Below are 72,089 nucleotides of genomic sequence, written 5' to 3'. Positions count from 1 at the left end.
ATTTGTGATTGTATCTGGTATCTTTACCCATATTGTGTTAGCTGTTTGCCCCATTGGTGTTGGCCCAAGCTCATTTGTATCTAAACATCATAAGTTCTCCTCTTTTGAGCTGAGTTTTTGTGTGTGTGTGTGTGTGTGTGTGTGTGTGTGTGTGTGTGTGTGTCTGTGTGGAGTGGGCAAGTGGATAGTCTCTCTCCTCTCACTCCAGAGGTGTGTTCCCTGTCTCGGCCAGGTGTGTTGTGTAAGCCGAGTGGTGCCCCATAGTGTGTGTGTGTATCTTCCCAAGAGTGTGTCGGGTCGTTATAGAGGCGCTGTGTGTGTTTTCATCCCGCTCACAGCGTGTCAAAACAACCAGCCCAATCTGAGTCCGAAAAATCATGTAAGTCTGGCGGAAATAATCCCCCCTTGGGATAAAACAAGCCAAGATGTAAAGTGCCACCAAGGTAGCGGAAAATCCTCTTGACAGCCTGCCAATGCTTAGACCCTGGGCTATGCATAAATTTGCTGACCTGTGAGACTGCAAACTGAATATCCGGCCTCGTGTTGCATTCATAAATGAGGCAGCCAACAGCAGTTTGGTAAAGAGTGACATCAGCAGGATTGCCAGCATCATGTAGACTCAACTTCAAACCTGTTTCCATGGGAGTGGCAATAGGTTTGCAATCCTCAAGTCCAAACTTACATAGCAATGTCTCTATGTAACTTTTCTGACACAAGGCAATACCACCATCACACTGCTTAAACTGTATACCCAAGTAATGATGCAACAGCCCCAAATCTTTCATTTTGAAAGTAGCATTCAAATCAGCCTTAAATTCAGCAATATGTCTCTCATTTGGTCCAGTGATCAGCAAATCATCAACATAAAGAACCACGATGAGAAATACATCACCCTCACGCTTTACATACAATGTGCTTTCTGTCGGACTGCTACGAAAGCCTTGTTTGACCAAATGAGTGTATGCATGTTGTATGCACGTCTATTGCATATCATAGCTATCAAACAGATGCTGCATAACCAAAAAATCAATTGTGTACCTTATTAAGTACACTTACTGACGAAGCTTGCCACCGTAAGAATCGAATGAGTTGCCAGGAAGAAGAAAACCGAAAAAAGATTTTCCCGATACTGATATTTGGTTCCATAGACAATGCCGACAGTGGATTCAACTTCAGTATTTCGGATTGTCTCCTTCTGAGAATTGAATTAATGATCAGGCTTGCCAATCACCGTTGCCTTATAAGGCACTGGCCATGTCTGAGTTGTATGTACGACAAGACAACCTTGCCTCGGTAGAGTGCCAAAAATCCCTTGCATGGGTTATCTCTATTGGAGCCTTGCTCCTTAGTCCAAATCACGATAATGCCCAGCTATAAATTGGACGTATTGCATTGATCGTGGCCATACCCATCTCGTAGGTAATCTCGCAATGTACCATGGTCAAGATTAACATGTTACCTAATGAATTGTTCTTGCAATGCAATAGTATACATAGAACTATGAAAACCAAAAGAATATGGAAGCTCAAACCTTATAATCCAGTCTGGTCTTTGTCACGGTTGCAAAAGATCGAATTTGTGAGAAAAACCGATCTCTACGATGCCGTCATGCAGCCATCTTTCCTTGAAAGGTTGTCCATGCCGAAGCGTGTCACTTTTTTTTGGAATTTGTTTACATCCGATTTAGGCAACCCCTGCAACTCTCTTTCATGCATGTTGGTTGCACGTCTCCCCTTGCATGCTTCAATTTCGTATCGGAGGTTGGGGTCGAAGTGCAGTGAATTATGTGCCCTAAGGCCAAAGGCCTGTGGATGCCTGTGTGTGAAAAAAAAAGGATTCCGTGCAGGTCTACCACTGGGCCTCCTTGTGTGCAGGCAGCCGCTCCCACGGCCTTGCATGCCGACTGTCCTGCCCTAGCCTGCTAAGGGCTCCTGCCCACAGCCTAGATCGGCTTCTTGAGCCCGCCATGGAAGCTCTCATGAAAAAGAGAGATAGAGAGACAGAACATGCGAGAGAGGGAGACCAAGAGAGAGAGAGAAAGACAGAGAGAGAGAGAGAGAGACGTTGCATGCTTCATGCAACCTTCCCCCCTCCTCCATGGCTCTCCTCTCCCCCTGAGCTCTGATACCAATGTAAGACCTAGAAGAATAAGACGTAGGATCCTCCTCCCTACCGCCCTTTATATAGGCCTAACTCCTAGCTCTTGCCCTAAGCGGATCCCCAGTTCACACTGGTCTAGTTCAGGCCCTTGGCCTAGGTCCCTGACCCCCTAGGTTGGGCCTTGCCCCGTAGGACCCTTGTCCTGATAGATACTAGAAATTTGTTTTTGTTATAACTTTGTCATACGAACTCAGAATATAAGCTTCCAAGTACTCAAAACGACGGGAATAGATCTGGTCTAGTATGTTATTCAAACAGAATTGCAAAAAACGTATTTCTTTGGCTGAAAACGTAACTTTTAGGTAGCGACTCATAAAAACTCTATTTTTGGGTCTCCGCTACTTTTTCAACTTATTTTAAGCCTACCCATGTATTTTAAGCTAAAACACATAAAAATAAAACATTGATATTAATAAAAACCTCAATAGACAGGCTATCTGTTATTTATTATTTATCACATATGTCTTTAGTGTATTATTTAAAACGAAGAGAATATATTTTTTTTCTTAATATCTTAAACTCATTCATATAAGCTCTATCTAATAGACTATTTAACAATCTTTCAAATCGTGCTAAACGAAAGATATGCCCTACTACATTCTTTTCGACTCTAAGAACTTCAATAATTAGTCCTATTACATTCTCCCCTTATCAAAATTAACTATGTCCTCAGCGTTGGAAAGAGGGGTTTTCAAGATACAAAATATCAAATTCAATCCAAGAGGCATCTTTTACATGATACATCTTACTTAACGAAAACTTCAAGAAGAATTCTACTTCTAAGCTGTCTAACTGTACAATCAAACTGGTTTCTAGCTCTTGTCTAAGTCACCTTATCAACATAATGGCCAAAACTAGATTTAGAATCTCTTTCTTCTCCATGAAGACTATAACTATCCTCATCCAATGATTTAAGAGAGATTTTTCTTTCTTCACAATCAATAAACATGATTTCCAGTCATCTAATTGATACCAATAATCACATCATGCATACACATATTTATGACATTAAAAAATTCCTTATAATTATGACTATTCAAAGAAAATACATGTTTTTAATTAGTTCTTTCATGAACCTTTTATTTTCAATAGTTAAGTCCACAAGTCTCTTGATTTCTCAGTTTAATTTCAGGTTTAATTTCTCAGCTAGATTAGAGGACAATAATCAATGTGTAGTACTCGAATCAATTAAGAAATTCAATTTCAACTTTTAATTTTTATGCATAAATTTGATTGTAGAAGCTTTCAAATGATATATCAAAGAAATCAAACATCATAAAGAAGGGTTAGATGGCTTACCTTTATCATCCGCATCGTCAATAGTCTCCAATTCAACCATCTTGGTATATATTTCCTTATCAATGACTTTGTTCGGGCATTTGAAAGTCTGGTGGCCTTGCTCTACATATCAAAAACATAATCCAAATCTACGAGCTCTTCAACCCAAGCTATCAAATCTTCACCTATATCTCCTATGCCATAAAATTTGTTGAATCTAGCCTTCTTCAAAACTTGAATGATCTCGCAGCTTCTCTCGCATGGTCATCATCTTGATCATCGCTCCTCTTTCATTTCTTCTTCTTTGATCCTTCACCTCTTGGAGACGGCGATGGACCGTTTCCATGTTGAACTTCCATCTTCTCCTCCACTTTGTCTTCCTGCACCAGCTATTCTCTTTCCTTTATCCACTTTTTGGCATCTGTTGAGATCTTCATTGAGCCATTAAATAATCTCCGCTTGTTCCTTCAATCGCTGCTCGTATGCTTCCATCGCTACCGCAGGATTGAAACCGCTCTGATACCACTTGTGACGCGACATGGGAGAAAAAAATAAATTGATAATGAAAAGTATAGAGTACGCAAAGTGAATAGATGAAATAAGGAGTCTAAATGCATAATAGTTACAAGAGGAGCATAGCTCGTTTTGTAAACTCCCGACCACCCCCGAGCTATCTCAATCACACTCTCACTCTCAATCTCAATCACAATCTCCATCTCAATCTCTTGATGGCAACAACCATCGTAATCGAAATCGCAACACGATCACAATCCCAATATCAGGACACCTTGCATTGATCCTGTTTCACACAGTGGTTTCTGCATCGTCTACAAAATAGCCAAAAAAACATACTCGCGCAACTAAATCAACATGATAATCAAATTCAAAACATCATTTTGTACAATCATAAAAGAGTGCAATCACTTCTTGATTGAATGAAACAAAAGAGATATTACCTATGTATATTTGTTTGCAAGCTAACCTGTTGTTGTTTGTAGGCTATCCTGTTGATGGAGGCAATTTGTTTCAGTCATAACTTTGTCATACGAACTCAAAATGTATGCTTCTAGGTACTCAAGACGACGGGTTTAGGTTGGTCGACAAGGCAGCGTGGACAAAATTGCGAAAAACGTCTTTCTTTGGCTGAAAACGTAACTTTTAGGTAGCAACTCATAAAAACTCTAATTCTCGGTCTCCACTACTTTTTCAACTTATTTTAAGCCTACCCATGTATTTTAAGCTAAAACACATAAAAATAAAACATTGATATTAATAAAAACCTCAATATTAACTACGTTTTTATTATATTGTTCATAGACAGACTATCTGTTATTCATTGATCTTCATCAAATATGTCTTTAGTGTATTATTTAAAAAGAAGAGAATATATTTTATCTCTTAATATCTCATTCATATAAGCTCTATCTAATAGACTATTCAACAACATTTCAAATCGTGTCAAACGAAAGATATGGCCTACTACATTCTTTTTTACTTTAAGAACTTCAATAACTAGTCCTATTACATCATGCATACCCATGTTTATGACATAAAAATTTTCCTCATAATTATGACTATTCAAAGAAAATACATCTTTTTAATTAGTTCTTTCCTTTGGTTAGTCATAATTATAAGGAAAATTTTTATGTCATAAACATGGGTATGCATGATATAATTATTGGTATCAATTAGATGACTGAAAATCATGTTTTGATTGATTGTGAAGAAGAAAAATCTCTCTTACATCATTGTATGAGGATAGTCACACTCTTCATGCGGAAGAAAGAGATTCTAAATCTAGTTTTGGCCATTAAATTGATAAGGTGACTTAGACAAGAGTCTGAGACTTTTATAACTTTTACAAATGAGCTAAAAGATAAACCTAAGGGAAAAAAAACAATGTATGTAGAAAAGCTTCTTGATGAACTCAGGGATGTTTTCCTTGATGACCTTCCATGTATGTCTTCTCCTAGATCACTAGAGCATGGGATATGTCTATATCTAGAATCCAAATCGTCATCTTGATCTCCTTATATATTCAACATAGATAAACTTTAGGAACTAAAACTCAAACTTGACACCTTATTGAAGAAAGGGTTAATCAGCCCTAGTGTATCTCCTTGGGGCAGCCCTGTTCTTTTCTAGAGGAAGAAGGATGGGACTTATACACTATGCATTGACTATAGGGGTCTTAATAAACGAACCTTTAAAAATAAATATCCCCTTCGGCACATCGATGAGCTGATGAGTCAACTTAGCGGTGCACAAGTATTTTCAAAGTTTGACCTTCAATCTGGATACGATCGAATCAGAATTGAGGAAGGAGATAGTTTTAAAATTGTATTTGAAACATTGAAAGCAAGGGTGACTGAAAATCAAGGAGATACACTAGGCCTGATTAACCCTTTCTTCAACAAGTTGTCAAGTTTGAGTTTTAGTTCCTAAAGTTTATCTATGTTGAATATATAAGGAGATCAAGAGTACGATTCAGATTCTAGATATAGACATATCCCTTGCTCTAGTGATCTAGGAGAAGACATACATGGAAGTTCATCAAGGAAAACATCCCTGAGTTCATCTAAAAGCTTTTCTATATACACTATTTTTTTGCCCCTCTTAGGTTTATGTTTTAGCTCATTTGTAAGAGTTATAAAAGAGACTCTTGGCTAAGTCATCTTATCAATTTAGTGGCCAAAATTAGATTTAGAATCTCTTTCTTCCCCATGAAGAGAGTAACTATCCTCGTCCAACGATTTAAGAGAGATTTTTCTTTCTTCACAATCAATAAAAACATGAATTTTAGTCATCTAATTGATAGCAATAATTACATCATGCATACCCATGTTTATGACATAAATTTTTTTCTTATAATTATGACTATTCAAAGAAAATACATGTTTTTAATTAGTTCTTTCGTGATCCTTTTATTTTCAATAGTTGAGTCCACAAGTCTCTTTATTTCTCAGTTTAATTTCAAGTTTTTATTTCTCAGCTAGATTAGAGGACAAAAATCAATGTGTACTACTCGAATCAATTAAGAAATTCAATTTCAAATCTTCATTTTTATGCATGAATTTGATCATAGAAGCTTTCAAATGATGCATCAAAGAGATAAATCATCATAAAGAAGGGTTAGATAACTTATCTTTACCATCCGCATCGTCGATAGTCTCCAATTCAACCATCTTGGTATATATTTCCTTATCAATGACTTTGTTCGGGCATTTGAAAGTCTAGTGGCCTAGCTCTACATATCAAAAGAATAATCCAAATCTCCGAGCTCTTCAATCCAAGCTTTTAAATCTTCACCTATATCTCCTATGCCATAAAATTTGTTGAATCTAGCCTTCTTCAAAACTTGATTGATCTCGCAGCTTCTCCCGCATCGTCATCATCTTGATCATCACTCCTCTATCGTTTCTTCTTCTTTGATCCTTCACCTCTTGGAGACGGTGATGGATCGTTTCCATGTTTAACTTCCATCTTCTCCTCCACTTTATCTTTCTACACCACCTCTTCTCTTTCCTTTATCCGCTTTCTCGCATCTGTTGAGATCTTTATTGAGCCATCGAATAATCTCCACTTGCTCGTATGCTTCCATTTCTACCGCAGGATTGAAACCGCTCTGATACCACTTGTGATGCGACACGGGAGAGTGAAATATATTGATAGTAAAAAGTACAGAGTACGCAGAGTGAATAGCTGAAATAAGGAGTCTGAATGCATAATAGTTACAAGAGGAGCATAGCTCGTTTCATAACCTCCTGACTATCCCCAAGCTATCTCAATCACACTCTCACTCTCACTCTCAATCTCAATCTTGTGCAAAATCTCAATCTCAATCACACTCTCACTCTCAATCTCAATCACAATCTCAATCTCTTTGTGGCAACAACCATCATAATCGGAATCGCAACACGATCACAATCCCAATATCATGACATCTTGCACAAATCCTGTTTCACACATTGGTTTCTGCATCATTTACAAAATAGCCAAAGGAACATACTCGTGCAACCAAATCAACATGATAATCAAATTCAAAACATCATTTTGTACCATCATAAACGAGTGCCATCACTTCTTGATTGGATGAAACAAAAGAGATATTACCTATGTATATTTGTTTGCAAACTAACCTGTTTTGCTACTTGTAGGCTACCCTGCTAATGTTGGCAATTTGTCTGAGTCATAAATTTGTCATACGAACTCAGAATATAGGCTACCAGGTACTAAAAACGAGGGGAATAGGTTTGGTCTACAAGGCAACGTAGGCAGAATTGCGAAAAACATCTTTCTTTGGCTAAAACTGCAATTTTTAGATCATGACTCATAAAAACTCTATTTTTGGGTCTCCTCTATTTTTTCAACTTATTTTAAGCCTACACATGTATTTTAAGCTAAAACACATAAAAATAAAACATTGATATTAATAAAAACGTCAATTTTAACTACTTATTGTACTGTTCATAGACAGACTATCTGTTATTCATTAATCTTTATCAAATAAGTCTTTAGTGTATTATTTAAAAAGAAGAGAATTTATTTTCTCTCTTAATATCTCATTCATATAAGCTCTATCTAATAGACTATTCAACAATCTTTCAAGTCGTGTCAAACAAAAGATATAGCCTACTACATTCTTTTCGACTTTAAGAACTTCAATAATTAATCATATTACATCGTTTATGGAGAAATTGAAAAGTATTTATTTAAAATACTCCTTCTCTCTCTGCAGATTTTGCTATGCATTTTCTCTCTGTGAGATAGTCTCTTTCTTGGCTTCCGGTTTTTGTTTTGCTCTTGCAAAGTCAAAGCTGCTACTTCAAGCTTGCCATCAAACTTGCAGACCTCCTCTCCATCCTCCCTACTACACCTTCTTTTGTCCTCTCGACTAAAGATTGTTGCGTTGCAGAATCTGTGTCCGATCATGCATGTGTTGACGCTCTACCTCCCTCTTTCTACTTGCGCTTCTTCCTGTTGTGATCTGATAGTGATGACCATTTCTTCTTTATGCCTGCCGGGTGGTTGCTTATGCGTTGCTATTTTCACCAATGCTAAGTAGTAAAGCCTTACCTTCAAATCCAAGGATCTACATCTACACTGTATCGAGCGGGCCACGTGGGCTCGATTGTGGCCTGCTGAAGACAATAGGAGCGAGAAACCATGGCATGCTTGTGCCAACAGCGATCCATCGCAACCGGCGATGGAGTTCAACAATTTCCATGCGGCCATTGTGTGCAGTGAGTTCATTAGTCTCATGATGGGGAGATGAAGCGGTTGGGTGGGCTAGAGAGAGAGAGAGAGAGAGAGAGAGAGAGAGAGAGAGAGAGAGAGAGAAAGAGAGAGAGAGAGAGAGAGAGAGAGAGAGACTCTTTGCTTTACGCAACTATCCTGCAAGTGGTTCGTTCTGCCAAAGCTTACAACAACGGCCACCTTCCCCCCCTCTCTTCTCTCTCAAATTTTACATGGTGCAACATTGAGCACGTGCCCTCTCTCTCTCTCTCTTCCCCCCCCCCCCCCAAAAGATCTGGAGTCTCTGCTCTCAGTGCCGCGATGTGAGCGCATGTGCAAGCAACAGATGGTCTATGTGAGGGGCTTGTTATCAAATTAAAATGGTAGTGGTCTTTTTTGCTTTCAGAAGCAAGCCTCGTGATTTTATTACTTTTGGATTTTGTAAGGTCAAGAACCTACTGCTGCAGGTTTCTACCTACCCCTCTTCAATGCAAGAGTGGAAGGAGCTACAGTACTCTAGCCTTCACGTAGTACCGCAGTACCATGGCATCACTCTGCCCTGTGTTTCCATTTTGAAAGAAGTGATTAAATTATGACCTCCACATTTTGTTTATTAGATGCCTGTTGATCAAGTTGCAACAAAATATGTTCTTACATGAAACTAACTTTATAGCATGATAAATGTTTTGTTTCTAGTAATGTGTTGCATGTAGAGGTGCACTTCTAAATTATCGTTTGTAAGCTTCTATGGGCTAATTTATATGAGTTTCACAAGTTCAAAAAAGTGGCAACATGTATAGTTTATGTGTGACATAGGCCAAGCAACGATTGTAGTTGCTAACATGAGAATGAGAGAGGAAGACCCGATCCCTAAGAGAGAAGAAAGTCTAGACGGAGTCGTGTGTGGAAAATGAAAAGTTGTTCCAATTGTCATTGTGTTCCTTTCTTTGGTAAACTTCCTCTTTATCAGTGCTCGAAAAAAATGTTTATCCAAAAACTTGGCAAACTATTTATCAGAAACAATAGAGGTAAATTGACTAAATTTGAAGGTTTTCAAGCCAAATTAAACTAGTTTTTTTTTTATAGATGTAGGTTTTCACCTTCAAATATAAAATTTAGAGGTAAATCTAAAAATCTGTAGTTGGAATCAGGGCTAGGTATTGCTTGTATCATGATGACACGTGATGAAGTGTTAACTTCAAACTTACCCAAGCATCCATACTTGCACATCACTCTCTAGAGTGATATGCTTCACCCACTCCCGCTTTTGCTCTAATAGAAACACTCATTGTGTGTTCTCTCTCTCTCTCTCTCTCTCTCTCTCTAGCTTGATATCCACTGAGTCAGACTTGCATTCTCTTCTAGTTTTGAGAGAGAGAGAGAGAGAGAGAGAGAGAGAGAGAGAGCACAACAATGAAGCTGTTGGTGTCCCTTTCATGCATTACAAACACAAAAGAGACCTAGAAGCTAGAGTTGTTTGAGGGCAAGAGGAAGCAAGCGAGTGAGATCTAGATACTCCTTCTTAGGTTGTAGGAAGCTCTTTTTAACGACAAGGGCCCATTGTTGCATCCACAAACATCTTCCCAAGATGATGAAAGAAAGCAAGAGTGCGTAAATATTAATGATGGACATGTCTTGAGTTTTTAAAGATGAAGTGAATGCAAGGAAGGAAAGGATTTTGGGCTTCCTTTGAAAGCATGAAACTTTGAAAGCCTTAGAGGGTTAATAGGTAGCTCCACAAATCCCAAGAGTCACCTTTTCAAGTGATACACTAAAGTTGTCATTTATAAGATGGTTATTTTTGTTAGTTCAAACTTTAAGAAAAGGATTTATCTTTTAGAGCTTTAGTCTCTAGTGATTTTTATTTTTATTTTTAGAGATTTTAAAGCTAAGTTTAGAACTTAAGGATGTAGAACTTTTAAAGTAAAATCTCCAATGAGGACCTATAGTTTTTTTTTAAGAAGGCAAAACTTTGCATTAAAGAAAGTGAAAAGGTTACATGGACCCATAGGTAGGGGGAGGGTCACCTCGGGCGCTAGAGTTTTAGGGCTTAGGACTTCAGAGCTTTTAAAGTGGGATTTACAGTTCAGAGATCTAGAGTTTAAAATTTGTAAAGGAGGCTCTAGAGCTTAAGGATGCAGAATTTTTAAAGTGGGCTCTAGAGCATAGGGCTCTAAAGCTTAGAGATGTAGAGTTTAGGGGTGCTTTTCTAATTCAATTCTCTATGTTTATGTTTTTTTCTTTTTTTTAAAGCTTAGAGATGTAGAGCTTTTAAAGTGGGATCTAAACTCAAATCAAGGCCTAAAATTGACAATTTTTTTGTCAATGGCTATTTTGCCTATCAAAACAAGTGCTTTAAAAAAACCTCATGTCATTTGACATGCTAGAATCTCAAAATTGCGAGTCAGTTTTTGTGTGTATACCCTTGAGTTAACGTTATATATCGCAAATTATTTAAGTTGGTCGCATTACACAAAGCATATGAAAGGGGGCTTGGAAAATTGCATGTCAAAAAAGAAATTTCTACTATGCCTGGCAGGCCTGGTGATTTTATCACTTGTTCCTTTTCAATTTTCAAGTGAAAGATTGATGGAATCTTCATTAGTATCTAATAAAAAATTCTACACTCAACATGTGGGTGCTCTATTTGAGTGAAAGTAGTGGGATGGAGAGAATCAATTAATTATTCTCTCTCTTTGTGAAGCTGACTGCCTGTTGCCTTCACCACTGCAGGTGTCTTCTCTCCCTCTCTCATGTGTTCGACATGGTCGACCTCGTCTGCAACCTCTCTCTATCTCTTATAGGAGAGCTTCCATAGCTATGTGTTTGTCTCACTGTGTGGAATTGTGCGTGTGTGGGGCTATGGCATGCCACATGCCTCATGGTTACAGATGCCTCCATTTGCTACTCTCCTTTGCAGTATAGTCATATAACTAAGCATGGGAGATAGGGTAGCATTGGCGAGCAGCAGCATTGACGTGGTAGGCACACTGGACAATTAGACACGGCCTGTTCTCGATGCAAGGGGGGCCTAGTGTGTAGGGCCACGACAATGTTGGGCAGTGGAAGCAATGAGAACAAGTGCTGCAATGAGGAAGGCACAACAACAAAATGCTCAGCTTGGATGGGTTGAATCGTGTGGATTGAGGGTCAAAGTGAAGGTAAGCAAGTAGCTATCCCAGCATGCGAGGGACTAATTAGTGAAGCTGTAAGCACGAGAGGCTATGGTTCAACGAAGATATGGATGATAACCTGTTGTGAAGTGCCAAATGTCCGTGGAAGGATGAGCGAGGGTGAGCCCATCACCCATATCAAGCGTGACAGAGAGACCGGCCGATGATAACGATAAGCAGGACAATAATTTTGATGAAGGTGCAAATATTTATGATTCTTGTTATGTCAATGGGAGTGTTTTGAATGAGTTTGATAATGTTCCTCCCTCAAATATTGTTGTTTCTGATGTATACCCTGTGATAACAATGAGCAAGACAATATAATTCATGATGAAGGTGCAGACATAGACGACTTCACAGACAACCACTATGAGAACCGATTGAGAGAGAAGGAACTTGAGACCTTGAGCTGGCCTTTGATTCCACCTCTTTTGCAGGCGTGAAGGACGTACCTAGCTGGTTGCCGATATGGAATGTGCTATTTCACCGAGTGTTTAGACCAGAAAAATCACCTGATCAAGTTTTTTCATTATGATCCGATGACAAAAGCTACCAAGATCCTCTATGCAGGAGTGTGCCTCAAAGTGACGTCAATTATTCAAATCGCGGACGTATTGCTTCAAGTTTGTAGAAATAATCTCAGGATGTAGTAGAGAAGGGCAATCAGCCTATGGGTAAGTATTTCACTACAAACGACATCCAACACTTCAAATGCAATCATATGAGTGTTATCTTCCTGCGGTCTCCTAAATGGGTGATAAAGGCTCCTGTAGGCATTCGCCATCTCGATGTACCTCTAAAGATGGGATTCACAACAACCAAAAGGGAAAGGGAAAAGCAACAGAAAATGTACCATCTGCAAGCTTTGGTCAAGGAAAAGGAGAAGCAACAGAAGATGTACCATCTAGAGGAGATAAGGGCCAAGATCTAATGCCTGACGTTTCAACTAGATCAAAGAAGTCATCCTCTACATCCACACGAAGCAAGAGGTATGGCCTAACTTATGGGAGAATTTTCGTGGGTGCATCATATGTAATTTGCTTTTCCATAGCATGCAAGTTGGGTGCGATGAAGCTCGGGAAGATCCCTTCTACCCAACCTTTGCAAGGTGTCTAGTAGGGAGGATGATATATGTTTTGAATTGAGTTATGCCAGTAACACGACATTGACATTGAAAAGTAACATCCTTCTTAATTAAAGCCTTTCCAATATCTTCTCTGTTGAGCCCTTCGTTGAATTAGAGCCCTTCTCAAATTTATATGACGTGAGACAAACCTTATATAAGCTAGTTGCAATGCCATCTGTTCCATCAGGCACTCAAAAACTTAAGTCTTAAGAAGAGAATCCGTTTAAGTAAAACCTTCCCCTCATACAAGTAAATCCTTAAAGAAACATGCTTGGATCAAGGCACTACGTCTGGATCGTTGGATAATAATTCGTAATTAGTGCCAGTAGGTCTCCCCAATTTAAAACAAATAAAAAACTTGTAGAAACATCTACAAAATGAAAAGTGGAAGTTGACGATTAGGAGATGAAAAGCCTCATGGAATTGGAAGGTCAAAAATCTTTTTGTCCCTTCTCATATAAAGAGAGGGTGTTTGGAAAGTAACCAACTTCTCTTGTAGCGTTTATTTCTCCTTCTAAATCTTGATCTTTTAGCTTGAAGATTTAAAGGAATTTAAAGACAAATACTATTTTTGCTTTTGCTATGAAACCATTAGGTAAAGTAAGTGCCATATGACAAAGATAATGATTGCAGTTTTTTTGTTTTTCCAATAATATAGCCCTAGCCAGATTATGTAGATACAGAGCCTAATTGGAAATGCCTGCTCTGGCCTACCCTACAGTGCTGGATTTCTCCGTCAATAACATCCCGTTTGGTACTATTTCTTCTCCATTCAGCTCCTGTTTAACTCCCCTTACACCTCAGCTTGGCCAACAACAAGTGCTCCCGGATCTTCCTAGTAGTTTTTGTCATCCGATTCTACAACTTGGGGAGCTTGCGACTCACCTGCAATGCCTTCACAGACACACTCCCCACAATGGCGATCATGAACTTGGAAACTTTGAAGGAGAAATTCCAGCAAGCCATGCTACTTACAACAGCAAGCTCAACGTGCTCGACCTCATCTTCAATGAGAGAGAGAGAGAGAGAGAGAGAGAGAGAGAGAGAGAGAGAGAGAGAGAGAGAGAGAGAGAGAGAGAGAGAGAGAGAGAGAGAGAGAGAGAGAGAGTCTTTGCTACCCCCCTTCCCTGGCACAAAACCTGCCCAAAAGAAAACCAGACCGATTACACACAACAATGAGACTCTCTCTAGTCTCACGACGTAAACTAGAGTGCTTCGTTTGTAACATTTAATGGCTTAATAACTTATGTGTAGCGGAAATTAGCATGAACATAGATAGTGGGCATTTCATTAGAATAGATTCCTAATGAGAATTACAAGAGTGCTTGGGTGGAGAGAGCAACAAAAATCATAACACCTAGTTAGATAGCATCGACAATACTTTCAAAAGAGAGAGAAATTAAGCTATTGACAACAGTTGAGGACCGGATTTGCATGGAGCCGGTCCCCCCTCCAAAAGGCTTTGTATTATGGTTTCTCCCATCAAGAGAGACATTGTACAATACAATTCTTTGTGTTCCTTCAAGACTAGCTAGTGCAATGAAGATGGAAGCTTCATACACCAAGCAAAACACTTAATCAAACACAACTTGAATTATCCCCGTTCTCAGACCCAAGACCTCACACACCTTCGAAGATGGTGAGAGCTAGCAGGGTATGAGAGTAGATTGAGAGGAAGAAGGAGTATCTTACGAGAAAGATGTACATCTCCTCACATAATCACTCATATTAGCATAGCTTAGCTTAGTAATTAGCTTGGTAGAGGAGATGAGCATGCTTTGAAGCTTGGCTCTTGGTTGGATTTGCATCCACATGCCAAGAGAGTGTTGATGTAGGCTTCTATCTCACAAGCTTGGAGTAGGTGATGAGCTCTCCATTAAAGCTTGGGAGGAGATAGAGTATTCTTCCTTCACACATGGTCCAGTGTGTGTGTGTATATGTCAATGCCAAGCAAAAATCAGCCCCCTCTCTCTCTTGGGCGAGCCCTAGCTGCTAATTTGGTCTGGCTTTTGCCTCATTGGACCTCCCCAAGTCAAGCCAATAGGTATTAAGCAACATAAGTGATAGCCTTCTGACATGTGTCCCCCTTTCCCCTTTTGTGAGAGCTTTAGGTAATTAAATAATTAAACTAAACTCTCATTGGACCCCTTTGTCTCCTGGCCAATAGAAATCAGGCAAGCCATGGGGCTTCTGAATGCTCATTGGACCCTTTGGGAGACTGCCCAATAGTCTTCTAGGAGACTTAATTCTCATTGGTTTCTTTTATTAAATGTTTTTAAATTAATTAAACTACATTTACTCTAGCTTAATTCTCATTGGTCCACTTCAAGGGTCTTCCAATAGGAATTGGGCACACCTTGTGGGCATCTGGCCTAGGGAGCTGACATGTGTCCCTCATTCCCTTTGTGTAAAGGGAGCCTCTGTGTGTGTGTGTGTGTGGCTTTCTCTCTCATCCCCTACCTTTGGGGCTCGCCCCCTCCCATGTATATAGGGATGTGCAAAGACTTTTAGGGCACACACAAAGCATCCAATTTTCCCTAGGGTTGACCTTTGGACACAACCTTTGAATTTTGGAACCTTAGCATTTTGGAAGTCTTAATGGGCTGAACCTTAGGGTCTTTTTAGCCCATTGTTGCACATGGCTCTTTTGCAGATGGCCCCCCCTTTGGATCCCTATTTTCCCTCCTTTGGATCCCTACTGTGGCCGGTCTGCTAGCTTAACCAATATTCTAGCTTTTTCTCCCTTGGCACTTCCCCACATTAAATGATCGGTTTAATATGAGAAAATCATTTAGGAGAATTAGATATTGATTATTATGACATTACCTCTCTCTTGAAATCATAGTCGTCCTCGACTATGGTGTAGAGAAGATAAAGCATATTCATGAGTCCTTTTCTTAGCGGGTAGAGGATCCCTATGTTACCCTACGACATCATTCCATAATGGACTAGTCATCCATTATGGAATGATGTCGTAGGGTAACATAGGGATCCTCTACCCGCTAAGAAAAGGACTCATGAATATGCTTTATCTTCTCTACACCATAGTCGAGGACGACTATGATTTCAAGAGAGAGGTAATGTCATAATAATCAATATCTAATTCTCCTAAATGATTTTCTCATATTAAACCGATCATTTAATGTGGGGAAGTGCCAAGGGAGAAAAAGCTAGAATATTGGTTAAGCTAGCAGACCGACCACAATAGGGATCCAAAGGAGGGAAAATAGGGATCCAAAGGGGGGGCCATCTGCAAAAGAGCCATGTGCAACAATGGGCTAAAAAGACCATTCGTAATGGATGACTAGTCCATTTGGCGCTTGAGAGCCTGAGGCTGCCGCAAGCATGTCTGCACATTAGTCCTATCAGTCTTCCATAGTAGAGTGACAAGCTCTACTTGGTGTTTGGCAGACGTCGTCTCCGCAAACTTGATCTAAGCATGCATACTACTTCATTTTTGTGCACAAATAAAGAAAAAGAGAGTCTTATAAGACAAAAATTTTGTTCATTTTTAACATTTTGTACATTTGCTTACTCTTGGGAAGCATTGTAAGCATTGACAAGGTTTAGGTTATCCTTTAATTGTATGCCTTGCATCTATCTAGCATCTTCGAAAGGATAATTCTTAAACTTAATAAGATATCGTCGGATAGTCTTACCGCCTCTTAATACCTTGTCTTTATGTCGGAGAATGGACTCGGGCTGCAGCACCTCCTCTTGGTCCTCGATCTCCGGTGGGTCTTCAATAGTTGGTTCTTGAGGTGGCTCTCCTTTGTAAGGCTTTAATAGGCTCACATGAAAAGCATTGTGTATGAGCCAATGATTGGGCAACTTAAGTTGATAGGCCATCTCATTGATTGGCCTAAGAATCTAGAAGGGACCATTGTACCTTTTTGCTAGTTTAGCATAGTACTTTTGGTGGCCCGTAGGATTCTTGCCCGTCGTGTGCCTTAATCGAGCCTTGGGAAACTTTAACAAGACCCAATCGTTTTCTTTAAAGGCTTGGGCTCTTCTGTGCTTGTCAGCAGCAGCCTTTTGCCTTTGCTGTGAGATAGAGATAGCATCCTTAATCTTTTGGAAAGATTCTTGTAGGTCTCGACTATACTCATCTGCAGCGAAGATCTTCCCATGTACCTTAAGTAGCAAGGGACTTTTTGATCTTCCCTCAATTACCTCGAAAGGTGCTTTTCCTGTGGAAGTATGTACAGTGTTATTGTAAGCATACTCTACTAAGGGTAAGTACTTCTCCCATTGGGATCTTTGATCTACTTCCGTTACATAGGCTTTTAGTAGATCGAGAATGGTTAGGTTAGCTATTTCACTTTGGCCATCAGTTTGTGGATGATAGGCCGAAGAGAAGTTTAGCCTTGTTCCTAAATTCTCAAAGAGACCCTTCCAGAAATTACTGGTCATTCTAGGATCTCTATCCGACACTATGGACATTGGCAAGCCATGGTACTTGAAAATTTGTGAAATGAAGAGGGTTGCCATTTGATGGGCTTTGATAGTCTTTTTGACAGGTATAAAATGAGGTTGTTTACTGAACCTGTCTACTATCGTCCATATCCCCGTATTCCCATGGATAGACTTAGGCAATCCAAAGATAAAATCCATGGATATGCTCTCCCAAGGTGAATTAGGGATTGGCAAGGGTTGAAGCAATCCAGGTTGCTTCCCTCTATCAAATTTTGTCTTTTGACATACCACACATTTGGAAACATACTCTTGTATGTTCACTTTCATGGTAGGCCAATAGAAATATGTTTCAATTCCCTTTAAGGTAGACTGAATCCCTCTATGCCCCGCATATGGGGGAGCATGAGATTCATACATTACTTTCTCACGTAGTGAGTTAGTAACGCATAGTCTATTGCCATAGAGAAGATAACCATCTTGTAAAGTAAATGGTTCTTCTTTCTTCCCTAATGCAAGGGCTGAAATCACATCTCTAAAATCGGGATCAATAGCATACTCATCTATCATTGAAGATAGATCATTGTGAGTTGCTATGGAAACCGCATTCACTCTCGGTCGTCTTGAGAGTGCATCGGCTACTTGATTATGCTAGCCAGCAATGTGAGCAATAATGAAATTGCGAAAGGAAATTTGCCCACCTCATTTGTTTGTCGGAGAGCTTGGTCTGCGTCATGAAGTACTTAAGACTTTGGTGATCCGTTCGTAGAATGAAAGGAGTCCCCAATAAATAGTGCTTCCATGAGTCTAAGGCATGTAGAACTGCAAGGAGTTCTTTTTCGTATATGCCTAGAGCTTGCTCAACAGGGTCAAGCCTTCGACTCTCATAGCCTATGGCGTGCCCTTCTTGGAGCAAAACAGCCCCAAGGCAATCACCACAAGCATCACATTGGACCTCAAATGGTTTTGAGAGATCCGGTAGTGTAAGCACAAGTTGAGAGATAAGCTTTTCGAAAGCATTGTTCTCCTTAGCAGACCATGTATACCTAACACTTTTCTTTGTTAGGTCATGTAATGGTCCCGCAATTTGTGAGAACTTTTCTATGAAGCGTCTATAGTATGCACACATACCTATAAAGCTTCTTAGTTCATGAAGATTCCTTGGTTTAGGCCATCCTTTTATTACCTCTAACTTGGATGGATCCATTTGGATGCCATCTTGAGAGATAATGTGACCTAAATATTGAATCTCTTGCAAGAAAAATTCACTTTTCTTTCTATTAACATAAAGTTTATTCTCTCTTAAAACTTGAAATATTACCTGGAGGTGTTGCTTGTGTTCCTCCAATGAATTAGAGTAGATGATAATATCATCAAAGAACACTCCAGTGAAGTTTTGATGAGGCCTGAACAGCTTCTCCATCAAGCGGTTAAATGTGGCTGGTGCATTGGTCAAGCCAAAAGGCATGACAATGTATTCGTAAAGACCAAATGTAGTACGAAATGCGGTCTTTACAATGTCTTGATCAACTATCCTTATTTGATGATAGCCACTTTTTAGGTCAATCCTACTGAAGTAGGTCGATCCTTGTAGCTTATCAAATAGGTCCTCTACCCGTGGAACGGGAAACCTATTCTTGATAGTGATCCTATTTAGTGCTCTATAGTCGACAGACATACGATATGTGCCATCTTTCTTTTGCACTAATAGCACAGGTGAGCAAAATGGAGATGAGCTAGGCCTAACCATGCCCTTCTCAACTAACTCATGCACTTGCCGCATAATCTCCTCTTGTTGAGGTTGAGAAACTCTATAAGGAGGTTTGTTAGGCGGTGAACTTCCTGGAAGAAGTTCAATTGCATGGTCATCATTACCTCGTTTAGGAGGTAGCTCACAAGGGATGTCGTCAATAAAAACATCTTGAAACCCCTTGAGAAAATTGGATAACTCTAATTCCTTTTGGTTGCTTTTATTTTCTTTTGCTAAAGCATTAGGTTCATTTTGAGAATCTTTAACAAAAATCATGTACACGGAAATAGAGCTCTTTATTGACTTGTTGAAAGCTGGTGTATGTACAATGGGGATGGTGTTACCCATCTCCTTAGCATCTATATACATGTCTTTTTCCCTGAACTTAAAGGAGATTCTCCTTTCAGGAAATTTAACATCGGCAGCCAGGCGGTCAAACCATGGTGCCCCTAGGATTACATCCTCATGCTTGAGAGGAGAGATAAAGAAGTCCTCTTTGTCCACATAGCCTTGGACATGAAGCCTCAATTTCCCGATTAAGGGAGTGACTGAAGCTTCTTGCCCCTTGAAGGCACTGTCTGCAGGTAGGATATCTCCCATCTCATAGGATTGTATGCCTAGCTTGGTGGTTAACTCCATAGATATGAAATTGTGAGTAGAACCAGGGTCAAAGAGAATAAAAGCATCATGTTCTCTTACCTTTCCCCAAGCATGGCATAGAGGAGATCCTTTGTGGTGAGTTTGGTGAATCTCCTCTTGTTGGATTTCAACCAAAGAAGCTCTAGGAGGATTTTGGCGGTTGTTCTTTTGGGGACAAGCGCGGTACGCATGCCCTTGTTCGCCGCACTTGAAACACCGGTTATCCTTACGATAACGCTCAAGCTCTTCAGGAGAGAGTTTATTCTTTCCTTTGTAAACTCCCTTCTCTTTAGCTTTGTTGAGATTGCCCTTAGGAGACTTTTGGACATTGTCCTTCCCCTTAGGCTCATTGGAACCCTTGTTTTCCGGGGGCTTATTATTTCTTTTACCCCCCGTTTGGAAATTGATTCGAGAGGCCACCATAGTATGGTGTATTACCGCTGATATGGTACGTGGCCTTTGGGAGTTGACATACTCCGCCATTTCTTCGGTTAAGCCCGCACAAAATTGTTGCTTTTGCTCTCCAAAATCCAACTTTTTGAAGACAGTGGCTTTGAGTTGTAGGTCCCAAAACTTGTCTACATATTTGTGGATGGATTCATTGGGAGAGAGCTTTAAGCTTCGCCATTCGGTGAGTACTTTGTCTTTGGCATCGGTGGCCAAAAACTGCTTCATAATGGAAGCTCTTAAAGCCTTCCATGTTCGTGGAGCTTCACCGTTGGCTCGTAGGCTAGACCACCATTGTCTGGCGGACTTTTGAAAGTGCATAGCTACATGGCGTAGCTTAGAGGACTCCGTTAAGCCCTCATCTCCAAACGCCGCATCGAATTGCTGGATAAAGGCCAAGACTTTGTCCGTAGCACCGAAGGTGCCATCATAGGTAAGGAAAGAGATGCTCTTCCCTCCCTCTTTGAATTTCTTCAGCTTGGACGACCTCTTCCATGCGGCATAGGATTTCCTATGGCCTCTTCTTTTTGATGGTTCAAAAGTTGCACCATCACTTTCTTCAGAAGGTGAAGAATTTGAAGAAGGTGGAGAAGAGGGTGACCTCTTTCTCGCCTTTTTCTTGTCTTGATCTTTGTCGTCTTCACCATAGCTTTCATAAGAGGAAGAGGATGAAGAAGATGGAGAAGAGGGTGTCCTCTTTCTTGCCTTTTTCTTCTCTTGCTTTTTATCATCCCTCTTTGAATTGTGGTGAGGAGAAGAATACGATGGTCTTCTCCGCTTTGGTGGTGATGGAGAGCGTTTAGCCCGCCGTCTTCGTGGAGCCATCTCCGCGGAGGTGGCGGGAGACTCGCTTCTTTCTCGTTCCTTTGGTGGAGGCTCTTGAGTTCTCCTTTGGGAAGGAGATGCATCATCAAGAAGTAAATTCTTGAGCCCTTCATATGGATTCTCTTCTTCTTCCCGAATCGGAGAGAGACCTCTTTTGGTAGTCTCACAAGGAGGCTTCCTAGGTGTTCTCTCGTCATGGTGATGAGCTTGGAGAATCCTGTGAGCACGGAGCTGCCGTTGCACTTCACTTTGGAGAGATGGATTGCCCATGGCTTGTTGAAGCCTAGAAACAAGATAGTTAACAATCATTGAAGCATCATTAGTAGCTTGCTCATGAGCAAAATCAAAGTTATCAACATTAATTTCACTCTCTTCACTATTGTCAGCCATTCTAACAACTTTTAGGTGTAAACTTTTTAGGTATACTTTGGCGCTTCAAGCCCTAGTTGCTACTCCTCTTTACCCCTTTAGAAAAAGCACTCAAGCTACTGTACCCGCGGCTCGAATACCATTAATTGCAAGGAATAGAAGAGAGGGTCTTTCGACACCAAAACAGCACCGGCTCCTGTCAAGCTTCTAATAGCTCAATAGTGGTTAAGCCGTAGGCAAGCCCCGTAGGACTCCACTATTAAGACCATAGCTCTCGACGGTGATGCCCCGTTAACTGCACAAAGGCAGGCGCACTGCAAGGCTAAAAAATCCCTATTCTACTTACTCACAGGCAATTAATAATACCAACCATTTGTAGCTAGCTTGAGGACCTCCCTTCTTGAGCAAGAAAAGAGAAACCTTGGGCTCTGATACCAATGTAACATTTAATGGCCTAATAACTTATGTGTAGCGGAAATTAGCATGAACATAGTGGGCATTTCATTAGAATAGATTCCTAATGAGAATTACAAGAGTGCTTGGGTGGAGAGAGCAACAAAAAGCATAACACCTAGTTAGATAGCATCGACAATACTTTCAAAAGAGAGAGAAATTAAGCTATTGACAACAGTTGAGGACCGGATTTGCATGGAGCCGGTCCCCCCTCCAAAAGGCTTTGTATTATGGTTTCTCCCATCAAGAGAGACATTGTACAATACAATTCTTTGTGTTCCTTCAAGACTAGCTAGTGCAATGAAGATGGAAGCTTCATACACCAAGCAAAACACTTAATCAAACACAACTTGAATTATCCCCGTTCTCAGACCCAAGACCTCACACACCTTCGAAGATGGTGAGAGCTAGCAGGGTATGAGAGTAGATTGAGAGGAAGAAGGAGTATCTTACGAGAAAGATGTACATCTCCTCACATAATCACTCATATTAGCATAGCTTAGCTTAGTAATTAGCTTGGTAGAGGAGATGAGCATGCTTTGAAGCTTGGCTCTTGGTTGGATTTGCATCCACATGCCAAGAGAGTGTTGATGTAGGCTTCTATCTCACAAGCTTGGAGTAGGTGATGAGCTCTCCATTAAAGCTTGGGAGGAGATAGAGTATTCTTCCTTCACACATGGTCCAGTGTGTGTGTGTATATGTCAATGCCAAGCAAAAATCAGCCCCCTCTCTCTCTTGGGCGAGCCCTAGCTGCTAATTTGGTCTGGCTTTTGCCTCATTGGACCTCCCCAAGTCAAGCCAATAGGTATTAAGCAGCATAAGTGATAGCCTTCTGACATGTGTCCCCCTTTTCCCTTTTGTGAGAGCTTTAGGTAATTAAATAATTAAACTAAACTCTCATTGGACCCCTTTGTCTCCTGGCCAATAGAAATCAGGCAAGCCATGGGGCTTCTGAATGCTCATTGGACCCTTTGGGAGACTGCCCAATAGTCTTCTAGGAGACTTAATTCTCATTGGTTTCTTTTATTAAATGTTTTTAAATTAATTAAACTACATTTACTCTAGCTTAATTCTCATTGGTCCACTTCAAGGGTCTTCCAATAGGAATTGGGCACACCTTGTGGGCATCTGGCCTAGGGAGCTGACATGTGTCCCTCATTCCCTTTGTGTAAAGGGAGCCTGTGTGTGTGTGTGTGTGTGGCTTTCTCTCTCATCCCCTACCTTTGGGGCTCGCCCCCTCCCATGTAGGGATGTGCAAAGACTTTTAGGGCACACACAAAGCATCCAATTTTCCCTAGGGTTGACCTTTGGACACAACCTTTGAATTTTGGAACCTTAGCATTTTGGAAGTCTTAATGGGCTGAACCTTAGGGTCTTTTTAGCCCATTGTTGCACATGGCTCTTTTGCAGATGGCCCCCCCTTTGGATCCCTATTTTCCCTCCTTTGGATCCCTACTGTGGCCGGTCTGCTAGCTTAACCAATATTCTAGCTTTTTCTCCCTTGGCACTTCCCCACATTAAATGATCAGTTTAATATGAGAAAATCATTTAGGAGAATTAGATATTGATTATTATGACATCGTTAGCCTGCATGACTGCAAGGGCACTATTGTAATTACTATTTTCTTCTCATCGAAGCAGTGAACAAGAGTATACATCAGTAAACAAGAACATAGAAGTGAAAGGGCAGAGAGAGAGAGAGAGAGAGAGAGAGAGAGAGAGAGAGAGAGAGAGAGAGCACGTGCGTGCGCTTATTATTTGTTTTCCAAAATGTTTTTACCCTAAGTGAGTAGAAGTCACTGATACATACAAGATTGTAATTACTATTTGTTCTCATGGAAGCACTGAACAAGAGTATACATCTGTAAAGGAGAACGTAGAAATGAAAGCTGTGTGTGTGTGTGTGTGTGTGTGTGTGTGTGTGTGAGAGAGAGAGAGAGAGAGGGAGAGCGCTTATTATTTGTTTTGCACAAATCTTGTTACCCTAAGTGAGTATAAGTCACTGAAACGATTTGATGTAGAGAGTATGAAAAAAAAATGTTGATGAATTAAGAATGGAACTAAGCAAGAGAGAGTTGGGAAGACCTTGAAATGTAGCAGGCAATGACTGCTTTACTATGCAATGGACAAAACTTTTGAGGAGAAGAGGAGGAGGACAAGGTAACTACACATATCAATGGGAGTTTTTGATGTAGGAACAAAGGGCTGTATCAGTAAGATGCTCTTCAAAGTTGCACGTGTGGTTAGCTGGTTGTCAGGAAAGTAGCGTTAAATGAATTGTTTAGCTAACTGAAGGTGGTTGGGGACCACATTAGAGTAATTTATTTCTATAGTCTCGAGTAGGCGAGCACATCCGCAATTTGTACAAACAACATACAATGGTGTTTTGTGGAGCAACTAGCTAGTACGGCGATGTCGATGTGGTGATTTGTCGACCGAGTGTATTCCAAGTGATGTAATGTGGATGCCATGGGGTAGGTGGTTGAATTGGCCATGGAATGAACTCACTCCATTTATGCATGTAGTGTATGAGCACCTGCTCTTGAAAATTTGGGTAAAGGCAGAATTGCAACTTATACATTGCAGTCTCAAATTCTATCTTCTGCTCAATCAGGTCAGTTGGAATTGGCCTACCCATTCTGAATGGAAAAAGAAAAAGCATGAAAAAAGCTCAACCACCTGCTATATACTTTAGAAGTCTCATGCTTTGGTGATTTCCTAAGAGGTCTCACAATATTAGGTTGTTTGGGTGCTCTGTTTGATTTAATGTTAAGCTTTGAAAATTTTGATTTAACATTTGTGGCATCTTATGTTATTTCATGAGGACATAATGTTGCAATAACTTGGTCGTGAGTACTGTCAATGATGCTCTTAGCAATATCGGCAAGGTTAATAGGACATTACAAAATCATAACTGGTCGTAGCAACAATTAGCACATCTGCAAGTTGTAGGCAAAGGTATGAAAACTAAAGGGATGATGGATCGAGGGACTACTAGATGCAGTTGAGGTATCTCCGATCAGGCCCTCTAGTTATTTAACTGCTCATATAGCCTGAACGTCTTGATCTCGACAACCTCCTTTCCCAGCTAGCCTGTCGGCCAGCTTAGTACTGCGCTGGGCGAGATGATCATGTGGCTGCTGCTAATTAGCGTGCATCATTGTCAATGTCGCTAGCAGCGAGTAGCACCTGTATCAGATACATCAGATAAGCTTGCCATTATCATCAGATACATCTCTGCACTATCAGCTCCACTAAGTAATTTGATCACTACTAATCAAGGCCCAGCTATAATGACCCGCCGGAATCGGAAGGTGAATAAGCACGGCTCTGACAAGCGACCGTCCAATACTGCTCCGACCGCTGCCAATATACCACCAGTTGCAGTCAACAACCGTAGTTCGCGTGTCCACGACCAAATCAAAGCCAAGACTGTTGGTCGGATAGCTGCAGCAGCAGCTCCTGCACGTGGAGTATTCCAATATTGGGTGGTCAAGCATGACCCGCGCTCATCTCTGCAAAACAGTACTACAACATCACAACAAGCAGCAGCCGCGCATGCATGGCAAAGGCATGCAAAGCCAAACAACAAGGGAGGCATCGGTATCAACACGTCGTCGAAGGAGCATATTGTGAAGCACAACAATGAAAAAGGCAGCATTTATAATACCACAAAGGCAGTGCGTCTACCGAATGCTTAACATACTACTTCGATGTAAGCTGGCGAACGCCATCCTCTCCTGCTACATATCGTGCGTAAAGTAGCAGTAGCAAGAGCATCTGCTGGGCCTCCGCCAGCTAAAGAAGCTGGTATTCATCGCGACGATCTTATTGCTGCACCTAAACCTAAATCCGAGAGAGAGATCATGATGGGTTATAGTGCTCAGCAACAGTACGAGCTGGCGGCCATGCAGATCAGGACTCCCTTGGTTGTAACCAAAGAAGCGCAGGAATGGCCGCCCTTGGAGACAGCATGCAGCAGTATTGACAGTACGAGGTTGTCCATGGTCACCATATCCAATCTGGATCTCTTGGCGAGGGAGGCTAAGGGCAAGTATTCAAAGTCAGAAGGAATCATCAAAGTAACAATAGGGGGCGGCGAGTTAGAGCGACGACCTTGCGGGGCAGAGCATATCATGGCCTGCAAGATCTTGGTCAAAGAGCTTTCTCCTTATGAAACGCATCGCAAGCACCAGCTTCGGCTGGTTGGGGTAGAGATGCGCATCATGCGGTGCCTATCCACTCACGTGATCGCAGTAGTAATGCCGATAGTGAGGCTGCGTAGGGTGCATCTGACAGATGGCGATGAGAGCTGGCCCTGCGTAGCGATGGATTTGTGCGAAGGTGAAACGCCACTTGACATGATGAATGGGAGGAGGAGGCAAGGGGGCGCTGGTGGTGAAGGCCATGGTCATCGCTCTAAGGTTATGCCACGAGGAGAACGGAGTGTTGCATTTGGATGTGAAGCCAAATAACATTCTGTTGCTGCAGAGGAGAGGGAGGCTGGAGACGGCTAAGCTGGCGGACTTCGGCCTAGCGAGAGAGCTGCCTGCGCTTCAGGGAACCTGCAAACTGCTTGTGGAGAAGATCGAATTGCTGCTGAGAGCAAAAGATGCTACTAGCTTCATAGCCTTCTCTCTCTCTCTCTCTCAAACACTGGCCAGAGACAAACCTGCTTGTGGAGAAGATCGAATTGTTGCTGAGAGAATGCTGTTTTAATTTTATTAACTCGATAGTTAGTAGCTTTGGACGGCGTAGTTTTTTTTTAGAGATTTTTAGCCACGTGGGTTAATGAGAGAGTAGCATTGAGATTTTGGCTGCTACGCTAACGAAGTAAGAGGAGAGGGAGGCTGGAGACGGCTAAATTGGCGGACTTCGGCCTGGCGAGAGAGCTACCTGCGCTTCAGGGAACCTGCAAACTGCTTGTGGAGAAGATCGAATTGCTGCTGAGAGCAAAAGATGCTACTAGCTTCATAGCCTTCTTTGTCTCTCTCTCTCAAACAGTGGCCAGAGACAAACCTGCTTGTGGAGAAGATCGAATTGCTGCTGAGAGAATGCTTTTTTTATTTTATTAACTCGACAGTTGGTAGCTTTGGACGGCGTAGTTTTTTTTATAGAGATTTTCAGTTAATGAGAGAGCAGCATTGAGATACGCTAACGGAGTAATAAAATTTCCGCGTAAATTTTGAACATTTCTATTGACGCGTCTCTCTCCACACACACACACACACAAAAGCACTGGGCGAAGCTGAAGGAGACAGTCGATCGATCGCAAGCGCAGAGTAAGCTATGATGCTGGGAAGGCCTGATTGGAGCCTCGTATGGGCTCGCAGAGTATGGGCGACTTAGGTCAGACTACGAAGCAGCATGTGCCAGCAGAAGACGGAAGACAACAGGCAAAGCGAGAAGAAGAAGAAGAAGAAGAAGAGAAGGAGGAGCAGAAAGGGGAAACAGAACTAGTGAGAGAAGAAAAAGAAAGAGTGTCCTTGATAACCATCTCGGAAGACCCACCCAATATCTCGATCATTCCATTGGAAGAGTTTCAAAAAGTCCTTGGCAGCCTCTGCAGTGCTGCTGCTGTGACCTCTCAGCTGCGCATCCACAGAGATGCACTTGTGGGGAAGCTTGAATCCCTTCTGAAGGTGACGCCCTCGTGTTAAGTCTTAGGATGCATGCACTTGATTTCTTCAATGCTAGGTAATGTTTTTTTATCTCTCTCACCTGCATGCTCGAAAGACTATAGACACTTGCACGTCTGTAGTGATTTGTTTGTACAGATCGTTAAGTTTGTGCATAGATATTTGATTGGCTGTATTGTCTCCATTATGTCTGATCAGACATACAAAATGCAATGCAATTTTATGCTTATGACCAACCTTTAATTCCTCGTGAAAATTGGGTATCCATTTTTAGCCCATGAAATGCCTATACCTAACTAATGAGCGAGATGAAAAACTCAACACAATAAGTTGAGTGGCCAACACCCAAGCTGTAATAAATAGTTGGAAAAAGTGAATCTTCAAAAGACAAATTACATGGATTGTTGGTGATGTTTGAAAACACAAGCATTCGTCATTTTCTTATTATGACTAAATCAAGAAGCAAATGTTAAGAAGGTTGCTATTGCTTTAGAAACCTTCATGCTTCAAGTTTTTTCAACTCGATGGTAAAGAAAATTTTATTAAATTGCTTTTCTTCCTTCATGCTACAATTGACGTGATACAAAGCTTACAGCTTGACTACGCAGTGTGTGTGTGAGAGTATAGCCTAAAACTCTTATTTTTCATCCGATAATGTCGAAAGGCACAAGAGTGTTGAAGATGAATTTATTTCCATAGTGTTCAGAAGGTTGGCTATAGACAGGATAGAGGGCCTTGGTTGGCAAGCTATTTTTTTGTCTTTAGAAATTCAAGATGATTATAAGGTTAAGCCTTTTGCCTCCTAGTTCAGATCTGGAGGAGCTTGGATACATAGTGGTATTTTACCCATGTTTAGTCATCTTCAGACAGTATTCTTTTCTAGTTTTTATCTAACTTTAGGATTTAAGGATTTGTTCCTTTAGAAGTTGTTGTGTGGAGTCTGATTTCTAGGGTAAAGTCTTTGAGATGTCTTATCCTTGTTAGTTTTTTTGAGTACTTGTTTCAAGTTTTAGTCAAGTAAGCTGCTTCAATTTATTTGGCTTATGCCTTTTCTAAAGACATTTTTAAGTGAATAATGGTTTGTTTTATCTAGTTTTGTTTAGTAGCAAATAAAGTGAAATTTTTTTCTCGTGTTCCTTGATTTGTAGTTTTGTGAGTGTTTTATTCCCCTCTTATAATTCGTGAGTTCAAACTATCTTGAACTTATTAAGGTATATAGTTTTAACCTGTCAGGTGCAGCGGATTGAATGTTGAGCTTTGCTCAAGATGAGTGCTCCGAACTGTGCTCAAGGTTCCTTTTACTTACGGAAGGGACAGCCTTCCGTTCCTTTAGTGAGAGAGTGCAAGTGATCACAAACAAAGTGAATAGACACTATGAATGAAGGTGCTGAGACTGAGAGATAGAGAGAGAAGAGAATACGACACTAGAATGTTGTCAAACCCTCCTCCGAAGGCCCCACTGTCTATGGTGAGAGCGGTCTACCTATGATTGCACAAATCTCTACAATGCTTGGACTTACCGACGATGTCGACGACGACGAGACGGGCTGAAATCTGCAAATCTTTATCTGTTGAATTTTGACTCTATGTCGGTGACGATGTCGATGGCGACGATGCGACGACGACGCACTGAAAACGCAGATGCTGAAATGTGCGTTTTTTGGGTTGAATCTGCAAACTGCGCGGGATCTTACCGTGCGACGAGGATCTGCTGTAGGAAGATGAGATCTGCAAGGTTCCGGGGTTCTACTGCGGGTATTGATTGCTGAAAACTGAAAATGCTGAGTCTAGGGCTGATTCCGTCGCGAAGATTTGCAAAAACGCTGGTTGATTTGCACACCAAAAACACTAGGGGTTGAAATTTGTCTTTGCTGTGGAAAATCTGCTAACGTTGGGGCTGATCTGCTGTGTTTCTGTCGCCAGGCTGCTGCAATGCAGAAACGTTGGGCTGATCTTGGTCCTCAATGCAAAACGCTAGTGTCTCTTGCTGTTGATGCAAAAACGCTAGGCCTGTTGGGGTCATGCTGAGAAGGTGCTTGTTGAACCGAAGCTCCTGCTGCCTCTTTTGCCAGAAAGTGCTAGCGCTAGGTTTCTTTATATACAAATTTATGAAATTTGCCCTACCTAGTTTCCAACAAAAGTCACTTAAAAATAATAAGTGAAAAATATCAAAAATAGGAAAAATAGGTCTATGCACTGTAAAAATGCTCCTGATGGGTTGTGATGGAAACCTGATGATCATGCTGTGTGCAACCAGAGGATATGCATCTATTCTAAGTGTCTGGACATGCACGGTCTACGAATAGACTCACAAAAGTGCCAGATCACTTCCTATTCTAGACTGACTTGACTGAACTGAACCTTGGTCATGCTGTAGCTTGTCCACGGACACATAGGGTTGGATGTGTCATGTGACATTCCCTCCTTTTCAAAGTGAGGTACTGGTACCGAACTGTATGCGTCGAGGGAGATCGCCAATTGCATCCGGAATCTTGGAAAGGACTCTTCGTCGGTCCACTCTGATGCGTGGGTCATGCGATACTTGAACTTCATAAAGGTGTGCAACGCTTGCTTCTTTGGGCCGCACCGAAAGCGTCACAAAGTCTTCTGTGGCACCTTCAATGCTTGAACTTCGTCCATAGTCATGCGTCTACCTTCTTCAAGAATCTCCGAGGCTGAAAATTCTTGAAACCGCTTCCAACACAAAAACATGAACATATCTATTCCATGTAAAGTGACTGGAAAAATTATAGTTTTCCTAAAAAACTCTGCCAGCAATGCAGATGAACAAATTGACGGAGTGCCAAACCATTTATTAAACACACGCAAACAATGGGGTCGAATCTTGACTGTCTGATCTAAATCAATCAACTGTGGCAAAACACAATGGAAATGCCGATGCTTGATGCTCAATCTTTTCTGATACTGTGTCGTGCCAAGGAAGAGACATGGAATGTGAATTCCTTGAGTGTAAACATTTTAGCTTTTCATGAATAATCCGCATACATCCGTGCTCATTCATGAGCGAAACGTGCTCAACGTACAATATGAAACAACGTAAAATACAGGAAACGATCACAAATGAAATACTCGAACAATGCGTGCTGACTAATCATTCGATCACATAATACTTCTTGTGAGGGTTCTTGGGACCTAGGCTCGAGAGCCAAGATCGGTTCTTCGGGATCTACCAAATCTGCATATGGGGGTGTTGTGGACCTCGACTCGAAAGCCAAGATCGGTTCTTCGTGATTGATTGAATCTGCAATGAGGTTAGCTTTACTAGAAAAAGCATCAACTATCCCATCATTCTTGTGAACAATCACACCTTTTCCTTGCAAATCATCATGCTCGTGAGAAATCACATTGTGATCACGCAAATCATCATGCTTATCATTATCATGTAATTCATCATGCTTGTGAGAAATCACATCTTGATCAGACAAATCATCATGCTTATCATTATCATTCAAATCATCATGCGTATCATCGTCATTCAAATCATTATGCTTATCATCATGCAAATCCTGTCTGTTGTGCTTTGGAAAAGAAGAGATTGAGAGAGTCTCTTTTTCCCGATCCTTTGCAATTTGTGTCTGCACACTATAAAAGACTCGGAACAACTCTTGCATCTGTTGGGCTCTCTGTTCGGCCGCCAAGTGTGCTTGCTCACGCTCACGCTCAAAGTCGGCCTTTCTTTCTGCATGTCTTGGTTCATGTTCTAACTTCATGTCCATCATCATCATGTTGAAAGCCTTCATAGGAGTTAGTGCAATCGAAGGGAGAGGGTCAGAAAAACCTCCTGGTGGGGAAAACTCTTCTTCGCTACTCCCATGCTCACCACCTTCATGCGAAGTATCCATTCCGCTTCGGGTGATGACCATCCATTGAAGTCTTGGCTTCTTAAGTTCACGAGGAACTTGGGTTCTTATGGGTCGTGGTTCTTGCGATTCTTGAGTTCTTGAGGTTCTTGAGGGTCTTGAGGTTCTTGAGATTCTCAAGGGTGTTGAGGTTCTTTTGCTTGCAATCTGTGTTAGAGAAGGATCTTCTCTTCACCCGAGTTCTGCTCTTTTCTTTGGCGCACCCCTTTGCGGCCTTGCGCTCACACCAAGGTTGCTTTTTCCCACCTCACGTTGATTGGCCGGCCGCTAAGTGCATGGTCGGCTCTCAATGAGTGAAAAGAGGCACAAGGGGAGGCTGGACATGCCCTTCTTTCTTGGGATTCCTGTCACTCTTCAAAAACACGATTAGGAATCGACACGCCCAAGAGGTCTCGGGTTATGTGCGACCGCAACAAGCAATTTTTTTTTTCTGTGGTTCTTTCCTTGAGTGATACAGAACATTGCCAAAGCTCTGATACCAATGTCAAGTGCAACGGATTGGATGTTGAGCTTTGCTCAAGATGAGTGCTCCGAATTGTGCTCAAGGTTCCTTTTACTTACGGAAGGGAGAGCTTTTCGTTCCTTTAGTGAGAGAGTGCAAGTGATCACAACCAAAGTGAATAGACACTGTGAATGAAGGTGTTGAGACTGAGAGATAGAATACGACACTAGAATGTTGTCAAACCCTCCTCTGAAGGCCCCACTCTCTATGGCGAGAGCGGTCTACTTATGATTGCACAAATCTCTACAATGCTTGGACTCGTCGACGATGTCGACGACGATGAGGAGGACGACGAGACGGGCTGAAATCTGCAAATCTTTATCTGCTGAATTTTGACTCTATGTCGGTGATGGTGTCCATGGTGATGATGCGACGACGACGTACTGAAAACGCAGATGCTGAAATTTGCGTTTTCCGGGCTGAATCTGCAAATTGCGTGGGATCTGATCGTGCGGCGAGGATCTGCTGCAGGAAGGTGAGATCTACGAGGTTCCGGGGTTCTACTGCGGGTACTTACTGCTGAAAACTGAAAATGCTGAGTCTAGGGCTGATTCCGTCGCGAAGATCTGCAAAAACTTTGAGGTTGATCTGCAAACCAAAAACGCTAGGGGCTGAAATTTGTCTTTGCTGTGGAAAATCTGCTATCGTTGTGGCTGATCTGTTGTGTTTCTGTTGCCAGGCTGCTGCAATGCAGAAACTCTGGGCTGATCTTGGTCTTGAATGCAAAACGCTAGTGTCTCTTGTTGTTGATGCAAAAACGCAAGGCCTGCAGGGTCCTGCTGAGAAGGTGCGTGTTGAACCGAAGCTCCCGCTAGCGCTAGGTTTCTTATATACAAACTTATGAAATTTGCCCTACCGAGTTTTCAACAAAAGTCACTTAAAAATAACAAGTGAAAAATGTCAAAAATAGGGAAAATAGGTCTATGCATTGTAAAAATGCTCCTGATGGTTTTTGATGGAAACCTGATGATCATGCTGTGTGCAACCAGAGGATATGCATCTATTCTAAGTGTTTGGACATGCACGGTCTGCGAACATACTCACAAAAGTGCCAGAACACTTCCTATTCTAGATTGACTTGATTGAACTGAACCCTGGTCATGCTGTAGCTTGTCCACGAACACATAGGGTTGGATGTGTCAAGTGACATAACCTCAATAGCTTTGGACACCCTTAGGCCTTGGTATATAGATCAATATTACATGCTTGCTTGGATTTTGATTTGTTGCCAACCCGCAACCAAGGGCTGAAAAATATGTAAGCAAAAAGTTAGAAGTTGGGGTTGAAAGAAATAGAAAGTGATCCTCTAGCATGCATTTGCATGTAGGTCTCAACTCTCGATCCTTGGTTTTGGGAGGGTCATCTAGTTTTCGAGCTTTATTGGGACTTGGTGAGTGGCAGTAGCCTCATGTTGATTCATCACGTGAGCGAGTGTTTTTTTCCTAGTACTCCACAAAGAGTAGCAGAGTCATGAAGACACACGAAGAGCGAGAGCAACCCACTCGCTTGCATGCTTGGTTGCATGCGGGTATGTCTCATCCATAAATCAGTTTTGGTCAAGTTTTTGCACTTTATATACTAGTTAACACATCCTTTACTTTATGTGAATGATTTCATATGAGGGACTCGAGCAACTCTATTTGGACAGAATTCATTGTGTCTCCACTATCCCCTGTTACTTCCAGAGTCTTCAAGCCATTGCTGGTGGTGTTGGTCTCCTCTTCTCATATGGTATGTGTAACAAACTGTTGACGTATTGACCTACTGAAGAACGAAGCTACTGGCCGAGGGGCCTAAACCCTAGAAGAAGCAGAAGCAACAGAAGCAGCAACAAAAGATTTTCGAAAATTGCGTAGCTGTTGATGACGTGGTAGATTTTTGAAAAATACGTTGGCTGCTATGTGGCAAACTGTACGAATATGCGCGTTTTGCGCTGGCTGATGACGTGGCAGCTGTATGGATTTCCGTGATTTACGTTGGCAGCTTTTTGGCTTTGCTTTTAGACCATATGCTTTTGAGTTTGAAGGCTTTTCACTGTAAACTACTTTTGGGGCCTAGGGCCTTTAAATATGAGGTTAGGGCTCATTCTCTGGCATGCTTTTTGGAGAAGGTGTAGAGTCTGGAGTACCGGCTTGTACTATGTTGATGCAATATAAAGAAATACCGAAAGGAGTGCCAAGGTTTGGGGCCAATACTCTCTGGGGTGGAATTTCGCCACTCCGTGTCGTGTCGTCTCTCTCTCTCTCTCTCTCGATTCAATTGTTATTGAAGTGCTAAAAGTGAATTCAGTCTGTTCTTTTCTATTGGTACGTGGTGCCCCTCTTGTGACAGTGGTATTAGAGCATCAGGCGTGTGCTTTTCTGAAAGCATACTGGTTCTACAAAAGAGTAGACAGAGCTATTGGAATTTTTTTCGAGGTATCTTCGCCTTTCAACCCGGACTTATTAGCCACACCCACCCTTACTTCATCGCGCATATGGCACTCTCCCGTCTTCACCGCTCATGTCTTACAGGGCATAAGCCATTAAGATCACTTGCAAGAGAAGGATCCGAAATTTGTTTCAAGCTATTGTTTTTCTCAGAGATAGTACTATGCAGATGTTGATAGATACCAAGCAGCATAATCCAAGTACTTGGCAAGCTTTCAAGAAATTTTTTTTGCCCGAAGTTATATGGTTTCTGACATCTTCCTTCGGAGTGCAACTTCTGGCAGAGTAGGGTATCCTGAAATGCTTGCCATGGAAACCCTATCAGATATAACTTGAAATTTCTCGACATCTCTCAGTAGATGTCTCTTCACGAGCAGATGACCTTGGAGATTCGGTGTGATTGCTATCTTTTGGGACCACCATCGCCGCCAAAGAAAACACTCTCTGTCCAAGAGCTAATGGACCATGCTGTGCTCGGCTACGACCTCATGGAAGGAACCTAACCCTAATTTTTGGTGCAGGTTTCAAGATGGAAAGTCAGTCGACTTTTCGAGCTCGTCTGTGTTGAGATTGCTTTTTAAGTTTGAATTTTGTCTGAGAATCTGTTTGAGAACTTGTTTGGTGATCCTGTTTTGAATTTGTTTGAAATGGATGCTATCTGTTTGAAACCTGTCTTGGTGTCGATTTGAATTGTTTGACTCTGGTTTTAATACTGGTTGCAATGATTGGTGATTTTACTCCCAGGTGGAGTAGCGAGAAATAATGTTTGAGAATGCGTGTTCATACTCATGGCCCGGACCCTTGTGGTTATTTGCGGGGGGAGTATTGAATATTGAAAAGTGTTGTTTTTGCTCATGGCCCGGACCCTTGTGGTTATTTACGGGGGAGTATTGTTGTTGTAACTCCCGGCCCGGACCTGGATGGTTATGTGAGGAGTATTAAGAAGTCTGAGCAGTGGTTACTCTCATCCAAACGACACAGGCTGCGGTCTGGGGGGCGTTTGGTTGTAAAATGCCTCTATATCTCCCGGCCCGGACCTTTTTAGGTTATGTGGGAGGAGTGATGAGGGAGTCGTTGAATATCTCCCTGCCCGGACCTTGTTAGGTTATGTGGGAGGAGTGTTCATCGGCGGCTTTATATTTCTCTGTCTTTTTTTTTTTATTTATAGAGAGTAGAACTTTGAAATTACAACACACACACCTAACCCCCGTAGGTGGAGACAATCCGACTCTTAAGGTGAGTCATCCTAGCCGGGTTAGGGTGGCCAATCCATCATTTGGACTAGGGGAACAACCCCTAAGGGCTACATGTCATACGAGCTGTCAAGGGGGTTTGAACCCAAGACCTTTGACACAAGGGGCTCTTGTTGTACCAATTGAGCTAGCTCTCGTTGACATGCATATATGAGCATTTTGTGTTGCATTGTGATGTGCCAATTACTGAATATTCCTAATTGGATGAGATTGCTTGGGTATGTAATTTTGGTGCATCAAGACACTCGTGGAAGATCAGTACGGTCTGGGTGTGATGGCTTATTTTACTACGCCGGAATATCAAGAGTTCCGATCTGGACGAAAGGAGAAGCTAATTGCTTAACAAAAAGAGCAAACTGAATGTCCCTCGGAATGACCTTAGAAATTTTTGAGCTAACTTGAGTTGTTTTGCAGATATACTGTAATCGCGGACGATTACTCTCTTTCAAGAAGGGGAGATGCAACAAACTGTTGACGTGTCGACTATTGAAGAACGGAGCTACCGGTCGAGGGGCCTAAACCCTAGAAGAAGAGAAGCAACAGAAGAAGCAGCAACAGATGTTTGAAAATTGCGTAGCTGCTGATGACGTGACAGATTTTCAAAAAATACGCCGACTGCTGATGTGGCAAGATGTACAGATTTCCGCGTTTTGCGTTGGCTGATGATGTGGCAACTGTACGGATTTCCGTGATTTACGATGGTAGCTTTTTGGCTTTGCTTTGTAAATTGCTTTTGGGGCCTAGGGCCTTTAAATATGAGGTTAGGGCTCATTCTCTGGCATGCTTCTTGGAGAAGGTGTAGAGTCTGGAGTACCGGCTTGTACTGTGTTGATGCAATATAAAGAAATACCGAAAGGGGCACTCGCCAGATTTCCCATCTAGTCCCAGATCAGCCTAGCGTTTTTAGAATTCAGCAGATCAGCCAGCGTTTTTACATTTCAGCATTAGTGTGACTCAGCGGTTGCAGATCCAAGCCGCAATGCCGCCACAATAGCAGATCCCCAACAGAGCATCTAGCGTTTTCAGTTTTCAGCATTGACGTCGTCGTAATTGACACCATCGTCGTCGTCGACATCGTCATCGTCATCGTAGATCCCTATCTTGACGACGACGCCTTCGTCATCGTCATCGTAGATCCCGGACTTGACGACAACATCGTCGTCATCGTCACAGTCGTCGTCGACATAGTCGTCATCAAGTACCACAGCATCAGTGCATCAGTACCCTTAGCATTAGCATCTCAGTATCTAGTCATTGTAGTAGCATTTGTGCAAGAATAAAGAAAAGTACTTGCTTTGGCAACAAAGCAAGGGGGCCCTTGAGGGTTGGGACTCGACATCGTTGTGTCGTCTCTTGTCTCTCTCTTTCTTTCAGTTCAGTTCATTTCTCTCAAGTGAAGTAATGTGTCCCTTGTGTTTGCGTACGGAATATTAGATCCGAGCAAATCCTTATTCTCTTTTATTGCACTTGACGCTGGGTGACTCCGGATGTAGTCACAGGATGCTTGATCCCGCGCATCTTGCGGGTAAACTCTCCAAGAGAGTCCAAAGCACTGAAGTCCTACTCCAGTTTGTAGATCCAAGCAACGAACCCGTCCAAGAAGAGATCCAAGATCCTCTCCCTAAGTCCATGTAGATGCTCCCGTGTAAGCAAGTACTCTGATGTGTCGAGGTCAAGTGGTGTCTGTCCACCCAAGATGGTGGTGTCTTCTCTGGGAATTTCGTGATCCCATATGCCATGAGCATGGCCATATCTCGTGTGAACTCTTGTGATGAGTGCATAGGTGTACCCATAGCACAAGTCACCACCCCTCTAGAGTGTGCAACCACCGAATGATGGCTGGAATGAATGGATCTCCCAAGGATCAAGGAATAGGATTTCACGTCGCCGTAGAAGGTATTGTCTCCAAAGCTGTAGCAGTCCACAATAACTACTCAGACAACCACCGGATGGTGTCTTGACAAACAATGGAGTGATCGACCACGCAATAGGCAAAAATTAATCGTGCTGTCCGCCCAAAAAACGCTTTGCAAAGGGTGCTGAAAACGCTACTGTAACAGAGATTTCAACGTGCCTGTACGCCACCGATCGTTACGGGAGGGTGGCAGAGGTTTAGAGGAGGGGGTTCTCATGTAAGGTGCAGCGGAATGAATGTTTGAACGTTGGTCAAGCTGAGTGCTCCATTATGTGCTCAAGGTTCCTTTTTGTTCTTATGGAAGGGAGAGCCTTCCGTCTTTAACGAAAGAGTGCAATGATCACAAACAAAGTGAATGGACACTGTGCGTGCAAGTGTATGAGACCGAGAGATAGAAGAGAAGAGAAATACGACACTAGAGACGTTGTAAAACCCTCCTCCGAAGGCCCCACTCTCGTCGGCGAGAGTGGTCTACTATTGATTGCTCAAACTGTTACAAAGTGGATGCATGTGATTGATGCAAGTCTAGGCTATTTCGGTGTCGTCGATGGGGGTGACAAGGCCGACGCTAGGGACTGAAATCTGCTACTCCTTATGTGCTGTCCAACGCTAATGGGCTGAAATCTGCTACGGCTGAAAACTGAAGGTCTTTTAGGGCTAAAACTGCAGGTCTTCGTTGCTGAAATTGCAGGTCTTCATTGCTGAAAATCGCCAAGGCTGAAATTTGTGGCGCTTCTTGCTGGGATGAAAAACGCAAGGTACTGAAGTAGGTGGCGATGGGTTGCTGATGCAAAAACGCTAGAGCAGGGACCGTATGGCGATGAGGCTTGATGGAAATGCTAGGGCTGATGTGAAGGAAAAACGCTAGTATGGGAGATCTCTGCTTGGAGGGAAAAACGCCACCAAGGGTTCTTGCTTAAGAAGTTGCCTGTTGAGCGGTGGAGCTCGTGCTGCCTCTTCTGCCAATTAGTGCTAGTTTAGGTTTGCTTATATACAAACTTACTCAATTTGCCCTATCTACTTTCCAACAAAAGTCACTTAAAAATAATAAGTGAAAAATGTCAAAAATAGGTAAAATAGGCTAAATGCACTGGAAAATTACCCTGAAGGATTTTGATGGATTTTGATGGGAATGCTTATGATCATGCTGTGTGGAGCCAGAGGATATGCATCTACACTAAGTGACTGGGCATGCACGGTCTACGAATAGACTCACAAAAGTGCTAGATCACTTCTAAATCTAGACTGACTGGACTGACTGAACCCTGATCGTGCTGTAGCTTGTCCACGGACACATAGGGTTGGATGTGTCACGTGACATCCCCTCCTTTTCAAAGTGAGGTACTGGTACCGAACTGTATGGCGTCGAGGGAGATCGCCAATAGCATCCGGAATCCTGGAAGTGACTCTTCGTCGGCCCACTCCGATGTGTGGTCGTGCGGTACTTGAACTTCATAAAGGTCTGCAACGCTTGCTTCTTTGGGCCGCGCCGAAAGCGATACAAAGTCATCTTCAATGCTTCCACTTCGTCTATAGTCATGCGTCTACCTTCTTCAAGAATCTCTGAGGCTGAAAATTCCTGAAACCACTTCCAACACAAAAACATGAACATATCTATTCCATGTAAAGTGATTGGAAAAAATCTTGTCATCCTAATAGACTGTGCATGCAATGTAGATGAACAAAGAGACGGAGTGCCAAACCGTTCAACACACACACGAAAACAATGAGATCGAATCTTTCTCTTTTGATTTAAATCAACTGTGGCAATTCACAACAGAAATGCCCATGCTTGGTGCTCATACTTTCATGTGCTCTTTCTACAACTGAGTCATGCCAAGGAAGAGACATGGAATGTGCCTTCCTTGAATGCACGCTTTTCAGCTTTTCATGAATAATCTGCATACATCCGTGCTCATTCATGAGTGAAACGTGCTCAACGTACAATATGTCATGCCTAGGAAAAGGGATCACATAAAGACGCTGACTAAAATACAGGAAACGATCACGAATGAAACACTCGATCAATGCATGCTGACTAATCATGCGAACACATAATACTTCCTGTAAGGGTTCTTTGGACCTAGGCTTGAGAGCCAAGATCGGTTCTTCGTGACTGATCGAATCTGCAATGAGGTTAGCTTCGCTAGAAAAAGTATCCACTAACTCATCCTTCTTGTGAACAATCACATCTTCTTCATGCAACTCATCATGCTTGTGAGAAATCACATCTTGATCATGCAAATCATCATGCTTGTCATTGTCATCCAAATCATCATGCTTATCATTGTCGTTCAAATCATCATCATCCAAATCATGTGCGTCATGCTTGGGAGAAGAAGAGACTGAGAGAGTCTCCTTTTCCTGATTCTGTGCAAACTGCGCCTGCATAATAGAAAAGAGTCGCAAGAACTCTTTCATGTGTTGGTCTCTCTGTTCTTGTCTTGCTTTGTTCTCACGATCAAATTCTACTTGTCTTGCTTTGTTCTCACGATCAGATTCTGCTTCTCTTTCTTTGTTCTCGCGATCCAATTTGGCTTGACTTTCTTTGGCTTCCAAGTCGTACTTACGCTCTATGGCTGCCACTCTTTCTTCGTAGTCACGATCTATGGTTGCCATTCTAATCTGCGAACTCCTTGTCCATCCTCCTCATGTCGAAAGCCTCCATAGGAGTTAGGGCAATCCTTGTCGTAGATGGGGAAGGGGGAGGGTCGGAAAAACCTCCTGGTAGGGAAAATTCTTCTTCGCCTCTGTCATGCTCATCACCTCTAAACGAAGTATCCATTCCGCTTCGACTGATGACCATCCACTGAAGTCGTGGGTTCTTGTGGTCTTGGGTTCTTATGTTCACGAGGAACTTGGGTTCTCGGGAGTCTTGGTTCTTGGGGTTCTTGAGGTTCTTTTTTCGCTTGCAATGTGTGTTTGAGAAGGATCTTCTCTTCACCCGAGTTCTGCTCTTTTCCGCGGGCGCACCCCTTGGCGGCCTTGCGCTCACACCAAGGTTGCTTTTTCCCACCTCACGTCCATTGGCCGGCCGCTAAGTGCTCGGTCCGCTCTCAATGAGTGAAAATAGGCACAAGGGGAGGCTGGACAAGCCCTTCTTTCTTGAGTTTCTTGTCACTCTTCAAAAACATGATTAGGAATCGACACGCCCAAGTGAACTTGGGTTCGTGCGACCTCAACAAGCAAAAAACATTGCTGTGGTTCTTGTGGTTCTTTCCTTGAGTGATACAGAACACTGCCAAAGCTCTGGTACCAATGTAAGGTGCAGCGGAATGAATGTTTGAACTTTGCTCAAGATGAGTGCTCCATCTTCCGTTTTTGAGTTGTCTAAATGAGTTGACTGGCTGTTATACATTCTGATGATTGGTGCAGTCTTCTAGTGTCAAGATTGTTTTGCTAAAAGGGTTTTTAGCTTGTGATTTCTTGCGGGTTTTTTTCTTTCTTCACCATTGGTTATTTTCCATGGTCTTTGGCTTTCTTGTCAATTGTATGAGGACAAAGAAGATCATAGTAACTTGGTATGAGGAATACTTAAATTTAAATTGAATGCCCTGCATCTCTAGAGTCATGAGAGAAACGCAGTACACAGATCTTCATATTGATGAGTGTGTGTGTGTCGGTGTGTGGGAGCATATATTTGTACCTAATTTACACCCAATGTTGAGCACTAACCAGGTTAGTGGGGATGTCGTAGTATTTAGTCTATACTATGCATGATGGAGCTGATGGTTATATTGTCTTGTGGGTGACTACCATGACTCTATACCGTGTGGGCTTATCCTGGATTCATCTAGGTTTATTAATTTGAATGCTCTTGTAAACACAAACTAAGTAATGAGTTTGAAGGGACTTTGTATGTTAGACTCATCAACCTTTGCTTAGGTATGGTTAATGAGGGGTTTTGCATAGGTCCCTTTCATGAGAGAATTTTGTGTGGTAACATAAGATAGTTTGCTTTGTTTGTTTCCTGTTTTATTTTGAAGTGTCACTTGCATTTGAAGTTATGGTCTTGACCATATCTCAAATTTTTACTTTGGGACGTCTCATGTTCACTTTTTTTAATGCGTGCGTTTTACTTATTCTATGAACAGATTCGTAAACAGTCGTTGCATCGGATTGATGAGTTGGAAGTTCTGAAATCGAGACTCAGGTCAAAGGATTTGACTTTAGAAAATGCAAAGGTCTCTTTGCAAGAAAAATCAGAGGATGTAGCTATTGCAAAGGACAAACTGCTTCCTTCTGCACGTTCTCTTCTAGCTGCAGCAAACTGCCTCGCAGTCGCACATAATCATTTACAGGTGATATGGGTCTCCTTTTGGAAGTACTAACTAATCAGTTCTTTCAAGGCATAGTCTCTTTGATATTTTTTGTGAAGCGAGATTTTCGAATGAACGTATTTGGTTAAATAGAAAGACTATGAAGGCTAAAAGTATTTCGGCATGTCATTGTAAGGTTCAAGCTAGTTGTTCTTTATTCAGATTGTAGTAGACGACTTCTGTGCATTCAGAGTAGCTAATATCGTAGTGGATGTAATCAATGTTATTATTTCAACATGTCTTTTGGTTTTTATAAGCTATGTTTGAGAGGTACGGTATATGGACTTGTAATTTGTCTACAGACCACACATAACATTGTGTAAGTGGCTCTTGATAGGGATACTTGTAGGGGTACTGCTTATGTGATACTTCTAAGCTGCTTGTGCACCTGTAATTAGCTCTACACCCACTATTGGGCACTGACGACGATAGTGGGGATGTTGTGGTATTTAGTCAATTCTATGCATGATGAAGCTGATGGTTGTATTGTCTTGTGGGTGACTACCATGGGTCTATGTCTTGCGGTTTCCTTTAAGGGTGAATCTGGGCTTATCCTGGATTCATCTAGGTATATGCTTGTGCACCTGTAGTTCATGTGAAATTGCACTTGGTTAAAGCTTAGTGTGGAGGTTTGCAGGTGAATTTTGGTGAGTTATATCATCAGTCAAGTTTTTTTTGTGTTTGAAATTAAAGTGTGTATAGGAACAGTTCCTGAACATGGGTTTCTTAAATGCATCGCAAGGGTAGTCTCGCAGCTCATGTAGAAAGTAAGCATTATCAAACGAGCGCATTCATGAGGAAATAAGCCACATATATCAAGGCTAATGCAAGAAACCACTTCTTGCTAAAAATAGCCAGAAAAGGGCTGAATTCACCCTGCTCAAAAGCAAGAGAAACCTGAACCATTTGCAGGATGAGATGTTCAGGGAAAACAAACTATAGGGGAAGAACCGTTAGTGATTTTTATTTACAAAATAGAGGCTACAATCGTAGAGTGGAGAATTGTAAAACTGCGGTGTTGCAGAGTTGCCACATAAGCCACTACAAGAAACCATCCGTACATTCCAGCAGGTAGCCTAGCCAATGGAGAAGATTCCAACAGATCAGTTACTGTCTTTCAAAGACCTAGGGTCTGACCAACTAGCACGACGCCAAACCTCTGCATGGAACCACCAGATCTTGTATCAGAATCTTCATTGGAGAGGTAAGAAGCCTTCAAGGAATCACAGACTTGAAGACATCCAAAGAGTGAGGAATTTGACCATCACCGCAAAAGCAATTAATGCTGGCTCTGAACCTGCAATCTGCAAAAGAACAGTGAACTGCCGTACGCTGCCATGCAACGCTAAATCCAGGTGCGCGAGTGCAGAAGTGTGAGGGAAATGAAATGAAATGATATGTTATATTAAACGTCTAGAAGAGGCCAAAATGACCTATGAGACCCAAAAATCTATATCTCCGGAGAGTCTGATAAAATGTCTGGGAAGCCAGCGTGAGAGAGAGCAAGCGCGAGAGAGTATGAGCAAAGTCAGAAACTCAAATTGACTAGTAGTTACCCACCCTTGGCCGTTACATAATAGGGAAGTAGGGGTGGGTAGGGCAGAACTCCCAAAAATATAGATGCTGGGTAAAACCTAAAAACCCTATATCAGCAACTCAAAACCATGATGAATGACTAGTGGCTACCACCCTAGGCCGTTATATAGGGAAGTAGGGCTGGGTGGGGCAAACACCCAAAACTACATTGGTAAAACCTAAAAACCCCATATATAAGGAAACCAAAATCTGGACCCTAAATGACCGGCTGGACCAAATTGGAAATGTTCGGCCATGCATCCTATATGCAATGCAATGGATGGCTAGCGAGGGAAAACCACTAGCCATACAAAAATGTCAAAAGAGGTGAAGCAGCGAGGGATGAAACTCTTAACACCCCTCTCAGCACCTATTGTTGAGACAACACATAGAAGGCAAAGGTGTTATGACAAAGTTTACTGAGGAACAACCTTCGTAAAGATGTCTACTGCATTGTTTGTTGTAGGACAATTCTCCATTTAAAGATCTTTAACCAAAAACTTGCTCACAAACATAGTGGTTCTGAACCTCGATATGCTTCGTCTAAGCATGAAACATTGGGTTCTTGGCAATTGCAATGCAACGAAAGAAGTATGGCAATTGTTTGAGGAAATCCCCTCTCCCTAAGTAATCTCCGTAGCTAAATGCCTTCACAAGTAGCGAAACAAGGTTCTCTGTACTCCGCCTTTATCAATGAAAGCACCATCATTGGTTGTTGCTTGCTGCTCCAAGAAATGGTCCCCAAGCCGAGTGTGAAAACTACTCTTGTAGTAGAGCGTTGAGAATTTGGGTTGCTAGCCCAATTTGCATCACACCAATCCCTCAATGTGCATCCTCTATTGCGATTGTGGAATATACCATACTTTGAGATACTTTGAGGTGCTAGATATGTACGCCGTAGTACACAAAGCACACTGTTGATATCATTGACGAGGCTTGGCCGAGGAAAAACTCAAGATTAAATTGAAAAGACAATGTGTGGGCAAGAGTACGTCAATCAACACACTACATTTCGATAGAGGGACTAATCTAAAGTCTGCTCAATTTGTTCTTTTTCGTTGGCACGTGGTGCCGTTCCGTTACAGTGGTATTAGAGCTTCATGAGTGTGTTATTCTGGTCCTTCAAAAGCAAACAGAGCAAGATGGTGCTTCAGAAAATACATAATTATTTTTTCCTTTCTCTCTCTCGAAAACCGGACCTACATGAATCTATAGTTGGAAGCTATGGAGTTGGTTGAAGAAGAAACGACAAAAGGAGGAGTAGTTCGTTTTTGCCCTAAAAAGCATAGAAAACATGCTTTTTGATGCTTTTTTGTTTTGCAAAGGTCTCTAAAAATCTCTTCAATGGTTGAGAATCTGGATATACAATGGAGGTCAAAGTTGATACTCTCGACGAGCCCTACGCATTGACGCGAACGGATTTTGATTTTGACAATTTGGAAAAATTAGGGTTTTCAGTAGCAAATTAGGGTTTTTGCAGTATAGGTCAAAATTATGTTTTTGGTGCTTTTTGTAGACAATAGGTAATATTGGAAGCATTTGGGAGCAGGGAGTTGGAGATCCACTCTTTTGCAACGTTTGCTTGAAATTTTGCTTGAGAAATTGTGTGAAAATATTGTTTGGAGTTTGTATGAAATGGATTTTATCTGTTTTGCACTTGTATTGGTGTCGATTTGAGATTGCTTAATTCTGGTTTCAATTTTTTTGGGAACATTTTCGGATACTCATGTCTCGGGCTTTCCAGGAAGGAGTATTCAAGAGGTAATTGTGATTGCAAAGTTGTGTTTTAGTCACGGCTCGGGCTTTTTTGGGAGGAGTACTGAAGAGAAGAATTTATGTTTGATAATGTCTAAATATATTCATGGTCTGGACCTTGTTGGTTATTTGCGAGAGGAGTATTGTGTCACAAAGTGATGATGTGAGAATCTGAACCTAGAAGATGGATTGAGGGGCCTGAAGGGGGTTAGGGACTAAAAAAAACCTAACCCTATTAACTTAAAGAACTTATGGAGCACCGGACAAGGGGCCTAAACCCCGTTTATCAAAAGCTTGAACTCTGACTGAGCATCCCGCAAATCGTGTTGACATGCTGACGTGGCAGATTGTACGGATTTCTGTAAAATGCGTTGATGTGTTGACATGGCAGGTTGTACAGATTTTCGTAATTTGTGCTGGCTGATTTTGTTGATTTGCGTGAGGCTTTTTGGGTGCAGATGCTTTTGGGGATTTGGTGCTTTTGGAACTGAAGCTTTTTGGGTCTTTGCTTTTAGGCAACCCTTGTACTGTTTATAAGGACCGGAGGGCCTCTCACTCGGCAGAGCATCTGGACGTAGAGTCTGAGAGCAGAGGACCCTCGAGAGTTGTACTTTGCGAGCTTAATAACCGCATTTATCAAAAGCTTGAACTTTGGCTGAGCATCCCGTAAATCGCGTTGACGTGTTGATGTGGTAGATTGTACAGATTCCGTGAAATGCGTTGTTGTGTTGACATGGCAGGTTGTACGGATTTTTGTAATCTGCACTGGCTGATTTTGCTGATTTGCGTGAGGCTTTTTGGGTGCAGATGCTTTTGGGGATTTGGTGCTTTTGGAACTGAAGCTTTTCAAGGCTCTGCTTTTACCCTTGTACTGTTTATAAGGACCCAAGGGCCTCTCACTAGGCAATGCATCTGGACACAGAGTCTAAGAGCAGAGGACCCTCGAGAGTTGTACTTTGCGAGCTTAATAATAAAGAAATATCAGAAGAGGTGCCAGTCTTTGGGACTAGTGCGTCTTGGTTCGGAACTCCACCGTGCCGTGTTGATTGATGCGGTGTCTGCAGGTCATGGGGGTACCCACAGAGCTCATTTGGGAGATTACGGCTTTATATATATCGGTTGTGGGCAGATATGCACTCTCGAGGGGATTTCTACCTTGGATCACTCCATCATCGAAGTGAAGTAGGGTTGCATGCTATCTCCTACTTTGTTTGGTATGTATGTAGATGAGGTCTCTGATTACATTACGACACTAGGGGACAGAGGAGAACAACTAGCAGGGACATGGATCCTATTTTTGTTATATGCTGATGAGATGGTGCTGATTTCTGACTCCCTAGAGGGAATGCAACGCCACTTGGATGCTTTACATGTGTTTGCGGAGGATAGCGATTGTCTGTCAACCTGGTTTAAAGCAAGGTTATGATGTTTAACACCACACCTTGGGTCAGGAGGTCAGCTCCCACATTTACCTATGGGCAGGAGATTGTGGAGTATACAGATGCATATACTTATTTGGGGGTAGTTTTCAGTGGGCCAGTTTTTTCGTTGAGAAGAGCAGTAGAAACTAGATTCACCAGAGCCTATGCAGCCTGAGGCAGACTTGAGAGGATGTGTTTTTAGGTTCAGTTTCAGGAACCTCGAACCAAACTTTGGCTTTTTGATACTTTGGTGACCTCAGCTATGATGTACAGGGTGCAGATTTGGGGCCCCTCAGTTGGTGGTCACGACAGAGCTTGTAGCACTAGTGGATGGAAAGGGTGGAGAGACCCTTGGCATCTATGATTTCTCGGATGATTAGAGCCAAGGACTCAGTACGTCATGCGATTATTAGAGCAAAGCTAGCTGCCACTCCGGTGGTAATTGAGGCACTTACTAGTTCAGTCTCTTTCATACATAGCTTGTGGGACCTTCCTGGGAACAGATTTGCCCGGCTTGCTCTTGAGTCTTCTCGGCAGTTGGCCTTACAGGGAGGAACGGCTTGCTGGTGTGCAAGAGCCTTTTGTACAGGAACCAGATTAGCTAATTGCTAATCCCCTTCAGGCACGCACAGTTTCCTCGCGAAGGATCGCGAAAACGAAGAGTTTTCTGGCGTGGAGACTCGTCCGATTCAAAGGGAAATTGTCCCATTGCGTGCGGGAGTGTCTGAGACACGCGTAGATGTGTTCGCTTCGCCCAGAACGATCCAAAGTGGAAAATTGCAGCCTGCTGTGTTTTTGTGCAGGTTTGGGTTTCGCACCTAAACTGCAGAACATCTCTAGGGGAGCCTCGGGAAAGCCGTGGAATGCTTAAACAGGGCTTTGGGCAAGATGTCCAAACCTGTCCATGGCTGTAATTGCAGGTTTTTGACCCAATTTCTCCAACATAACGAGGCAAAAATTCTTGTATTTCAAAAGTACACGTCAAGGACACTTTCTCTTGCGACTTGGAAGCTTTCCAATGAGCTGCAGGTCAATTTCAGCATGTTGTGATTCCCTGTTTTGTGGTGAGAGTTAGGTGAAAGCATTCGGATTGTTTATTTGCAATAAGAATAAAGAAATACCGAAAGGGGTGCCAATCTTTGAGGCCTACAGGGTGTCTGTGTCTGCTTGGAAGCACTCTAACTCCCAAGCCGTGTTTTCGTTTGAAGTGTTAAATTCCAATCTCCGGTTTATTCGTGAAGCTTCTCTGTGTCGTAAAGTTCAAGTAAAGATCCCGGTGAAACCTAAAGTCTATCGCCCTATGGCCCGGTTTCACCTACCCTCGCCGTCGATTATAGCCCTTTGTCTCATCACCAATTCAGCCTTAGCCATTAGCGACACCAACGATTTTTAGTTTTCAGCCATCGCCACGCTCAACGATAGCAGATCACCCCACGGCCTCGTCGTCGTCACACCAAGCATCCCCAATAGTACCTATAGTAACTCAGCAGCACCGTAGTACAAGTACCCCTTGTTGTCGTCGTCGTTGTCGATGCAGTACCCCAGCATCTAGCACCCCTTGCATTTTGGCTTGGCTCTTGCCTAGCTCAGTGTAGGGATCATCAGGACGTGTGTGTCCTTAGCACCCAAGTACCTTCAATACCCAAAGTACGTGCAGTTGCCAGTACCAAGCACCAGTAGTACCAAGTACCCACAATACCATCGCTTAGCCTCTCAAGTACCAGCATCCATAGTAGTATCTAGTCCTTAGCCTCAGCATAACCCAATATCATTAGCATCTCAACACTAAGCATCATTGTATTAGCATTGTATCTCTCTTTCATTCAGTTCAATTTAGTTCTTTTCAAGTGAAGTAAAGTAACCTTGTGTTTGTGCGGAGTACTAGATCCGAGCTAAATCCATAAACCCTTCCGCTGCACCTGACATTGGTATCAGAGCTCTGTGCGTGCTTCGGCCTCGTGAACTCAAGGGAAGTACCCAAGAACCAAGCAGAACCACGCAGAACCAAGAACCCAAAGAACCTCTCAATTTTTTTTCTCAAAGAAGCTTCATGTCCTTCCCTTGGACTTAATAGCCACTCCCACCCTTAGTTCATCGTGCATCAGGTGCGCTCCCGTCTTCATAACTATGTCTTTGAACAATGATCAACATCGGATACACGAAAATCCAGATATTGAGTACCAAGATCTTCTTGCCTTGTATGCGGATATGGAAGGAGTTGGTGCAAGCATCTCTAACTCTCTTTTGCATTCACATTCGCATGTAGCGTGCATCCACTTCCGTTGACAAGCAACCATTGGACCCATGATTTGCGTTGATGCTGTTGACGTGGCAGTTCGTGCGGACATGCAAATTTTGCGCAAGCTTTTATGGTTGGAGCTTTTGGTAGATTTTGCTTTTGATCTGATGCTTTTCAAAGGCTCTGCTTTTAGGCATCCCAGGTAAGTTTATAAGTGTGCCCAAGGCCTATTCGCTGGACACAAAAGCTTGGAATGCTCGTGTAGAGGAGGACTCTCGGGAGTTGTACTACGAGACTGAGCAATAAAGAAAGAAATACCGAAAGGGACGCCAGTCTTTGGGGCTAGTGCATCTGGAAGCGGAACTCTGCCGCTTCGTGTCGACCCTCTCTCTGGAAGAAGAGAGCGACTCTAAAGAAGACGGGCATCTTTCTTGGAGATGACCTCACCTTCTCGCAGATTGCTCATATGCAAGAAGTAATGCTGGAAATAAGAGCAGCAAGGGAAAAGGGGAAGATTGCCTTTTACAAGGATGGAAAGGTGGTGATATTGGAGCGACGCCCCGCATGACGGTGCAAGACCTATGGAACCACACTAAAGATGGCAACCTGGAATTGTAACGGGTCACTCCGTCTTGATGTAGGGGCCTTTGAGAATAGCTTTATGGGGAGGGACATCATTTTCTACTCTGAGACGCATCAAGCACCGGGACAATCCATGCCATAGGTGAGCGGATATAGATGGGAGATAGCCTGCAGACAAGAGACCAGATCGGAGCATCGAGAACGGGGCTCAGGGGGAGTGGCAGTTCTATTCAGGGAGGAACTGCAGCCAATGATATATATAGCACGCAAGGATGAACAGGCTAGGTACATGTGGGTGAGGCTCATGGCAGAGACGGGCAGATACCTCTACATTGCTATTTGTTACTTTCCTCCCAGTACGTCAGTATATGCATCACCTAGAGGACAATCCCCCTTTGCTATTTTGGATAATGACATATGGGAGTTTTCCAAGGATGGTGACATTATCATACTAGGGGATTTCAATGCTAGGACTGCCCACCACTAGATAATATTTTATGATACTTCCGAAGAGATGCTCAGGGAGTTGGACGTCCAGACTAACACAAGATGAGGAATACACTGAGTATGGTAGATACTTGATAGATATGGGAACCGCACACAGATTGGCCATTGTGAATGGCCTACAAAGATTTTCGACAGCTGGAGGTTTTACTTGCTTTCCACACCGACATGGTGCAAGCACAGTGGATTATGTTATGGCCCAGCCAGGTCTCATCCCATTCTTTCAGGATGTCATGGTGGGCACTAGGCTAGTTGGAGTAGCAGTTGATCATGCTATCGTGTCTTTCACCCTGACCTTTCAGTTCAGCACAACTCCATTAGGTGGGGTCCCCATACACACTCGGTATACCTTCATGAGGGAGACGGATTCTGTGTCTATGGTTGAGATATACAGGCAGCTATGCACCCAGGAGCCGGGACGATGAACTCACTCAGATTTTGACAGAGACGCTCCATGATGCAACATCAGAGGCATACCCCCACAGTCGGCCCACACGGAGACGATTTGGGAACATGCCCCAGAACAGTTGGTATGATGAGGAGTGCAAAGAGATGAGGATCAAACTACAGAGGGAAGTGCTCACAGGTATTACCACACATCGACAGTCACGGATTATCTTTCGCCGCCTAGTGCGACGAAAGAAAAGGGCCTATCTATCTCAGCTAGAGCGGGATCTATATCAACTATTTATAAGTCAGGACTTAGGCGAAGCATGGAGGCTATTCCACGAGCATTCACCACCACCCGTGGTCACCTCCACTGAGACATGGGGGGAATATGCCACATCTCTCTACACAGCATCAGGGCAACCACCTCTGCCGGACCCACTAGAGACATGCCCAGAGACATGTTCTTTCTTTACTGCCGAGAGGGTAAGGAAAGCCATTGACAGGATGAAGACAAGGAGAGCGCGTGTCCATGATGGTCTGGTAGCAAAGCACTTCATCCATGCCAGGGATATGCTTGCAGAGCTCCTGGCTATGATGTTTAATCGAGCCATGTATGAAGGCTTCCCGGAGACCTGGAGTATGTCTACGATTGTGCTTATTTTCAAGTCAGGAGATCCCATGATTCCCACGAATTATCGCACCATCATGGTTGGCCACACATTAGCTAGGTTGTATGCATCCGTCCTAGAGTAGGAGCTGAGTAGATGGGCAGAGCGAGAGGGAATAAGAGCACCAGGGCAAGCAAGTTTCAGGAGAGGTTTCTCCACTCTTGACCACCAGATTCTGACACTCAGAGCTATTATTGAGGAGGATAGACACCATGGCAAGAGAATCTATTGTAGCTTTGTGGATTTCCGCAAAGCTTATGACACAGTGCCGAGAGCCAAACTTATACACAGACTACATGACATGAGTGTGCCTACAGAGCTGATATGGGGTATTCTGGCTCTATACAGGACAATGATGGGACGGGTACGCACCACTTAGGGAATGTCTGACATGGTCCACTCCACTATTGGAGTAAAGCAGGGATGCCCACTATCCCCGACTCTTTTTGGGATGTATGTGGATGAGTTTTTAGACTATGTAGAGCGATAGGGAGACAGGGGGGCTCAGCTAGCAGGGACATGGATTCCGCTGTTACTATATGTTGATGATATTGTGCTGATTTCAGACTCCCTAGAGGGGATGCAACGTCATTTGGATGCTCTGCATACATTTGCTCGTGACATGGATTGTCGGTCAATCTGGGAAAAACCAAGGTTATGGTGTTCAACACCACACCACAGTGGGTCAGGGGGTTGGCACCCACATTTATGTATGGCCAGGAGACTGTGGAGTACACAGATGCATATACCTATCTTGGGGTAGTATTCAGTGGACCCGTGTTTTCACTAAGGAGAGCATCAGAGACTAGACTGACGAGAGCATATGCAGCTTTGGGAGGATTGGAGAGGATGTGCTCGCAGGTTCAGTTTCAGGAACTGCGAACAAAGCTATGGCTCTTTGACACTTTAGTGACTCCAGCTATGCTCTATGGAGTTCAGGTATGGGGACCCTCAGTAGACCACCATGGGAAATCTGGTAACACAGATGGATGGAGATGTATGGAGAGGCCTCTGGTCTCTATGATCGCTCGGATGATTCGGGCTAAGGCCTCAATACCACATGAGATTATCCGAGCCGAGCTAGCTGCCCCCCTCCCTCGTGGTGGAGGCACTGATGAGATCAGTTTCCTTTATGCACGATTTATGGGATCTCCCCAGAGACAGATACGCTCGGCTTGCCCTGGAGTCATCTCGACAACTAGCTCTACAAGGCGATACAGCATGTTGGTATGGACAGATGGCATCATGGTTCCAGTCGCATGGTCTCAATATGGATAGATTACCTCCGCTTCAATACTCCTTGGATGCACCCTCCTTGTCCCTCACACGGACAGAGATGAGCAGGCTCATACGTAAGGATCTGATTCAGCTAAATACCAGGAGCACATGGATACAGCCGACACAGGAGTTGTGCACAAAGATGGCCTTCTACAGAGAGCATCTTCTCCAACTCACGGAGGACGGCTTTGTGACTAGGCCACCATACATGGATACACACTTATCTCATGGGATAAGATGTGCTATTGGACAGATACGCACATTCTCACATCAGCTCCAGATCGAGACTGGCCGATTCCGAGGGGTGCCAGCAGGAGCCAGGATATGTCACCTATGTAACTTAGAGCGAGAGACAGAACTGCACTACACATGCCACTGCCCGGCATACTATGAGATACGCGGACGCTTCCACTGCTTGTTCAAAGAAGGGTTCATACCTTTTTCTAGAGTCATGAGATACAAGGATTAGAAGTGTCTCGGATTGTTCCTGCTAGAGCTGCGCAGACTTAGGGAGAGCTTGCTGAGGACATCAGGGGAAAGACAGTCTCAAAGACGAATCACAGAGTTCTTTACACCAGACAGGGGAGAGCAAACGGAGCAGTCATTACAGCCTACTCATACTAGAGGTACACTGCTTGACAGAGCCACTGAACTTGGCAGATCCAGACGTCCACGACCTCGGGGGGTCTCCCACTACCGACGAAGGTTGCAAGAGAAGATACAGATCACTCTAGCTCGACATGCAAGACGTCCAACCAGAGTTCTGACCATGGAGGAGGTTGATGAGATCCGATAGCGACCGATGAGAGATTTCATATGAACCCACAAACTCCCCCCCCCCCATTTCCTTTCTCCTCAGTGCCTTAGTGTTTTAGTGTTAGTCCTCTGTAACTGGGTAACTTTGTAACTTGGTAATTTCCATACTCAGACATGGTATCAGATTCACCAATTGTAACTTTTTGGTCTCATAGGTCATTTTGGTCTTTTGAAGACGTTAATATAACATTTCATTTCATTTCATTTCTCTCTCTATATATCGGTATATGCTACTTCCCTCCAAGTACATCAGTCTACTCCTCACCTAAAGGACGGTCCCCTTTCTCCATATTGAATAATGACATATGGGAGTTCTCTAGAGATGGAGACATCGTTCTCTTAGGAGACTTTAATGCCAGAACGGCCAACTCTCAAGCAGTATTCTATGATACTTCTGAGGAAATGCTCAGAGAAGTGGATTTATCACAGGAGGGGCTTACTAGAAACTCACAGGATAAAGAACACACTGAATATGGGAGACATCTCATGGAAATGGCAACTACACATGGTTTGGCCATACTTAATGGTCTAGAGAATTTCCCTTTATCCGGGGGATTCACATGCTTCCCGCATAGGCATGGGGCTAGTACAGCGGATTATGTCATGACTTCACCAAGCTTTATTTCTAGTATCGAGGACTTTAAGGTGGGACCCAGACCGGTTAGGATTGCAGTGGATCATGCTCTCTTGTGTCACCAGGAGGTGTATTTTTCATGTTGCCTTCCGTAAATAAGTATTAGATATATTTATTTTATTTTTACTTGTTTGTCCCAAAACCCTTGAAAAGGTGCAAGTGGACATTGCATGGCCAGTGTGAAACGGCTGCAGCCAAATGGGTTTCTCACATCGGGGATCTAGGTCGGTCAGAGAGGGACTACCCGGGCCAGTTAGCACTGAATTCTGATGAGTATGGAAGCTCGTGTGCGCCAAACTGGAATTTGGGCCACTCGTCAAGTCACTGCAACTTTATAAGTTGAAAGGGGCCAGTAAATCAACTCACATTGTAGATGTTGGTCAAATGGTAGTCTTCATGATGGTCAGGAGACCGATAGGGACGCCATTGAAGCATCTCCTAAAATTTAGGGAATTGCTATTTTTGACCGGAAAATGTGTTCGCGTCATTAGCTTTGGAATGACAAGGGGAACATTTTATTGCTCTGCTGCGACGTCAACTGACGCACCAGTTGAGATATTTTTAGCAGGGAAAGCCCAAACTCGGAAACTGGGCGACGTGTCAGCTTGTGAGCGATTCTGCCACTCTGGGAGGCAAAAACGAGCCGCATATCAGCAAAGGGGGCGCCATTTTCAGCCTCAGGTGGATTGTAGCAGGTACAGAAGCTATGGAATGCTTACCTTGCCCTCTATGCACAGTATGGTGACGGGAGTGATGCCCCGCACGCTACATACTGCTCTCTTTCTCCCCTACGTACAGTATGTTATGCCCCACTAGTGGGCTTCTCATTTGACCTATGTACAGTTCTGGGGGTTTATGCACGTTTGCCAAGGCAAGAGCCTTCTGAACAGGAACCGGATTAGCTAATTGCTAATCCCCCATAGGTACGCACAGTTCCATCACGAAAGATTGCGAGTTTGGAGAGTTTTCTCGCGTGAAAACTCGTCCAATTCACAAGGGAATTGTCCCATTGCGTGCGGGAGCCCTTGGGACACGCGTAGGCGTGTTCGCTCCGCTAAAAACGATCCGAAACAGGGAATTACAGCCTGCTGTGTTTTTCTGCAGGTTTAGGGTTTCGCACCTAAAGTGCAAGGGAACATTGGGGGAGCCTCGTGAGAGCCTCGGGATGCGTGTACAGGCTTTTGGGCTCCCGGCAGTGAAAAACAGAGAATTACAGCCCGCTGAATTTCTGTGACAGCTCACCAGAAAGCTTCCAGATATCGAGGGAATCTGTCCTAGACAGGTGTTTTTGACCTACAGGGGTTTTTGCGTCGTTATGTTGTCGAAATCCGGTCGAAAACCTGCGTTTTCAGCCCTCGCCAGGTTTGGACAGCTTTGTGAAAGCTTGTGCTAAGTGGTCGGATCGTCTACCTTAATTTGAATAAAGAAATACCGAAAGGGGCGCCAGTCTTTGGGGCCTATAGGGTGTCGGTCTCGTGTGCGCAGTGACATTCTAGTCGCTGGACGCAACTGTGTTCTCTTCCCTTCTCAGTGCTCTGTGTAAAGTTAACAGGTAATTGAAATAGTACCGCCCTCTACGTTGTACGGGCCGGTTATATATCTTGACCTTATCAATCTCCTTCCAATACAATGCCTCTCAAGTACAAAGGAAGAAGACACACACAAGATATACTTTCATGCCAGAGACTGATTCAGTCTATGTGGAAAAGATCTATAATAGGATGTGGGCAGCCGAGCCAGTATATACTGTAGAGGAGATTACTTCTCAGCTAACAGAGATACTACATGGAGCAGCACAAGAGGCATACCCACATACTCAGCCTGATCAGAAGAGAGGATCTAGGAACATGCCTCAACACAGTTGGTACGACGAGGAATGCAGAGAGACGAGAACCCAGGTCCAGAAAGAGCTTACACTTGGGATCATCACATATAAGCAGTCTCGGATTGCTCTTCGGCGTATAGTACGTCGCAAGAAAAGGGCATTTTTAGCCAAACTGGAGAAGGATTTATATCAGCTCTTCTTGAGTCAGGACTCACATGAGGCCTGGCGTTTATTTCACGAGCACTCATCGCCTCCGACAATTACCTCTCGTGAGATTTGGGGTCAATATGTAACATCATTATATACGGTATCTGGACAGCCTCCATTACCAGATCCGCTAGAGCCATGCCCTACTACTAGTACTTTCTTTACTACGGCAATGGTGGAAAAAGCCATTGATAAGATGAAGACAAGAAGAGCATATGATCATGAGGGTTTAGTAGCAAAACATCTGATCCATGCAAGGGATCTACTTTTAGAAGTCCTTGCTCGTTTGTTTAATCGGGTCATGTGTGAAGGATTACCTGAATCTTGGAAATTTTCTACTATCGTACCTATTTTCAAGTCAGGGGATCCTATGATACCCGGGAACTACCGTACCATTATGGTGGGTCACACATTGATTCGACTGTACGCATCCATTCTGGAACAAAAATTGAGTAGATGGGCAGAGAATGAGGGCATAAGGGCAATAGGACAAGCTGGATTCAGGAGGGGTTATTCCACTTTCGATCATATTCTTACGCTTAGAGCCATTATTGAGGAAGGAAGAGCAAGCGGGAGAAGGATGTATTGTTGCTTTGTGGATTTTCGGAAAGCTTTTGATACAGCACCAAGGGCCAGATTGATGCGCAAAATGCAAGAGTTAGGGGTACCCAAAGAGATTATCTGGGGGATCATGGCCTTATATGGGTCAGTAACTGGTTATGTACATACTCCAGAAGGAGATTCCGACATTGTTCATTCCACCGTTGGAGTAAAGCAGGGATACCCATTGTCCCCTACTTTATTTGGTATGTATATAGATGAGGTATCAGATTACATTGATAGAGAGGGTGACAGAGGTGCTCAACTTGCAGGGTCATGGATCCCTTTGTTGTTATATGCAGATGATATTGTATTGATAGCAGAATCACCAGATGGAATGCAGAGGTAGTTAGATACATTACATAAATTCGCGGAGGACAGCGGACTGTCGGTAAATTTGGGTAAAACCAAAGTTATGGTGTTTAACACCACACCGTAGTGGGTTAGGAGATCGCCACCTACATTTGCATATGGCTAGGATACAGTAGAGTACACAGATGCATACACATACCTTGGTGTGGTATTTACAAGACCGAAGTTTACTCTTAAGAAAGCAGCGGATGCTAGATTGTCCAGAGCCTCTGCGGCCCTGGGAGGGTTGGAGAGGATGTGTTCACAAGTGCAGTTTCAGGAACCACGAACAAAACTCTGGCTCTTTGATACTGTGGTGGCTTCGGCTATGCTTTATGGGGTCCAGATTTGGGGACCATCTGTGGATCAGGATAATTGGAAGTCAATGGAGAGACCTTTGGTATCTATGATTTCCCGAATGATTAAAGCCAAGGCCTCTGTACCACACGCGATTACCCGAGCGGAACTAGCTGCCCCTTCGATAGAAATTGAAGCTCTTACCAGATCAGTGTCCTTTATACATGGTTTATGGGATACAAATAATTGCCGATATACTAGATTGGCCCTCGAATCCTCTCGACAATTAGCAATGAAAGGAGATACATCATGCTGGTATGCGCAATTGTCCTCGTGGTTTCAGAGACACGGGTTCAATATGGAAAGATTACCCCCCTTCCAATACTCTCTTGAGGCTCCATCATTGGCAATCACACGAACGGAGATTAATAAAATCATCCGCCAGGATCTTATACAGTTAGAAGACACTAAGAGGACATGGGTAGACCCTACACAAGAATTGGGCACGAAGATGGCCGACTACAAAGAAAACTTCCTACAGCTATCTGAAGATGGTTTTGTGATTCGCCCGAGCTACATGGATACCCACCTGTCTCATGGTTTGAGATGTGTTATTGGTCAGATTCGTACATCCTCACACCAGCTGGAAATTGAATTTGGCAGATTTAGGGGAATCCCACCTGAGAGCAGAATTTGCAAGTTATGCGGAATGGAGCCGGAGACAGAATTACACTACATATGCCATTGCACCGTATACTATGAGATACGTGGGCGTTTCCATTGCCTATTCAAAGAAGGCTTTGGACCTCTAGATAGAGTCATGCAATACCAAGATCAAAGGTGCTTAGGCTTGTATCTACTGGAACTACATCGGCACAGGGATAATCTAATGAGAAGACAAAGAGCACTACAGCCTCAGAGGCAGATCACAGATTTCTTCGGATCGAGAGAAGCAGGAATGGAAGGAGAAGCAAGAGGCTAGCAGCGAGCACAAAGGAGTACCCACATTCATACCAAAGGCACCCTCATTGATAGGGCGATTGAGCTTAGGAAATCGAGACGACCACGACCGAGATGCAGAAGCACACTTCACCGGAGGAGACTACAACAAAGGATTAGAAGCATTCTAGCCAGACACCCAGAATGCTCCTAAGAAGTCTATCTAATACTTCGTATTTAGTTTTTCGCATTTATTTTCACACTTTCACACTTTTCAGACATTGTAACAGATTCACCACTTTTGTATCAGTTTGGTCTCATAGGTCACTCTGGCCTTTTTGAAGACGTTAATATAACATTTCATTTCATTTCATTCTCTCTCTCTCTCTCTCTCTCTCTCTCTCTCTCTCTCTCTCTCTCTTTGTGTATGTGTGTTCAAGTTTAGTTGTTGCAAGCTTTTGTTTGTGTGTTGCTATTGATTTCTCGCTTTGGTGTCCAAGCTTGTGACATTGATGGCAGAATCGCACAAAGAGGAGAAAGGCTACACAAGCTGTTTTTTAAAAAAAACGCTGTAGTAATGTTTTGTTAAAAACGTAGCCAGCCAAAAATTAAATAAAAATGCAACCTTTGTAATAAACAAGGCCAGCGATAAAAAGGATTAGCGCCCTAGAAGGTGTAGTGTCTGCACAGCCGAGAGAATTGCGGTGCTTTGAGAAAACGCTGTGAGAGGCTTTTGGGGGGGGGGGGGGGGGGGGGGGGGGAACGCTAGCAGAATTGTAGGGAATTGGCCAGGCGCTAGATCACTTCAACTATTCATGCACTTCCAAATGAGCATTGTTGCACTTGATTCATACTCAGAACAAGGAATACATGGAGAGAATAAGACAGAAAATAAGACAAACTGCATCTTGCATTAAGAAATACGCCATTGCTACACAAAACATCCGCCCATCTTGTACATCATTTGGACCAGGATGCCCACGTGTAAGAAGCATGTTACATTAAGCATTTCATTGTGGGTACATGTGTGTAACACTCCGAGAAGTTTGATTAAGATGGATGACCTTATGTGAATTGGGAAGCGGGCATGTACATAAAGTTCATGCGTGATGACTTCAGATGAAGACCAAGACTGAAGTACTTCATAACTATTCAAAACAGAGTGTGGATGGAGGATAGGATGGGCTAATGCAAAGTCAGGGATGGCGGTGGGACTTGAGGATGTGGTTGGGCGTCCCAATTTCTGGCACCATGACATGTGATAACAGTTGTTGGACTAGGACTGGCTGCCCCCTTGTTGGGGATGTCTGTATAAGGATGCTCAGTGGTCAGGACCTTTGAAATTTATTTGTCATTTTCTTTTGCCGGGGTTGAAAACTCTGGCCATAGGTGCTTGTCGTGCATCGGCAGGCCAAAAATTGCTGCTTGAAATCTTTTTTTTTTGGGTGCATCTGGCCATAGGGGCTGCTACTTTCTCACATGCCAAGAATTGCTGCTTGAATTTACACTAAGATTTAAAGCCATACCTGGCCATACCTTTCGACCAATGAACTTGCTAGCTACAATCTACAAGCTCTCAAGTCTCCCTAGTGCTCAAGCATTGAGCAGATATCCTATTCTTGTCTAATTTCGGCCGACCCCTGTCCCTGTTCTTGCTCTTATTCACTGTTGCACTCTACTATGACATGAACAATTGTAAACCTTCTTAACACTGGACCACAAGTAGAGTAAGAATGGTCTCTTTCTTAAAAAATATTTTTCTATATGCACAAGTTAGTCCCTACTCTCGCTGCCTCTACTTCTGAGTTCTAATTGATATGGAAAATATCTCGAAACTGAAAGGTTGTGACACATTTTGATTACTATCTTTCTGGAGTCAATTCACAGGATGCATGCAAACATCTAGAGGGCGAAGGAGGGCAAGGTAGGCTTTTGCATTTGCAAAACATGCTGAGGACAAGGCGACGGCTCATGGTCAGTCAAATAGCAGCCCTTTACCCCATTGTTCCATGCCCTGTACCCGTTGGGAAAAGCCTCACACCAAATACTCCATTCTCACAGCAAAGGTATTTGACGAACACAGTTCCTCAAAGCTCAGGTACTACTCACAGACTCCTCAATTGCCATACAAACGTGCTTCACAGCTACATGTTCTTTGAAGAGCACCAGCTTATTCGCACTTGTGCTTATGTCAGATTCTTCAAACAAGGATAATCAACCTGTGGATAAGAGTGATTCGCTTCCTATGACGATTGGAGGCTTGCATGTTGTAGCTCCCCTGAATACCAGACCTGGTCTTTATACTGAGCCAAATGATCATGAGTCTTCAGCAACAGCACTCGGATATGTTGCACATGTGAGTGCTGTTGTCTGTCTCAGTTAGAAGCTGCCTGACTTTCCAGTGAGTAACATAAAAGCGAGCTTTCTGTCTTTACTAATTTGTGAGTCTTTACAGTACAATGCTTGTAATGCATTTTCTTGGCTTTGTTTATCAGTCTTTAGCACTGTTAGCTGCTTGCTTGGATGTGCCTCTGCGATATCCCATACGCCTCGGAGCTTCACGTTCTTATATTCAAGACTATGCTCCAATTGTGGAGGCAAATGAGGCAGCAGCAGCAAACAGTGTTGGGCCAAATTCTGGAGGTGGTCGAAGATCGTTAATAGAGTTTCCTTTGTATTCTGAGGGTCAAGACTCTACAAGGTCAGCATATGCAGTTTTCCTGCTAAACAAGGTAAGGAACAGGTCTTTTATCTCTAAGCACATGTATCTGTGAGCGAGCCCTCATGTTTACTACCATGGAATCAGGATGCACATGTTGGATTCTCATGTTTGTAGTTAATGGTTGAAAAATGATGTTGGCTGATGTGAAGTACATTGGTTACCTCTGTATGTCGGGAGGGGGAAAGTAAATCTATTCTCTTTATACAGCATTGGATTTAACCAAAAGCATTGGTTTTTCTTTTTGGAGTAGCATACGTTTCTGTAGATTCTGTAAGTCGGCCCTCAAATTGATCTACAATTTTAGTGTTCGATGTTTTTTTGAACACTAGAGTCAATGTGTGGCTTTTACGTTTTCGCTTGACCCTTAGTTTGACATTTTGATAACGTGGCGAAAGGGAAAATGGTTTCAGAAACTCAAGAACCGCCACCAAACATTGATCGACACGATGCACTAGGACAATAATACAACTGTTGCTGGACTGTCAAGAGAGAGAACAACACTAGAATTCTTCTTATAGAAGTCATTTGAAGTGCTCTTCCAGAGAGAGACTTGTAAGTAGACATGCCCCTTTTCCTCCCATCATCAGCGTCCCTTTTCCTCCCATCATCAGCAGGGTATTTCCCCTGATTATGATCGGTTCTCAACTGGGATTCTGAAAAAAGGGTTAAGGATGTTGAGAGCTGGTTAGCTTGTCAAGGAAAAGGGGGTTAAAATTATCTATGCATCAAGAAGGGCAATCACAACATTTTTTTGCTCGAGAGAGGGAAGTTCATTCGCATAAATGTAACTGACAAGTCGTGGTTCTAGTTTGTTGGTTTACATGTCACCGTTTTGGCTCTCTTGCAGGACCTTGAACAGGTGCTAAATTACATGGGGGCTGAGACTGTGGGACCTCGACACACTCTTCCCAATCTCAACAAGATCATTAAATTGGTATGCTCTGGAGCTTGCACAACTGCGTGATTGCACTCCGAGGGAGCAAGTAACTCATCTGTACAGCATAATGCTTCTTGTATGGGGGAAAGGATTGTTTGGCTACCTTATTGAAGTATTCAGCTTCTAAAAATGTTCAAGCAGTTGGTGTAGAGATATATTTCAGTGTGTGTCCTAGTCAATGGAAAGCGTCCTTCCTCCCCCACCCTCTTTTTCTCTTTCTGTCCCTCTTATTGAAATACTCGATGTCATTTGAGCTCAATTCACGACTCTGACGAGAATGCCAGTATCCTTTAATTCACGGGATACTTGCAGGTATCATTGTTTGCAAGTGCTGTCTTTGCTTTTCCACCCCCAGATTTCAAAAGAATGTAGGTTGTTTTTGGAAGAAATGTATAACCAGTTGAGCCCTTACATTTCCATCTCTATAACGATATGCCATTGGTAAGTGCTCCGTAATCAGTAGCGAAACACATTGGTGTATATCTTTAGTTAAAACAATTTCCCCTCCTCCGGCCTCTTATTCTCATAATGTGCACTGTTATGCCTTTCTCCTTTGTTTTTAACCTATTGGTAAGCTTTGCTCGCTTAGTACTTTGTGAGATTCATGTCGCGTTCAATGTTTTGTCTTGGTCGGTGTATTTTCCTGGTTCAAGATACAGCTTAGTGTGTATGTGCCTTAAACTTTTGTGGTACAAGTGTGAGTTTTTCTTGACATGAAAGTAATTGCCACATCTACTATTTGAATTTTCTTCTTGAAGGTTTTACAAGTATTTTGTGAAGAGTTTTAACACACCAAGCATCGATGAGCTAAGTCTTTTGTACTAGAGTGGCTTTTACTTGGTTCTTTGATTGGAGACACTAGTAATGGTTAGGCCCCTTTCTCAGAACAAGGGCCCAATGTTGGCTCTTGGGTGTATTTTCATTGTTGAAGGGCATGGTTGTGAAGCGATGTTCTTCATTGAGGACAAGTGAAGCGGCTGTCCATACAATGTGCCACAACCAGCAGTGCAAAACGTTGATCTGTCTGTACAGTGCCATGTCAGCAGCATAAATTACGGAAGTCCCTACTGTAGGCCTTGTCAGCATATCAGCGCAGAATCCGGGCATCCGTATTGTCCTGCCATGTCACTTGCTACTTCTCAAAATTTTAGCTCGCATAGAATGAGAAGTGCACATGAGCCAGTTGTCATGTGAGTGCTCTTGATAGCACCCTTCAGTTAAAAGAACAAGGAATCTTAAGAAAGGGCATTATATGTAAGTATACCAGTCCTTTGAGAGTGATTTGGACGAAGGCATGAGGAGGAGGAGGGAGGGAGGGAGGGGGGGGGGGGGGGGGGGGGGGGGGAGAGAGAGAGAGAGAGAGAGAGAGAGAGAGCGTGAAGAACAATAACTACATAACTCTGCAATGAGAGAACAAAGAGTACTTAGTGAATAAATGAGAATGAACTTGAGAGATTGCTTAATTGGTGGTGATAAGGACCCTACAGATGTGAAGTGAGTGTGCGACCTAGTTTGGACCAGGAATGGGTGCCATGTCATTACAGATGGATCAAATGTGTGTGTGATAATATGCAAGGTAGGCTAAAGTCATTTGCATGGCCAAAATTGTGCAAATCCATTAGACAACTTGAGATTTTGCCATTGATTCCATCAAGTTATGACATCTGTAGTTATCTCATGTTCAATGTGAAACAGAAGGAACTTCTACTAACGAAGAAATTCTTGTCGGGGTTGATGTAGACCCTTGGTGAGTAGAGTTGTAAGATTGTTTTTAGTAGGTCAACCTCCAAGCTGATATGGCCATCCTCGATGTGACTTGGTATCCAATGATAATGTACACTCTTATGCTTGCTTAGTTCATCCATAATTAATAGGAATATAGGAATATATGCCAACGCAATGGCAATAGCAAGATGGCCCAAAATCTATTGGAGCTATAAAGCTTTGTCATAATGTCAAAAGCTTTTTTTAAGAAAAGACTTGCTTTCGAGTGTGACCACATCAACCTAATCACAATCATTGTAACCAACAAGATCTACACTTCTAGAGTAGTGAATACCATAGTCAATAGTGCTACAAAGACATTGAAGTACTAGACGTGGTTCCTACCAATGATATCGATGTCATAGCAAATACAAGGACAAGTGTTAACCAAAAATAGACGAGAACCAATAAGCTACATAACTTATGGTAGTAGTAGCTACTATATGGGTATCATCATGCTTAGACAACTAAAGAGTTTAGATCCATATGACCAGATGGGAGAGTAGTCTTTGATACCATAATGTTGAAGCAATTGCACCAAAGTAGCTTATGAATATGCTTCTTTTTACATACAAAGCTGCTAGCTTGTGTTGCTTTCAATCCAAGAAAATAGTGCAATAAACCTATGCTACCACATATGTGGTAGCGATGTGTGAACACACTTAGGACCATCAAGGCACTTTTTCCCTCACTAGGAGGTTTTTCCTTGTGTGCATTGTATATACGTCCATCACTTAGGGCTAACTTATCTTTCTACTTGTGAACAAAGCAATAGACTCTCTAATGTGCCTTGAGCTTCTTCATCTTCTCGAAGTTGTGTGTGCATCCTTGCAACCCTAATTCCAACAATTGATATCAGAGCAAGTTGCGTCCTCTTAGGCATAGTCAGCAACGTTGCATGCACCCTCTTGCTCACTTTCTCTGAATTGGGTGAGCTTTGGTGAGTGTCAGGAGGTTGAGTAATACTTCGGGTAAGCTCATTGACGTTCGTGTGGTCACAAATTTGATTCAAGCTCATTTCGACCTCTGTTTCCGTAAGCAAAATTACGTATGCAGTTCCGTTCTTTTGTGTATCAATGTAATTTTTCGTCGAGCATGTCCCTTACAATCCTCTTTGGGTTGTACAACGTAGGACGTATTAGTCCTACTTCATTTTCCCACTTTTAGAGCAGTTTTCACATCATGTGCAGTCAATCGCCATGGCTAACAACAACACAGATGTTTTCAAGATGTTCGCTGCGGAGAGAAAATTGATTGGAAATAACTACCCAATGTGGGCTTATATGATGACACATGTTCTTGTGTCAGGGCGTTTGGAATGTTGTGCATGGCATTGATGAATGCCCGTCTTCTATGGATACAGGCTTTGTTGAGGATGTTGCAGGTTCTAGTAGGTCTGTTGCTACTAGAGTTGGAGCAATCTCGTTTTGGGATGTTAGAGATGGGCAAGCTCATGCATTGATTGCATTATTTGTGCACTATTAATCCTCACATTCGCTCAACAAAATCAGAAGAACAGGCTTCGGGATACTCTGGCTGATCTTTATGCATGTCATAATGAGGCTAAAATTGCATTGTTGTGCAAAGACTTGGAGTTGAAGATTATGCAAGAGGAAGATGACATGAATACTTTTGTTGCCGGTATCAATGATATCAATGAGGAACTCATTTCTGTAGTATTTCTAAGAGTTCACTTGTACAGATTGTTCTCGATGTTTTGCCAGACTCTTATCAAAGTTTTGATAGTACTTAGAGGCTTATGACCCAAGGAAACCCTCAAGGTGTCAAGTTTGATGCATTATGCACATTGCCACTACAAGAGTCACTTTCAAGTAAGAAGAGGCTAAACATCATGCAGTTGAACTGGGTTTTGTTGATGCTCAAAGAAAAGGTGGTAACAGCAATGCAACCACTTCTCTTGGTTCTTCAGTGAGTAACAGATCACTTGTATCTAATGCTTCTATTGGCAGCAACTCGTCTGGGAACTTTGGTGAAAAAGATAAGAAGATACGTTTCATTATTGCAAGGCTAATGATCACTTGATAAAGCAATGTCCTAAGCTGAAGGCAAAAAAAGCCAAGAAGAAAGATGTTAGATCCACCTCCAGTGTGGCTATTGTAGAATCTTTGGTAAATGGAGATTGTTATGTTGATGAGTGGGCATTTAGTGCAAAGTGTAATTATGATCATTTTGTCTATGATGCAGGCATGTTAGGTGTTGCAGAGTCACATGTTTGGTACTGTAATAGTGGTGCTACAAAGCACATTTCTTCGCATCATGATTTTTTTTTGCTCTCGAGGCTGTCTCTCATGGGAATGCGATCACTTGTGCCAAAAATGCAATGTATCTGGTCAAGGAAGTTGGAAAGATTGTGCTAACTAATGCAAATGTAAATTGTTTTGCACTTGTCGATGCACTTTATGTACCAGGGATTAAGAAGAATCTTTTGTCTATATATGCACTTGCAAGACTTGGTCTTGTAGTCAAATTTGTGGATGATAGACATACAGTTCATGATCTCAGTTTTAGTGTGATGAAATTGTTGCATCTGACATTTTCTGCCATGGTTTGTATAAGCTCACTTTGTATGATAAGTGTGGTAGAATTTTGCAACTGGAATTGTGGATTCAAAAGTTATTTCAGAGGCCAAACTTTGGCTTGCACGTTTTGGGCATTTGAATTTTGCCAATTTACTGTGTTTGCAGAAATGTGATGTGGTTGCTTCTTTTTCACCTCTTGAAGCACCTTCTAATCATGTTTGTGAATGTTTTATTTTGGGTATGATGCAGTGTTCAAAGTTTCCAAAGGATGGTTTAGTTAGGGCTATGTGCAAGTTGCAACTTGGGCATAGTGATGTTCTTGGGTGTATGCAAACTCCATCCTTGTGTAATTATCTGTACTTTGTGACTTTAATCTATGATTACTGGAGGCATGTATGTATCCGCTTAAAGCTAAATCAAAAGTGTTTATGTGTTTCAAACATTTTTTTTATTATGGTTGAAAATGTCTCTAAATGTACTATGGATATCCTCCGTTCATATTGAGGAGGGGAGTATATGTCTCGTGAATTTAATGCATTTGTGGCTAGTCATAAAACGCCAATGTATAATACCACATACACTAGCAAAATAGTTTTACTGAAAGAAAAAAAGGTCGCTTAATGAAGATGCCACAATGTATGGTCACGAGTCAAGCTTTACCACATTTGTTTTGGCTTGAGGTTGTCATGTGTGCTACTTATGTGCATAACAAGTGTCCTATCAAAGCCTTGCATTCTATGACTCCTTATGAAGCATGGCATGATATCTATTGATCACATGCACATTTTTGGTTGTTTAGCTTATGCTTTAATGTCACAAAGGTAATGGAGAAAATTGGATAATAAGGCTATTAAATGCATTTTGTTGTTTATAGTCCTAAAAGCAAAGGTAAAAGATTATACCATTCACAAACAAAACGTATCTTGGTTTCATGAGATGTTATATTCGTGGAAGATTATGGTCAACCTTTGTTACCATGTACCAGAGACATTAATATAAGCTTAGGGAACTTTTGCGACATTTTGTTGCCTCTTTTTAATGGTGGAAACCTAAATGTGAGTTCCAATGAGGCACATTAGCAGAAGAGACAATAAAGTATAAGAATGCTCAAAAACCCACCCAAAAGGAGAGAACTATCCATCTTCTAATATAAGACTTCCGTTCCTGCTTAGGACCATATAATGCCTTCTTCTACAATTAGACATGATCGTCATAATCATCATTGAAAAAACTAGAGGATTGTCCCGTAGACAATTCCCCTTCCAAGTCACCATTCAAGGAAGCATACTTTAAATCCATATGGTAACCTTTTCCATAATATGGAGCAAATGCAACCACAAGACATAGCAATGAGTTGGGTAGTGGGAAAAAGTAATTGTTAAAGTGTGACCATTACCTTTTAGCAAGAAGATGAAAAAGATTGTTGGGAATACATTGAAGGTGAGTAGGAAGATACACCATTGTTGCCCAAGGAGAATCCCACTCCTCAGTAGGTGAAGGCGTTTAAAGATAAGAACCATGGAGCACAAAAAGATATTTTCTGTCAATGTGTAGGATGTTAGGAAATAAGACGTAGCTAAATAGATACTTGAGTAGATTACTTAATGGAGAGAGACAGATTTATATACACGAGATTATAGAGTAGAGAGAGAGAGAGAGAGTACACACGATATACGTGGTTCACCCAATGTGGGCTACGTCCACGGGAAAGCAGCCACTCAATGGCTTTAGTACTTCAAAACAAGAAGTAGTTTACAAAGGGATTATACCCTTAATGGAGCTCCCGCCTTGCTTCACTCTCACCACCTCACACTCACCTTGTTGCATCAACTTCACACTATGAAATGTGTGTAGAAATGGCCTCCTTTTATAGGCCAAAAGAGCTGCCCTCTCTTATGAGAGACAGCCATGTGTAGCCGCCCTTGTGCGAATAAGTCCAAATCGGACCCTCCAATCCACCCATGTGTGGCCGCCCTTGAGAAGACAAGTACGCTTTTGAATTCGGCCACCGGCCATTGACTTCAGACCATCGGCCACCGGCCATTGACTTCCGACCACCGGCCATCGGCCATTGACTACCGGCCACCGGCCAATCGATCGGTTGTTTCCCGACCACTTTCCGGCCGCCATCCGGCCATAATATTCCGGCGAAAAAGAATATTTCGGCGAAAAAAAGTCTCGGGGGCCTCCGCCCCCGAGGCCTTTAAAGTTGCCCCTTATTCTTGTCCGTGAAAATTTTGGTTTCCGGTGAGTGATTTTCCTTCACGCACGATGGCTTCTCCTCATAATGGGGGCCTTACAAATGTGCGCTTTTACCACAGAAGATTACAAGGGTAAATCAGGCTCCATACTTAACATAGGATATTATGATTAGGCATATACAAGATTCTAATTTCCCCAAAGAGACGTGGACTTAAGGACATATGTGAATGATTATGTTTTGAAGATCAAGGAACACCTTTGTATCTATTGGTGTCATGATTGAGGTGGAAACACACTTGTGTGCTTAAGCCCTAGTCTACAAGCAACTAAAGCCTTTGTCCATACTTGGAAAAACATTCCAAGTTTTCATAGATATTGTGTCTTTGTTGCTTATGGAAGAAAAGAATATTGGTGAAGAAATCTCTTTGCAAGGTGCAGGTAATTTTGGACATGTTGGTACATGCAAAGTGAGTCAAAGCTAGAAGTGGTGTCATGCAATGATATGGGTGCAAACAGGTGTTGGAAAAAGGGCATAAGCAGATGTGGAGGACTTGGGTAGGACAAGACCAACGGAAATGTATGTCGAATGCGGGGTTTAGGCCAAGAAGGCTCCAAAAAGGGCTAGTTGGGATGCCAAGCCAAAGTGTCTAAAGTGCAAGGATAGCTCCCCAGAATGTAGTCCTTGAGATGCTCTAGAACCTCGTCCAAACGGCTCATCAAACGGAGTCACGGTGAGCAAGATACGGGTATCTAAAGATGGCCTACAAAGCAAATCCCTGATGGACATGGCAAGTATGGACAGGTGGTTAGAGCTAGTGTGAGTGGATAGAACTATAATGCTCATGTTGTGGAGCATGTCGATCTTTTCAGATCTTCAGTCGAAGCTCTACAGGGCAAGTTATGGTCAGATGAAGATTTGTCGGACAAGGTCTTTGTGCACTTGGTTGCATTGAAAATTGTGCCATATGGCGTCATTGTGGGTTCGACCACGTCAGAAGGTAGTGGGTTCGACCACGTCAGAAGGTAGTGGGAGTCATGAGAAATTGACACGAATTGATGGCTCGTCAAACAGGGTCCCGAGCGCCAAGTTATGGCCCAATGAAGTTGGGGCAGTTGCCCGAGGAATAATTGCAAATGTTTTTTCCGTGTTTTTGAGGCCTCGGTTGGCGGCCTTCAACATCTCGAGAGACAGCCAAGACTGGGTATCTCGGAGTCGAAAGAGAGCACTTTCAGTCGGTCTTTATCGCTTGGGGGTCAGAGCTCTGTGCAGAAGTTGGCAACAAGTTAAATTTGGGGGGAAAAGAGAAATTTGTAGGTGTTTTTTTAGGGAGCTCTGAGGATTTTGGAGGAGGCGTCACCATAGCCTTCTACATCGCGTTCAATAAGCCCATAGGCAAATTCAAAGGGGGGAAAAACAGGCTCCTTATAATGTATGGGTACATCCCTTTCCACATCAAATGAGATGTGGCCTGTCAAAGAGGTTGGTCATGGCTTCTCCATCGTCCCCCTCGCGCTGGCGCTGAGCGCGTGCCTTTGGGCAGGAAATGGCGATTTTGGGCACGCTGGTGGTGTGGCACTCGGACAATGATGCTTTCTCAAGGAGTGCGAGCGGAAGTGCGATGCGAGAGAGAGTGCGAGAAGAAGAGCACGACGATATGGTGAACTCGCTCTACTGTAATGTGTAGAGCATAGTGAGTTCTTGTTAGGTTTTTACAAAAGAATATGTGTACATACCTGGCGGCCCGCCCACTTACCTGGGCGACCACATTGGGCTTTATACCCCAAGAACCTCCCACTTAAAGTCCAATGTGGTACTTTAAGTGTGAGAGAAGCTACTATACAAGCTAATATACAAGAGATGTAGAGAAGTGATGTACTACCCTACACCTAACTGCTTGCGAAAATGCACAAAGCTCTCTGAGGGAAGTCCTTTTGTAAGTAGATCAGCAGGATTTTCTGTGGTGTGAACTTTGACAAGCTGAAGTTGCTTATCCTCGAGCATTTCCCTGATGAAATGATACTTCACATCCACATGCTTTGTCTTTGAGTGATAAACTGGATTGCGAGCCAATTGTATAGCACTTTGACTATCACAATATAACACATGCATCTCTTCTTTGATTCCCAAATCTGTTACTAGTCGATTAAGCCAAATTGATTCTTTGCATGCCTCTGATGCTGCAACATATTCAGCCTCTGTAGTAGACTGAGTAACACAATCTTGAAATCTAGAACGCCATGATACTGCTCCACCAGCCAATGTAAAGACATACCCTGACGTAGACCTTCGGTTGTCTAAGTCACCTGCATAATCTGAGTCTGTAAAACCCTTTACACTTAGCTCCTGACTCCCATAGCATATACGCATACTCTTTGTAGCTTTCAGGTATCTCAATATTCCTTTCACTCCCTCCCAATGTTTCTTGCCTAGGTTTGACATGTATCGACTTACTACTCCCACTGCAAATGCAATGTCTAGGCGAGTAGCAATCATTGCATACATCAAACTACCCACTACAGACGCATATGGAATCTTATCCATTTCAGCCTGTTCTTCCTCAGACACAGGACAATCTTGTTTGCTAAGTTTCACATATGGTGGCAATGGAACACTCAGTGCCTTTCCCTTCTCCATATTGAAACGTTGCAAAACCTTGTCAATATACTCTGTTTGAGATAACCAACTCAACTTCTTTGATCTGTCTCTCTCAATGCGCATACCAACTATATGACTTGCCTCACCCATGTCTTTCATGTCAAACGATTTTTCCATCTTTGACTTCAAAGCTGAAATTCCTTCCAAGTGCTTGCCAGCAATCAACATGTCATCCACATATAAAATAAGGATCAGCCAACTACCATCCTTAGCCTGCTTTGTATATAGAAAGTGATCCAACTCACTACGTTTGTAGCCTTGAGAAAGTATAAACTTGTGGAATTTATGGTACCATGCCCTCAGTGATTGTTTTAAGCCATAAAGACTCCTTAACAACTGGCATACCCAATCTTCCTTGCCTTTCTCAACAAACCCTTCTAGCTGCTGCATGTAAATTTCCACATCTAAATCACCATGCAAGAACGCTGTCTTGACATCCATTTGGTGCAACACCAAATCTAATATGACAACCAAAGCAAGAAAGCATCTCAATGTAGTCATCTTGACCACCGGAGAGAAGACTTCCTCAAAGTCAATGCCTTGTTCTTGCTTAAAGCCCTTGGCAACAAGCCTTGCTTTGTACTTTGGCTGACTATCATGAGTGGTGATCTTATACCTGGAAACCCATTTACAAGGTAGAGCCTTTTTGCCCTGTGGTAATTTAACTAGCTTCCATGTCTTGTTTTTATGCAGAGCTGTCATCTCTGACTGCATGGCCAATTGCCAATTCCCGGAGTCCTTCATTTGCACTGCTTCCTTGTAACATGAAGGCTCATTGCAATCAGTCAACATGACATAGTTCATAGATGGAACAAACCTATCAGGAGGTCGCTTGACACGTCCAGATCTACGCACAATAGGTGGCTCAGGCTCAGCCACAACCTGTGGTTCCACTCTATCCTGTCCTTGCTCCTCTTGAGCCCTAGCATTTTGTCTTGCACGTGCAGGTCCATCTTCTTGGAAGACAACTCTTCTAATCTCCTCAACCCTCTCTGGTTTAGAATGATATTTGGATTCATTAAAGTGAACATCATTGCTGCAGACAACCTTTCTGGATTCGGGATCCCAAAGTCTGTACCCCATCTCACCAGAATTACCATAGCCTAGAAAGATGCACTTTCTACTCTTTGGCTCAAGTTTGTTCCTAAATTCCTTTGGAACGTGAGTATATGCCTCACAGCCAAAGACTCTGAGATGCTTGTATGAGGGCATTTTGCCTGACCATACCATCTCTGGCACTGAATCCTTCTGCAAAACCTTGCTAGGAGATCTATTTACAAGATGAACAGCTGTTGATACAGCTTCAGCCCAAAACCCATTTGGCAGCTGTGCATTAGACAACATACTTCTGACCTTCTCTTGTATGGTCCTATTCATCCTC

The 72,089-nt window shown here is 42.8% G+C and overlaps 1 protein-coding gene and 1 pseudogene across 1 annotated transcript; both read left to right on the top strand.

Moving 5' to 3' along the window:
• Positions 1–11,744: 11,744 nt before the first annotated feature.
• On the top strand, positions 11,745–13,040 carry LOC147439751 (uncharacterized; annotated as a pseudogene).
• Positions 13,041–27,063: 14,023 nt separating this feature from the next.
• On the top strand, positions 27,064–61,703 carry LOC147439750 (UV radiation resistance-associated protein). Its single transcript, XM_086485537.1, has 6 exons — positions 27,064–27,510; positions 41,582–41,788; positions 59,775–59,985; positions 60,083–60,243; positions 60,383–60,619; positions 61,457–61,703. Exons 1-6 carry the CDS (start codon positions 27,190–27,192, stop codon positions 61,571–61,573), a joined length of 1,254 nt encoding a protein of 417 aa, XP_086341663.1. The 5' UTR covers positions 27,064–27,189; the 3' UTR covers positions 61,574–61,703.
• The last annotated feature ends 10,386 nt before the right edge of the window (positions 61,704–72,089 follow it).

Source organism: Adiantum capillus-veneris, chromosome 16 (genome assembly GCF_014529385.1).
Source record: "Adiantum capillus-veneris isolate H3 chromosome 16, ASM1452938v2, whole genome shotgun sequence".
In the NCBI taxonomy this organism is placed as follows: domain Eukaryota; kingdom Viridiplantae; phylum Streptophyta; class Polypodiopsida; order Polypodiales; family Pteridaceae; genus Adiantum; species Adiantum capillus-veneris.
The sequence above is the reverse complement of the archived record's forward strand: the minus strand, read 5'-3'. Positions and strand labels throughout refer to the sequence as shown.

Bases quoted from the DNA above. Each gene is read 5' to 3' on its own strand.
- LOC147439750 (XM_086485537.1), top strand. From the start codon at position 27,190: ATGGGCTCGCAGAGTATGGGCGACTTAGGTCAGACTACGAAGCAGCAT. The intron at 27,511-41,581 runs GTGACGCCCTCG...TTCTATGAACAG, and splicing joins AGCTTGAATCCCTTCTGAAG to ATTCGTAAACAGTCGTTGCA. The intron at 60,620-61,456 runs GTAAGGAACAGG...GCTCTCTTGCAG, and splicing joins CAGTTTTCCTGCTAAACAAG to GACCTTGAACAGGTGCTAAA.